Genomic DNA, 72089 nt, shown 5'->3' on the forward strand with positions numbered 1-72089 from the left:
GTGACTTTCTGTTAAGATAAATAAAAGAATGACATCTTTTATGAATAATACACAAAATGAAATTTGGGTGTTAATGTGGAAAAACTTTAGGGAGTCATGTTCAATAAAATCTATATAGTAATCATTCACAACAAAGTAATAGTACAGTTGAATATAAACTGAATTCGTCTGTGCAGATAGATAATCCACAGGGGAAAATAGAGATGTATTTTCTTTATCATGTGAAAGACTTTCAGTGGTATGGGAGAATGTCTTCTTATCGGAATCAACTGAAGGAATGTACTTTTGTATGAATGTGAGGTTTTGAATGACAGGTGAATTTCAAAAATAACTGACATTTGTTATGAACAAATCAGTGTTGTACAATCATAGCATTCATAATCACAACTTTGTATTCCTGTATATTTTGTATTTTTGAAAGCATTTTAAGTAAAACATATTTACAATTTTAACTGAAATATATGAAAATGTTTATTTGAATAAGAAGTCTCTGTGGAAAACCAGATACTCAGGGAGCCAAAACACAAACGATTTTTAATTTTTTCTGATCACATAGGTTGCTCTCAACTGCTATTGTATACATAAACCTTAACCAAAAGGATTCTATAAGATGGTTCAATGTGGGAGCTGGGGGAGGAGGTATGAAGAATAGAAAAGAAAAGAAACAGCTTGGTTATCTGTTACCTGGGATTGTTTGGGCCATGGTTTACAGTGATGAAATCAAACCAATCCAAATAAAGTATACCAATGAGCCCTGTTCTACGAGCTCCAGAAAATACCAGCCCTAAGATGAAAGGCAGGGAGTGCATGAATGAGTAATGAATATATATGCATCCATGCATATGCATGTGTATATATGTGTACGTATATATACACTGATTGGTCCCAGAAAAAACCCTTGCAATGATTTTGGAATTAGAGTTCTTTAACAGTGAATAGTAAACCATCAAACAAAGAACACTAGATTAAATACGAAAATCTAGTTTTGAGACCAGCTCTGGCACATATAACTAAAAAACCGTGGAGAATCACATAACCACGGAGAGCCCTTGTCTTCCTTTCACATAAGGAAACATTTAGACATGTTTTCCTATGCCAAAAAGGAGCTTGTTAGATTAGGTAAGACTATATGATATTTAGGACCTTTCTGTTTCTGACAACTGTTATTCTGTGATCATGCAATCAGTCTTTTGCTCTGTTTCCAAATATGTAATTCCTGTTACCCTGTATTTTTGTCAAGTAGATGGCTTAAATGGGGAAATATCAGGCCATCTGAAATGGGTGACTGACAAAGCTTTTTCTAACAGTACTATTATTTCTTTCTCATGTATTACAGGTCTCTATGAATAAAGGAAATAAATCCACAGTCTATAATTCTCATGGCAATCGCTTATTTTGGCTAGATCCATCTCCTGAGTGTTAGGGGTGGGGAGACAAGCAAAGAGCAATTTTTAGACATTCTAAAGATTTGGTCCACCCATCACATCTGCCTCTAAGTAATTGTGTGATCATGGGAAAGTTTTTTAACCACTGTGACTCTCCATTTTCTTATCTATAAATTTTAGAAAATAATAGCACCTACCTCATGAGGTTGTTAAACAAGAGAAGCAAATAAGAAAATGCTCTTACTGCATTTAACCTAAATTCAACCCACGGTGCCTCAGGAATGTTCATTATTAACATCATGAAGCTCTTAATAAATCACTGTCTTTCATCAGAATAATCACAGGAGTAGGAGGAGAGACAATATTTTTGTTTGATGTTCTCATAAGCATATGCTTCTGTAGAGGCATTTTGTAGCTTTGCTTGAAAGCCTGAAGAAAAGAGGGAGACTGTGGAACATTGCAAATACAGTGTTGTGAAATGATGCAGTCTGTTTTATGAGAGCAGATATTTTAAATGCCTTTACTGTTCATAAGGTGATGGTATTTTCTTTTCAAAGCCTGAAACACATATCTGAGCGTGCTACATTTGTTTGCAGTGACCGTTGGCCCTAATAAGCCTGCCAGTGGGCTTGCAGAAGACAGTGCTGCACAGAGCGAGGGTGTGTCAGACCTCCAGGAGGTGGTGTCCTTGAAGGAGCGGATGGCGAGGTACCAGGCTGCTGTTTCCAGGGGTGACTGCCGCAGCTTCTCTGCCAATGTAAGCTGCTCCTGGTGGTTTTGCATTAGGCAATGTGCTTTTTGTCTGCCCTTCGCACACTCTCCTAACACTGTAATGCAAGAATACCACTGGGTGGTGGGATAAAGCAGAGAAAGCACATAGTGTGAATTAAAGGCAAGGCTGTGAATTGAAGCTTCAGTGCTGCTACTTACTAGCTGTGTGAATTTGGGCTACTATCTTAACCCCTCCCTGAGTTTCAGTTTCCTTAACTGAAAAATGGGAATAGCCATCTACCACAGAGGATCTAAGAGAGAAGTCAAAGAGATAATTTACGTGTAAGCCATAAGGCAGAGTATAAATGTGTTATTATTGCCATCATTATCATTTAACCTATAGCTATTCTCCTCAGGAAGGTTGGGAATTAATTTCAAATTTTAATAATGTGGGTCTGCATGCCGCCCTCCTTGGTCTCATGTATAGTTCATTTAAATTCACTGGCAGTATAAATTTTTTTTTTTGCTTTTCTCATTTCTCTGTATGCACTAAATCCATTAGGAGTAGCTTAATCAACATAGAAATGAGGGAGATTAGCAATGTAGGCACTCTGCTAAACCAATTATGATTATAGGAAACAGCAGGATTCAGTAGGACCACCAATTTTAGAGCCAAAGCATAATAAAGTCATATTCAAAAGAATTTGTTGGGTTCTATCATCTGTGGCCTTCAATCCACAGGGTTTGATGAGTCATTTTATTAGTAGCAGCTTTATAGCTTAATGGAATATAAGGTTACTCTTTTATAATTATAATCTCCAAATTAGCAAAGTTGTTCATTTAACCAAAAGAGAAAGAGAGAGAAAGAATAGCCAAGAAGGGTGGCGTTCTAAAATAGCTACTCTTAACATTCTTCTTTACAAATTATTTAGAGACAAGGCTGACTGTGCCAAACTCATTAACAATATTGTAATTCTAAATGACATTTAAGTTTTTACATAGTCATTAAAATCCATTTTAGATGCAGCACGGATTTTGAATGAATGTACAGAAATCACAGAAGTAGCTAGATCTCTTCCAAAATAAATAGTATCACTCCAGTGCCTCCTGCCAGTCCTCTTAGATAGCACCCCCTGCTGGATCATTAGGGAACTTTACTACAAATTAGTGTTCTAAATTGGAGAAAAGATTCTTGGGGAAACAGACTGATTTTGAAAGTACCTAGTGAGAGAGGGGTTATTTAGTAAACAATTTTTTTTTATTTTGGAAGACTTTTATCTTACAGGCACTGGGAGAATACACCATAAGACAAATTTGTATTTATACTGTGCTAAAAAACAGAATATTTAAATCGGGCACTAAGAAAACTAAATTATCCCACTATTTAATACAAACACACAAAAAAATGTTAATGCTATTATGAAGGTAGCCTACATATAAAGAATTTAATAACGCTTCTCTGCTTGTTTTGGCTCAGGTCATGATCAGGGTTGTGAGATTGAGCCCTGCATTGGGCTCTGCACTGGGCATGGAGCCTGCTTAAAATTCTCTCTCTCCCTCTTCTTCTGCCCCTCCCCCTGCTCTCTGTCCAAAAAAAAAAAAAAAAAAAAAATCATGGAAACTGCCATTAACATTTCTGTCTACACAAAAAAACCCATTAGTTTATGTGCATAATCTGGAAGTCTCTGATTCAGCCCCAAACTGAATCCATTATATTTCAGTCACGTTGAGATCAGTTTTTGATGATCCTAGCCTCAGCCAGATGGCATTTGGTTGAACCTAAATAAAAGTCATGCCCATGGAAAGGCAATGGTGTGCAGAAGCACCCTAGAAGAGAAGGGAGAGGTAACATTTGCTAAGCAATGAATTAAAATGCCAGATTCTGTGCTATGCAGTTTTACTTCCTTTATCTTTTTTAGCACTCACAAGAAATATGTGGAAAATACATTGTTTTCCCAGTTTATAAGAAATAAAACCGAGGTTCACAAATTCTGGTCTAAGATTTTAAGTGTCAGAACCGGGATTAGAATTACTATTTGTCCAATTCCCCAATTATGTTATTTCTACTATACCCTAGAACCCAAGGCCAGTTCTTCGCAAAGAAAATAGATGATTGTGTAATGTATTCACCTAGGTAAGTGTTAGGTAGCTAAATTACTTTATTATTAAAATAACTTAATTAGGTTCTGTGTTAGGTATTTAAATCAGTTTGTCAATAAAATGGCTTAATTATTATGGGCATACCCATTAGATTCCAAATCTTATTTCTGAGTCTGAGATTAAGAAACATTGAATAAGGATCAACATAAAAATGTTTAATACAAACAATCTAAGTTATGTGGTCATTGACAATAACACGGGTTAGTTGAAATGTACAGTGCATGGGGCCAAACAAGGCAAAGGCACAGGGATGCTCTCTCCACCTGAGCAAGGAAACATCACTCTAGCTCGTGACCACAGACCGCTCCTTGAGCAGGTCCTGCCATCTCACATATGTAAACCTTCATTTACAAGCTGAGCTGAATAAAGAAACCATATCACCACCACTGAACTACAGCTCAATGGACTTCCTCACTTAGGTGGGTGAGTGGCAACAATAGTGTATAATAGTTGTACTCCTGGCAAAAATAACCAACTGTATGCATTTTTGCACATGTAACATGGTCTGATTCCAAAGCACAATGCTAAAGGAAAGGAATGGGTATATTTGGGAGTTTTTAATCCATTTGGTAGATGAGAAGCAACATGTTCAGTATCGGAACTGATATTTTTGTGAAAATGCACTTACTAGGAAAGTATTCAGTCATTAACATAATTACTGAGGCTTATTAGATTAATTTGCACATGATTTGGACATTGTTTATAGTTGTTGGAAAGAGTGGGCTTTTTCTTAACAATAATTGCCTCAATTTCCATAATTTAATGCTCTTATATTATCTATGTCTGATCAATCAAGGAAGGCCATTTATGTACATTAAATGGCAACGGGGAAAGGTACAAGAAATATCATGGCCTTAAATCACCCTTTCCCTTCTTTATCTTAAATTTCAAAATAGATGCCATACTTTCTCATGACCTTAACATGTATCAAATGGCCGTAACTGGCCGGGATTTATATTTGAAGTTTGTTGCAGAATTTGATAGAATATATATCTAAAACATATAAATATACATTTTTATCCCTTCTTTCCATACAGCAAATATGCATATTCTTAAATATTGGATAGTTCACAGAATTAGGGCAAGGTTATGAACTTGCTAAAGCAACCACTTGAAATTGCTAGTAATTCAGATAATCCTGAGTACTAACTCACTCTCCAATATTTTGGAATTTAGGAAAACCCACGATAATAGTTGTATTTTTAGTATCAGTTTGAGAAACTACATATTTGGGTAGAGATTCCAGGATCCCTGGAGTCCACAGTCCATGTTATGGGAGCCTCAGCTCACAGGTATCCAGTTACTTTCAGGTCTCAAGGCTTCAAGGTTATGTCAGGACTGGGCCAGACCTCAGGAGACCTCCCTGTAGTTTGAAGGGTTGCTGAATCTCTTCCCAGTTTTAAGCAGCCCTCCAAGCTTCCTAGAGGAGGGCTGGTTGGCATGGGGCCTGTTTGCTTGAGAGTTATCATCCCATCTGGGTTAGAGTGCCTGCTAGGCTGAGGAGTGTGTTGAATCATCAAAACCGAAGCCCTTAAGTTTCTACACTTCCCACAGGGGCATGAGATCTGACAAGGCTCCTCAGTGTTTTTCAAGTTGTTCCAAATGATGCCTATTGAATTAGGCTTTCTATTCTGCAAAATGTCAATGATAGCCTAGAATTTTTCTGACGTTAAACCCTCTGATTCTCACATAATACTAAAAGCTGAGTCCTGGGGTATGCCAGTCCTGGAGGAGTTGTTTTTCTGCCTGCCCTTTAGTACTAGTGATTAAGACAAACAGCAGTCATTAAAACAGACAGATAGGGCTTCAGATTTCAGCTCCTACACACACCCCAGCTATGAGAACTTAACAAGTTGTCTTACTTCCCCGAATATCAATTTCCTCATCTTAAAATGAGGCTAAATGCCTGTATCTCACAGGAGTTGGAGAAACATCAAATGACAAGATATATGCAAACACATAGAAATCACTCAGCACTAATATTAAGTAGTTGTTATTATTACTGATATTGACATTTTTGCATAAGAGAAAATTATTTTGTTCGTGTTTAGTGATTTAAATACATTTTGGGATGAGTCAAATGTTTTAAATATTCTGAATAATGTGTTGCCTATGTAGATGTTTAGGATTTTAATGACAACCTTACTGTGGGTTAAAATTGAATCCATTATTCTAATTTCTACTAGTCTGAGTATTATTAGAGAAATACATTCTACAGGTTTAATCTCCAGATATCAAAATCTATCTGAGATGAGGAGAATTAACTCAATATTTTTAAGTTCCCTCTGACTTTATCAAAAGACTGATAAATGAGAAAACAACACGGAGAGATTATTTTTATTAAAGTTTTCTATAAGGGCCTACTGAAATAACTGTGTATTATTATATTTTTTAATATACCACCCATCAATAATTGTCAGCTATAAAAAATAATAGCTTGCAAATCCCATCTTGAGCAGATCTAAAACTGAATCTTCCCTTTTCTTAAATCATCTTAGATGATGGAGGAATCCGGAATGTGCACAGTGCCTGGTGGTTTGGCCAGAGTGAAGAAACAATTTGAGAAGGACAAAATTGCTTCTTCTTGTAATACCTTGTCTCAGTACCAATACCAGCACCAGAAAAGATCTGAGCAGGTAATACTACTACAGGTAACGGATAAATCACATAGGGTTGAAGTCCTCTCTTCCAGGGCCAATGTAGAAAGCCCCCTCTTTAGTGGCACATTTATTTTCATTACTCATTAACAAATATTGTAATTTTAAAATGCTTCAGAAAATCATCTTTAAAGCATACCACTGTACTGATTTCCTTACTTGGAGCATTTTTCTAGGGATCCATGCTGGAATATTTTTCTTCTCAGCTTCTAATGTTTCCTGGGTTAGTCAACAGGTAAATAGAAATGTTGAGAGCAAATGTTTATATTGAGCCTCTGCTTCTAGGTTATAATTCATGATAAACTATCTGCTGGTTGTTTGGACAGATTAAATTTGAAGCATTACTTAGCTGATTATTGTGATGAGTTTTCTGTTTTCCTTAAAATCATCAAGAATTGAGTAGTAGAACCCAGATGTTATATAAAACTGCATAATGCAACTTCTACATTTTATCTGATATAAAAGATTTTTTTTCCCATTTCATTCCTCCATTATCATATATCACCAAATATTGTCATGGGTTATGATGATTTTTGAATGGGAGAATCCCAGTAATAAAACCCATTAGACTTAGCTCAGCACTTTGAAAAACAGTAATTGCACTGTGAACAGCCGTATTTAGGTCCATGTTTTCCATGAGGAAGAGAGTAACTGGGGTACTTCTAAAATTTTGTGGTGGAAGATAAAAGGTTGTTTTTTGTCTGTCTGTCTGTCTGTTTGTTTGTTTGTTTGAAGAAAATCCCTAGGATATTTGGAGTTACCTAAGTTTTCAAAATGAAGGCAATTGTGTGTGTATCATATGTGTGTGGGGGAGGGTGGAAGAGGTAGGGGGGAATATAACAATAGAATGATTACAAATCTGATATGTAAAATAGCATTTGTTTTCTTTTTCTGGCTCTGTCTGAAAAGTAAAAAAAAAAAAAATGTGCCGTCTAAATAGCTCAATAAATTTATGGTACGATTTATTTTAACTTTGCCTAATAGAAACAAAATGTAAATAAGAAATTAAGATTGGATATACTTGTGGTCCAATATGTAGGCATTGCAACATAGGAGTCTTTAAGTGAGTCAATTGTGTGTTTACTTGAAACTGATCAACGATACAAGGTGTAGTTATAATTAACAACTTAAGTAACAAATTCCACATAGAAATGAATTATGTACAGATCCTTTATTTTGCAGGGAAATATTGTGACTGAGTGTAAGGGCTATGGGACTTAAAGATCTCAGGTTAGAAGGCCGCCAGACCAGCTAAGTGACACAGACCTACAGCCACCTTCATGGTGCATGGCCGTAGGTGATTACTCAAGGCCCCATTCTCAGAAGGCCCCTGCACTTAGCTTAACGTTCTGCTGTCATCATCTTGAAATTCTTAATAATTTTTGAACAAGGGACCCAATTCTGGCATTCTCATTTTGCACCAGTTCTGGCAAATTATGTAGTCCATGCTACACAAATGAAATTCATCACCTCTCAACTCTCAGTTTCTGATCAATTAAGATGGGACAACTGATGAGTGATTTGTCCATCTCATGAGGTTACTGTGGAGGTCTCATATGACAAAAAGCAGCTTCCGTGAGAGTATTTCAGTATCCGTGAAACTTGAAATCAGATAGGACTCCTTCATACTGCAAGAGACACAAAGCCCAACGCAAAGTGTCATACACCAAAAGGAACATCACAGATTCACAAAACTGCAGTCTTGTGGAAGGGAGATTTGGTGTCAGCTCCAGTAGCTTACTAGAGCAGCTGGCTTGCACCAACTCTCTGGTTATTAAATTTTTAGGAATGTTGCAAACCAGATGATATCACGTAAATAGCTTCAAATCAGCCATAGTGAGAATACTTATACTAGAGAAATTGGCAAATGCAACAAATTAGGGGTATACAGTCTTTCATTCTCTCTTCCTTCTTTTCTCTTTTTTTTCTTGAGAACCCATTGTTAAGTATGTATTTCCTTACCATTAATGTAAGGGCCCAACGTATGTCCATAGCATAGTAGCTAAGAGTGGGTCCAAATCCTTACTCCTTCATCTATTAGTTGCATAAGATTAGGCAAGTTCCTTGATTATAATGTCAAGATTATAAATGTACCTACCTCATAAGTCTGTTAAGAGGATTAAATGAATTATATTTGTAAAGTGTTTAAGACTGTGCCTGGCCCACTGTAAGCACTACACAGTGTATCACCTTGATTATATTTCTTTTTTTTTTTAACCTCACCTTCTCTGAGTTAGCCTCATTCTCACCCAGGTTTCCCTCAGATAATAGTAAAAAAGATGCAGAGAAAAAGTAAGATCCTTTTCCCAGAAGTTTCAGGAACAAATCTTACTGCATCTAATTGGCTCTAAATGAACACTCATGCTTTTCCTAGAACTAATTGCTATAGCCAGGGGATGGTGATTGGTGGAAGCCTCTGTACCTGTTTACCTAAATGGAAGTTCTCAGCATTCAGTTATCAAGGGAGAATACGTGGATACTGGGTTAAAGCAAAACCAAACAGCAGCAACATATAAATGTTTTATGGATATATAGACACACACACACACACACACACACACACACACACACAAGCTCCTTGCAAATGTAATCTGTTATTATAAACTGTAGTCTGGGCTCTAGCACATGAAATATTAATGCATGTGAGTCTAATAAAAAATGTACACTAAAAGGCTGAATATCTGCAGGACTCTGGGCCTATCGTGACCTCTCTGAACTTCAGTTTCATTATCTACTTTGAGACATGCTAATTATCCCCAATAATTCTGTAAGGAATGACTACACCTAGGTCATAATGCTACATAATATAAATAAAATAAAGGAAACATGTTAGAATAAATGAGTAAATGTCTTTTATTGAAATGTATGTAAGTCTGTAGGAGGATGAAAGAAAAAAGTCATCTGTACCTCAGAAAATGAAATAATTTATAATCCTTATCATGTGGATCCTGAGAAACTTAACAGAAGACCATGGGGGAGGGGAAGGGGAAAAAAAGTTAGAGAGGGAGGGAGCCAAACCATAAGAGACTCTTAAAAACTGAGAATAAACTGAGGGTTGATGGGGGGGTGGGAGGGCGGGGAAAGTGGGTGATGGGCATTGAGGAGGGCACCTGTTGGGATGAACACTGGGTGTTGTATGGAAACCAATTTGACGATAAATTTCATATTAAAAAGAAGAAATTTGAGATACATGTCAATTTTGATTAGAGAGAGGAAAATGTAGAAAAATCATGTATTAGATACTCACTTAAACTTTTAAAGCCATCAAATGCATTCTAAAACCTGCTTCTCTTATCAGCAGGGATAGAGGACATTCACAGGTAGAGGCAGATTGTTGATTCAGTTTTACCTAAGCTGTTGTCCACCCAGATGTTTTCAGTCTTTGTTTGTTGAAAGTACTTGACATTTATCTCTCTGCAAAATCTGTCCCTGGCCAAAAAAAAAAAAAAAAAAAAAAAAATTTAGCATGTAAAAATTAATATTAATTTGAAAATTAAGTTTGATTAGAGTTAAAAGAAAGAACATTTGTTTTGGATTTCTGACAGTAGTCAGGGTCACAATTAGTAATCCTATAAGGTGTAATAATTAAGTTCAATCTGCCTTTTTCCTTTCTAATGTACTGAAGTCAGATGTTTCAGGGTAATTAGCTATTTGGTAACCGTGTGTCTGAGAAATCAGCAAAGGGGCTAAACAAGTTTAGAAAATTAAAGTGTCTTTCACATTAAAGATCCCTTCTGTCTGCTGATTGATCAGACTATTTTATCAACCACCTTTATTCAAAAGGGGTTCTGGAGGCACCTGGGTGGCTCCGTCGGTTGAGTGTCCAACTTTGGCTCACGTCAGAATTTCATGGTTCGTGGGTTCGAGCCCCACACGGGGCTCTGTGCTGACAGTTCAGAGCCTGGAGCCTGCTTCAGATTCTGTGTCTCCTCTCTCTCTGCCCCTCCCCTGCTCATTCTCTCTCTCTCTCTCTCTCCCTCCCTCCCTCCCTCCCTCTGTCAAAAATAAATAAATTTAAAAAATTTAAATGGGGTTCTGAAATAGACAAAAAGGAGGTATAAAATATAGGAACATTCATTTCTGCCAGACATTTAAAATTTGAGATAATGTCATATTTAGATATGCTAGATTTGTCATGCTTTATGGTTCTACCTGTTTAAGTTAGCAGCATCACTGCTAGCCTATGGAGTATCCTTATGTAAATTAGAAAAGGGAGCCACTCTGGACAATCAGACCCGCTGAGTGAGGGAAGCATGGGACAAGGGCAAGGGTTCAGCTTCTCAAAAGAATGTGTTGGGGAAACTTTATGTAATCCATTCCCATATTCTTAAAAGGGTGCCTTGAAATATGCTGGAGAAGGTATTAGAATACATGTGTTATTGGAATAAAACTGCCATCATCTCTTTCTGAGTTCATTTTCACTTGCCCATTCTGTGGTTTCTGTCTTTTCAGGACTTTCTTTTTCTTCTTTTTTTCCCCCTTTTTAACAGCTTTATTGAAATACAGTTTGCATACCATAAAATTCACCCACTTTGTGTGTACAATTCAAAGGCTATTTAGTATATTTACAAAGCTGTGCATTATCACCGCAGTCTAATTTTACAACATTCTCATCTGCCCCCCAAATAAACCTTGGACCTATTAGCAGTCTAAGACATCCCCTTTTGTGACATATTTTCACACTCAAGGTTTGACCTTCATCTTCTCATATGAATTTCTTCTTTGTTTTCTGTCCCCTATACTTATGCAGTACTGAGTAACTCTGTGCTTATTAATTTTGAAGTCCTGGAAGCCTTTACTTTTCTGGGGTTGCTTGGTTTGCTTCAGTTTTGTTTTCTAAGTGGCTTAAGTAGGAAAGAGCAGATGGAGCTCCAAAAATTTTGGAAGTAATCGGTGCAATACAGTGCTTAGGTAATTGCTTTTATGTGAAAATGGCTGCACTAAAATCCATGTCAAGAGTGTGAAGTATTCCTGACCTTTGCTCCCTATGGCCAAGTCTCATGTGGACAGGAGGAAGCTGCAACACAGTGTGTGTCTTTCTACATATATCTGCTGTTTCAAATATCCTAACAAACATTAGCACTTGGTAAAATTATGTGGATTTGGAACAATCCCTAGACAGTTTTAGGCTGACAGAAAACATTTTTGACAGCTTGTGACAGATATAATCTGACATCTGTGTGTTTTAGACTCTTTAAAGGTGACCCATAATTATTTTCTAGCAGACTAAACATATTTTTTATCAGCAAAATGTCCACATTGCAAAGCATTTCTCATATAAGTGCTTTAAAACTACCTTTAGCTTTCTGCCACGTAATAATTTTTCAAGGTCATGGATTTCTATCATCAGTACCAACCTAACCTAGATCTCTATCAACACATAAGGTTGTGATCAAAAGCATGTCTTATATTGTCTTTTAATTGGGTATGCTATTTTTTAAATAACCATTACAACTTAAAGTAATCTCACTTAAACTGAGAAAGCTTGAGTAATGCTTCAGCCTGCTGTTTCTGAGCCAGACAGCCCACGTTATCATCCTCAGAGTTAGACATCTGATCTCTTCTATAAAATGAGGATGAAGTAACAGGTGTGTTTTATGAATAAAATAAGTTGGTCCTTGTAAAATTCTTCCTAAAATGTCTGGCATATATGAATCGTTCAATAAACATCAGCTATTATCATCAGCAATATTGCCACTAAAGCCCAGAAAGCATAATCAAGTGGTAATTATTCTCAAAGGAGAATATGATTCGTAAACATTTTATGTGCATGTAAAGAGACAAAGGAGAATGACATTGTTCTTTGCCTCACACCTCACACGCCTCAGCTTTTTTTTTTTTTTTTTTTTTGTCTTCAGTTATTTGGCCCTTGGAGACAGAATCATTTCCCAGGAGCTCATTAATAGTAATTAAAGATTAGTTTAAAATTAACATCCCTCTGAATGCTTTGGGCATATGTTGCTCTGGAGTAGTCAGTAACTTTAGTGCATATTTTAAAAATTGTAATAGCAGGTCTCCTTTTGAGGAAAAGTGCTTAATCCCCACTATAGGAAACAACAAGAGGAGGGGATGTCCTGGAGAGCGAGGAGAGGAGTATGTGTAGAGCGTATGTTGCGCAGGTCCGCTGCAGCCTGGGTTGCCATTATGAATAAAGCCTGTGTTTCAAATGGGAACAAATGAAGAACATAACATTTGCTTTGGAAGACTGCTTTATTCGCAGTATTCTGACACGATGTACTGAGAGGAAAATATAATTAATATACGAATTGAATCGGGAAAAACAAACAAAACGACTATCCTGCTTGAATAAATGAGGAAAGGAGAAAGAGTGGGGGCCGTGTTGAGTTGTTCTGCTTCCACGAAGGCTGTGATTTCTCAGCTTGTTCTAGCTAATGTGTGGAAGGGAGAGGGAAATATTTGGAAGGGGTGGAGCCTACTGTGTGACATTTTCTGGTTTGTGCACTTGAAACACTCCTCCAATTGTCTGAATGAAGGAAGTATAGCAAGTAGTTTTGGTTTTTTTTTTCACGATACAGTGCTAAGAAAGATCTACAAATACTAAGAAATAAGGGCTCCTATTTGCCAGAAAACTGCTTCTTTCCCTTTGACACCAGCCAGGGAATCATCCTGACCTTTCTCCAAATAGGCCAACCAATACACATAAATTTCCCACAGGCAAACCATTTAAACTATCTTCTACAACTCTTTCTCAGGGCCTAGTGCTGAGTGAGCTTTGATAATGAAAAGAACACAATGAGATTAATTTTTGAATGCTGACTCAGAATCAGAAGACTGAGTGTTTGCTAAATAAAGCAAACAATAAAATAATGGCCTCAACCAAGTGAGGTCTGTAACCCACTAGCAGCCAGACCTGCACAAGCTGGTTTATGCAGAATTCAGTTCACTGGAGTACTTTATTAACCAAAACATTCCAATTCCTGACACCATACAGCAAACCAGCTTTGCTCTACGCTAATTACTCAGTTTCCTTTTCAATTCAGCAAGAAGTAGAAATTCAATCTCTGATCCACTGTGGGTTTGGAATGCATACTTCATAAATGGATTTTTTTACCTCTACTTTTGCATTCAAAACCCTCTCTGTTATGCTCAAGATTGCCCGTTTTATTACTGCTTTTCGCACCTGTGCCCTGGCCTCTGCTGCCTTGCCACCTTGCCACTGGTGGCCTTCCCATTAACTCCGTCTCCATCTGCGTCTCTTCTCTTCCTATCCATGTCTTGGGGGAATCCCATTGTTTTTTCCTCAGAAATCGAAGAAAAAAGAATTATATTTTGTAAAAAAAATTCCTTGCTCAAGTTGCAAAGTAAATTAACTGCAGTGAGTACTGCTTGCACCAACTCTAATGAAAACAAAAGCAAAAACACAAACTAAACTCCAGAAGAATTTGTGTTTCTCAGGATGAAAGAAAGAAAGGCTTTTCCTACAGGCTCCAACCAACCCTGCTTCCATAAGGCCTACATGAGCGTGACTTGTCCAGAAGTGCATCCCACACTCCTTATGAAGCCGCTACTATCCCCGGCTTCCCTCTTTGGGGGAACAGGGATGTAGTGGTGGTGGGTTTCAATGAGTCCTCTGTCTACTGGTTTCTACATCACCCAGAACCAGAAGCAGGGCATCTTTTCAGAGCCCTTGACTTGTTTCCTCCTACCTCTTCTCTGACTAGATAAGGATTTAGAATCACATCATTCTCGCTATTAGGCTGGGCCATGGAACCTCTGAGGGAACTCAGGTTACCTAAGTCACCTCAGTAAGGTTAGTACACTGGAACTCCCCAGGCAGCCCAGGTAATTCTGATTAAATTGTTCTGGTGTGTGGTCAGGGATCAGGGAATGGTATAGTTCTAAAAGTGATTCTTTCTTTTTTTTTTTTTAATTTTATTTATTTTGAAAGAGAGAGAGAGAGAAAGAGAGAGAGCACGGAAGGGGCAGAGAGAAAGACGATAGAGAGAATCCCAATCAGGCTCCGCACTGTCAGCACAGAGCCTGATGTGGAGCTCAAACTCATGAACCGTGAGATCATCACCTGAGCTGAAACCAAGAGTCAAATGCTTAATTGACTGAGCCACCCAGGCACACTCACCCACCCTGGGTGAATCTGATGTGCAGCAAAGAACATGGTAGTACAAACCTGGGCCAGGATTTGTTATCCCAGAGATGACTACTCCCCTCTTTGTTTCTCATCGGAGGCTTCTTCTCTGCCCACCTCACTCTTCTGCAATCTGATAGTAGGACCCTCCTATTTATATTGACATTTCTCTTGAGATGCCTACATGTCAAGTCAAAGAACAGAGCAGGGACTGTGGAGAACAGAGAAAGCAAGGGCTGAAGGAAATCATGGTGAATATAATAAATGTCAGCCAAACAACCAATTTACTCATACCGCCAAGTCCCATTAGCTCCTTCGTTAATGGCAGACAATATTGAAATGCCATTATTTGTGTATATACAAAGATATATTTGAATATTTAAAATAACCTAAATAATTTAATGATATAAATGAACTATGGAAAGATATATCAAAACTTTTAAAATAAAATGAATAAATTTATTAGCTTAGACCACATTAATGTACCAATAATTAAAACTGAGACTTAACTCATTACTGTCATCTTTTATCAGAAAATTTTAATTTTACAGGATTATACGCAATCTGTACACCTAATATCTCTTCAGTTTGTGCTTTTGCTATTTCTATACAAATATTATTTTCTGAAAGACACAGGATTTAATTATAAAGTGATAAACTGTGTTAAATAATGCAGTGAACCTACTCATAGTCAGTTTGGCTCCTTACAAAACTAAACCAATGTGTGTTCTTTCCTGAAGACACAAGGAGTGCCCATAAAGTACAATAAGACTATTGTTTGTGATCTACTGACATGAATTGCATTACTTTGGAGCCACACACTATAACTCTCAACCTCTGCTGTCCCTAAATGAAGTTGATGGCAATTGCTAACTGTGCTGAGGCATGACCATAAAGTCTTAGTCATGGTCCCTTTGCAACTTCCAATTTCAGCCTCTTTCTGCAGAATCTGTTGGTCTATGAGTTCTCCTTGTAGCACAGAGAGGGATTCACTTCTCCCTCCCCTGTGGCAGTATTGCAGGACACGGAAGTGCATCATTATAAAGGGAAGCTCATTCTAATCCCACACTGTGAAGACATTGGCAAAATGTTTGCCTGGGTCCTTTGTGGAAACTGTCTTCTTGGTGAAATAGTGCATCTGTCCAGTGCGTGCATTCAGCCTGGGATCCTTTATTACACAGTTAATAACTAAATGAGCTAATCCCCCTGGCGACTTGGAGGGGTTTAGCAATTTTATCATATGGAGGGGGCCCTGGCACTACTTCTCAGACTGTCAGAGCCTCAGTGGTGAGTAAAAAAACCCATAAGTAAGACTGAGTTGCAAGCACAGATTCAAGTGCTTTAAAAAAATCCTGACTTGGTTGCTTTTCTTGCCACGATTCATCTTACTCATTCTCCAAAATAGAATTTGTAGGAGCAGTGTTTACCCCTATTATTGGAGTACCATTTCCACAGCTCCTCTTCTTCTTAATGGTTCTGTGGGTTTTCTGTTTCTGTAAAGCTATTTGTTCTTATAGAACCCATTTTCAATTTCATTTGCAGAAGACAAGTGCACTTACAGATACACCCTTCACTCCTTTCAAATAAAATGAATTGGGATTGCTTTAGGGAAAAGGAGTGGTATTGTTCTTATCTCCGGGCCCAGGGTTGTTGAGGGAGTGTCACCTGGCCCCTTGCCCACAAAACACAAAATCACAGCCCAGAGTTTCATGTTCCCAGTGATCCCCAAAAGTATGTGATGTTGATGAAGATGTAAAACACAGACATGTTGACACAGAGGAATTTTATGTTGTCTTGTATGGGAGGTGGTGGACAGGGAGGGAAAGCTGGAAGAAGGAATGCAGTTATGTGGCCCCTCCTTCAATTTGAAGTCTCATATTAGTTTAAAGATAGAAATGTACTCTTTGTATAATTACACTTAACAGAATTCTCAAATATAGAAACAATATATTATACTAGTTAAATTTGCTTTATTTTTAAATTGTTAGAATGGCAAGCTACAGAATTTTAAGTTCATAGATTTTGCTATTTTTTGAGGAGCAAGGAAAATTATAACAAAAGAAACCTTTAACATTATAGAACCATCATGCTTGTAGAACTTTGTAGAAGCTGCAAAATGTTTTTTCTACATAGTCACTTGTATGAAAATGGGTGCTTTCTGTAAGCACTTGGCATAAGGTATTATTAGCTCTTTCTACTTCTGGGTCTAATATTTCTCAAAATAAACCCATCCTCATGAATCTTTGAAAGTGATTAGATTGAGTCAAGCTTGTATATTCTTTTGCATGTTCATTTATTAGTTTGAAAATTACAAATTATCATAACCCCCACCAAAAAAAAAAAAAAAAAAACCTGGGAAAATACAAGCCTGAGAAAAGGAAGAGACATTAAAACATTCTGTTCTGAGTACCATGCTCTTGCAGAGGTACTATCTGGGATATTGCTTGGGAAATTTATTTTTTCTAGCTTCCATGCAGATCTCAAGATCACAGCACATGGAGTAAGATTACATCTTATTCTAACAGCCTTTTTTTGTGTGCTTATTCTTTATCCCTCTCTGTCCATAGTCATCTACCATGGATTCATCTCTTTAGGAATCAGCTGAGGCTACTTCATTTCTGACCCAACCAGGAGGACAGGGCGCATTATATACCAGCCACCAGATTGATACCAACAGGGGGAGCCAAGCGCTCAATCTATCTTCTTTACCCTGGTGGAAATACCAGGAGTGCTAAAGACATTATCCTGTTACGGCTTTTGAAATTCATTGTCTTCAGAGTACAAATTGGAAAAATTGAATACTAAAATTCATCATATCACACGATGTTTAGAAATATTTGGGGGAGATTTGGAGGAACTTTGATGAAGTCAGTACTTTAGGCTGGGGTTCAGTTTGTGGGACTTTATCATAAATATTTTGTGCTATTATTCTAAAAATAACAACAGTCCCCCCAAATTATATTGTCTTTGTTTTTTTCTTTCGGAGGATCAAACACAGGAATTTTCCCTTTTCTCCCCTCAACTCCTTTTCCTCCAATGTCCTTATTTTTCTGGGCCTTTTTCATTACTGTGGAGGGAATTATGATATTGACAAAGTATACCATCTGAGTAGAGAAAACAGACAAAGGAAAGTAGCAATAATTTGTGGGGAAGAGGAAGTGTAAAAATGTTATCCATGAGAAACTTATAGACACACACAAAACTACTTTTTCTATATTAGAACCAAATGTAAGTATGTTGATTTGTTCCTCTAAAAAGAGTGGTGTGACAGACAATATCATTTCTCACAAAACACTCGTTAAATCATTTAATAATCACGGCTCTGTGTTTGGCACTTACACTCAGTATAATCTCTCTTATAATCTTGAGATATGTGGTCAAGTATTTATCTTCCAGTATTTCATAGACCACTATACTTGAAATGTTTTAAAGACCTGTCATTCCTTTTTATCAATGACTGTTTGCGTCTCATCTGCCCTGATCCATCCTTATAGAACAAACCTAATCTGCAGTTATGAGCCTCCAGCAAGTGGGTAGGTTTTCTGTCCTTTGCAGTGCACTGGTATTGATAAGTTTAATTGGGAGGAAATCCATTACAGATCAAAGAGTATGTCCTTAAATTTCATTTCATCCGATTTTTTTTCTATAAATCTATAGGAGTTAAGTGGCTCAATTTTTATTAGTTGTTGATATTTTTTATGTAAAATGAAACTACTTAAGCATATACTTAAAGCAAATAGTCTGTGGTCCTTTTTAATAAGAACCTCTTTTCAATTTTGAGACCCCTCAAACTTCTGGCATTGATTTTTTTATTTGTTGAGTCTTGGCACTTGATGACCAATATTATACTAATAGAAAAGATGGTTCACTGAATCACCAACCCTAAAAGAAAGGAAAATGTGTAGTTACCTGCTATAGTAGCGAAAAGGAAGTACATTTTAGTGAAAGACCCAGTGGTTTTTTTAAGAATTAATGCACAATACAAATTACTGCAGTTGATTATTAATTTTTGGATTCTTTGAAGACATCTCAGAATTGTGCAGTTCTTCAGCATAGTTAACTGGTTGAAGATAATGCCTCTCCTTTCTTCTTATCCCTACTTCAAACGCACTCTAAGCACATAATATAAGCGAGTTGAATACATCACTTACTGCTTTTAGGTGTTAAAAACATTGGTTCAAAATAGCTGGCTGATGAAATTCTTACAAAAACACTATATTCATGGTATATGTTTATTGTCTTTAAAATTTTGCATAGCATTCTTCCTTCAATCTCTTTTATTACGTTCATGTGTAATCATCATGTAGAATTAGGAATGGTAGAATTTTAAATGACTTAGACATTATACAAGTGTGAAGAGCCTTGCACATTTCCTTTGTGTACAACACTCAATCAATGGTAGCCCTTCATATCTATCTCCTTCCGTGGTTCCCCACTCTCTGTCCAAGCAGACTACAAATGAGGCTTCTAAGTGAGTCTGAAATTAGTTGTGACTTATTTACCTGATTTGTCACTTGAATTGATGACAAACACCAGCCATAATGTAATATTCCTATCTGCCACTTCAATCTCTTTCCATTCCCCATATTGCTAGTAGATATATTTACCAGTGAAATTGCAACTAGTTATCCTTTTATTTTTCCCCATTTTTCCTTATTTTGAAGAAAACCCAAATGATCAGAATAATTCATTTGTAACCATAATTAATAATTAACCGACTTTGGGGCACCTGGGTAGCTCCGTTAGTTAGTGTCCAACTCTGGATTTTGTCTTGAAAGTGAAGCCCCATGTCAGGCAGAGCCTGCTTAGGATTCTCTCTTTCTTTCTCTCTTCTCTTCTCTTCTCTTCTCTTCTCTTCTCTTCTCTTCTCTCTCTCTCTCTCTCTCTCTGCCCCTCCCCCACTTTTGCTCTCTCTCTCTCTCATTCTCTCTCTCTCAAAATAAATAAACATTTAAAAAAATAAGAATTACACTGCTTTTTTGCACAGAAATGCAAACAGAAATGCTTGCATCAGAGCCAAATCTGTTTTATTGGGCTTCTTCCTTTTACTTGGAATTTATATAAAAATTTGAAATGTCATTACTCCCAATGAACAAGACTGATGGCCATAGAGACTCAGAGAGATAGTAAAAGAAGGAGGCAGGTTTGTATACCATGAACTCTTTATGACCTCTTAGCAGGCAAATTGTACTGTCTCAAAATCATCCTACATGTACTTGTAATGTCATATGGAACATACATTGCCAAGAAACAGGCCCAGTTCTATTCCATTATAAGACATAGTGTTTTATGTGTTATCTGTTGTCAAAAGTAAATACCTATACTTGAGTTTTTAACTGGTTTCCATTTGGTTAAGAAGACCTCAGTGTTCATAAATAATACTTTTTTTAGCAGAGGTAATGGCACTTTTCATTCTTTTTGACATCTGAAATTCCTTCTATACTTGGGAACTCCTCTACCCAATGAGGCAGAAGCGGCCTCCACTAGAGAAGCTGCAAATACCATACACTTATTCTCCTAGACTGGCCAGATTCTGGGACCTATGAACTAGACTGCACCAATCAGATACTCCAACTGAGACTTTGCATAAAGAAGTGGGTAGGGGCGCCTGGGTGGCGCAGTCGGTTGAGCGTCCGACTTCAGCCAGGTCGCGATCTCGCGGTCCGGGAGTTCGAGCCCCGCGTCGGGCTCTGGGCTGATGGCTCGGAGCCTGGAGCCTGTTTCCGATTCTGTGTCTCCCTCTCTCTCTGCCCCTCCCCCGTTCATGCTCTGTCTCTCTGTGTCCCAAAAATAAATAAACGTTGAAAAAAAAATTTAAAAAAAAAAGAAGTAATGAAATGACATCAGAAGCAGGGACTGTGTTGGAATTAATTTTAATTACGGCTGGTGGCAGGAGATTAGCTACATCCAATTTCAAGAAATAACTATTCTAGAAGCAGCATCCATTATATAGTATTGATAGCTTTGGCAATGAACGTGTCTTGTGTTCAGTGTCAGCAGCATGGGTGCATTCACCAGACGGTTCTGCAGCATTACTCAGCTCTGTTATCATCTATAAAATCTCCATGTCTTATTTTTGGATATCTTGAAAATTCTATAAATTCCACTCCCCACTTCTGCCACCCAATGTCTCTTTACCAAATTACCTTTCCTGTTTCAATCAGTCAGACTCTGATGGTTGAAACTGAGAGTTGTGATGAGATAAAAAGATATGTAATCTACAAATATTAACATTTCTTAATTTATTGTCTACATGAGAGTCATACAACAGGACTTTTAGGAAAGAGTTAAGTGTAGTAAGAAATGAGTAATTGTAGATGAAATCACTATGAACTGACTGTTCACTGGGTATCAGTTCATGAAGATGAACCATAGAAAAACTGAATAGGTGATCACAAAGGCAGTCTCTGGCCATGTCTCTGTAGAGTATTTCCATGTCCTAGCAGCCAGAATGATTTGGCAGAGTCATAATATGCACAGGCACTTTTTGCTTATCTCTCTTTTAAAAAACCACCCAAATCCACTATTTCTCTGGTGGGGAAAAAAAAAAAAAACGTATGTATTAGAACTTGTTTCTTCTTTAGTTTCTGGGCTTTGTTCTGTAATGAAAAATTCATGGTGAAGTTTGATGGTAAAAATCACAGAAAAGCCATAGACAACCTACTTTCATCCCATACTTTTTTTTTTTTGCCTTGTTTACTGTGTAAATAGCTGACACAAAGTAAGTGTTCAATGAATGTCTGTTAGGTAAATATAGCACACACTAATGTAGCACTCATGAGCCAGGTGTTCACATATATTAACCTACTTCCTCCTCACAATAACCTTCTGAGACAGGCACTGTTATTATTCCCTTATTAGTCCTTTGTATTTGGGGGTAGGGGGAAGAGGACAAGAAATGGACACACTGAAGATCTAACTAACTTGCCCAAAAAAGTGAGCAAACGTGGTCCTAACTCAAGAAGAATGACTCTGGAGTCTGTGCCGTGTGTGTGTGTGTGTGTGTGTGTGTGTGTGTGTGTGTATGTTTTATTCAGCTCAGTCATTAAGCACCCACCATATGTCAGGCACAAAAATTCAATGATGAGTATATTATTTTGCCCTCAAGGAGCTCACTATATCAGAGAAATAGACATATAACAAAAATTAAAGTGCAATTATTCTGTGATAGAAAATATAAATGAGGTTTGTTGGGACACAAGGAGATGACAGAAATTACTCTGAATGAAAGATGGTCAAGGAGGACATGTGAGAACAGAGAATGCTCCTGCTGAGATTTGAAATAATTTTTTCATGAATATAGAATTGCATTCTAGGCAAAAGGAAGATCTTACACAAAAGGTAAAAAGAGTATGATATATTTGTGAATACAGTGAGGCATAACTGAGGCGTGAAGTTGGAGATGCAGGCGAAGCCCAGATAATAAAGAAATTCTAAGTTATGTTAAAGAACTGTTACATTTTTCTAAGACAATCAAGAGCCATTGAAGAAACTTAAATAGGAGAGTAAAATGAATAGATATGCACTGATGAAACATGTTTCTGGCTAACTAAGACTGAAATAAAGGGGGTCAAGTTTAGATGGAAGAAGAAAAGTTGGGAGACTACTGAAATAGATTAAATATAAGGAACTTAAATGGGTCAAAAGTTTAGGCTAAAGAGGGCATGGACTCAAGAGATCATTAAACATAGAATTGGCAGGGCTTATAAATCTCTTGGATATTGTTGAGGGAGGGTTGGTAGTGAAGAGGTGGAATTCTTCTGTTTCTTTATTTTGGTTTGCATTAATTAACAGACACATGTAACCTCTGGTTTTCTTTTTTCTTTACAATATTTTCATTCTTTTTGCAAGTTTTTTATTTATAATTTCACTGTTCCTTGAGACTCTAAGATTTAGCCTCTTTTATCATACTTTTGTGTTTATTTATATCCTAGTGCTTCTTTGGTTTTAAGATGCTTTATGTCTATGTTGATCTGAAATATTGTATACGTACATATATCTTTAACATACATCTACATAAAACTTCTAGAGGGCATCCTTTACAGTAAATTGAATGTTTATATGTATCCTGCTTTTTGAGTTTGTCAAATAAATACTGTTATTTATATAACTAATATGTTTGATGGCCCAGTTGAGAGTGTATCTTTTATATGTCCTTTTTATGAATCTTCAGCATTTTTGGAAACAGAAATATGGCTCTATAAATAATATTTTTGGAAAGAAGAGGCAGTCAGAGTTCTTGCAGTTAAAGCTGGCATTGCTTATTCAGAAACCTCTTTTTGAAGTCAAATATTTCTACTTTTAAGTGTTTTTTTTATTTAAAAAGTTAGGTTTTGCTCTTGGTAGCTAAATAAGACAAAAGCATAATTATTTTCAGTGAAAAAAAAGGTGAAATTAATTGAATGATAATACTTCTCCCAGATATTTGTGTAATAAAACTACATAATTCATGCACCTGTATATATTACAAACCTTGCCTCAAGAGAATTTCAAGCTGAGACTTTTTACTCTAATATATGAATATATTTTTATATATTGTACAGATACAGCGATAGATGGATAGATGATTGGTTATAGAAACTTTTATTAAAACAATGCTGACAATGCCTAGCACAATGTGATAGAGATCATTGGTACTCAAGGGCTGTTGGTTGAATAAATGCATAGGTGAAGCTATATAAAATCAAACATGCTTAGGGATGCAATGATTTCCAAGGAGAAAGTCACTACCTTATCTTAAAAGATTTTTTTAATATTTTGCATTAGGATAAAGTATTGTCTTTCATTGATCATAAATATCTCAGCTTGCTTTCTTCATGTCATAGTAATTCTGCTCAATGTATTCTGTTTCTAGATGATGCCTGACAACACTTCAATTTCATCAACTCAGTGAATACTAATTCACTAAAAATAAATCCATCCATCCATCCATCCATCCATCCATCCATCCATCCATACAAACTAGTCTATTTAGCACCATGAAGATCATTTTATAAAAAGGCTATCTGAGAATATATTTTTCTGTTTTGAAAGGTTCTTTCCCTTTCTGTATGTTTGTTGCCTTTGTGCATTCTTTGTTTTCTTGGTACAGGCTTCTCCTCCTAAGATGCCAAATACTCCTTATGGCATCACAGCACTGCCATGTTCACCCATAAATGTTCTGATCACTTGCAGTGTTACCAAGGGGCCTCTTTCTGAGAACACTTTGTAAAGTGATTGACATGTTATTGTTATACACATCAGCTTCAGTAATTCTACCAATTATGAAATGTTCAGTATCAAAGACTGTCAGCCAAAATACTAAAAAATAAAATCAGAGGATTATGTGGAAAAAGTTTAGAATCTCAATTTTTAAACTAGATTTAAAATTATAAAATTTTCACACTCTTGGAAAAAATATGACTATTTGCCTATGCACTTACTCCTTGATATTTCAGGGCAAGGGGGGAGGGATCATCTACTGTCTGCCAGATGCTAAACATTGAGATTTGAGGATACAGGAGTTTAGTTAAAGGAGAGATTCATATTATAAAATAATGGCTATAAAATGTGATAGGCAGGTAATAAAGATATCTACAGAGAGGATGGAAATACAACAAAAAAAAGAAGCAGGAATACGTAACTCTCTATAGAAGTTTTCGAACAGAAAATAATTTTTGAGTCGTGATTACAAAACTGTATAGTGAATGTGGAAAAGCCTTAACCTGAAGCTCAAACCCTAGGGAAATCAAATTTTATATTGTAAATTTTTAAAGCAAATTTTTATTAAAAAAAAAGAAAAACTCATGGCAGAAGAAACACATCTGAATTTGAATATATCCAAATCTAGAGAAACAAAATATATCAATAGAAATTGTTATGCTCATCACTTAAAAGGAAGAACTGATTATTCTTTCAAACCTTGAATCCATTGACATTTTTGCTAACATAAATAGCACATTTTTGGTATTATGTCTGACAAAGATACAAATAGCATTAAAACATCATAACTATTTCTAGATTTATTAAAAATGAGATTAGTGGTGGGTAAAATAGCTAAATTATTGGCATTGAGCATGAACTTTTTTCCCCACCATAGTGAGGCAGTTACTATGCACTATTTTGCCAAACTTTCATCACATTTTGTTTTATTGGGTATACTCCTAAAAGTCACAATAATAATGAGTCACCATGAAAAAGTTGGTCCTACTCTTTCTTTACTCATTGCACTAGAATGAGTTTGAATTTTTAAATTTTTTTTTAATGTGTATTTATTTTTGAGAGAGGGAGCACAAGCAGGGGAGGGGCAGAGAGACAGGGAGACAGAACCTGAAGCAGGCTCTAGGCTCTGAGCTGTCAGCACAGAGCCCAACATGCAACTCAAACCCATGAGCTATAAGATCATGACCTGAGCCGAAATCAGAGGCTTAACTGCCTGAGCCACCCAGGCTCCTGAGTTTGAATTTTTATTGGTACAAATGTACGACGTTTTTTCCTATAATGATAGTAAGTTGGGTAGGCAGGATGTGATGTCTTTCCTGTGCTGGAGAAATCTCCTTAGGAGAAGTATATATATCAAGGGTAGCTTTTTGTAAGATACTTGTCTAATATGTGAGCCAACATCAGATTGGTATGAGCTATGCAAACATCATACTATTTTGTGGTTGTGCCACATTCTCTTCTTTAAATTCCAGTATTAGAAGACATGTATCATTCCTTTTTCTATAAATGGAGGGATGAAATGAAAAAAAATTAAGTGTAATTTAGTGATTTACACAATATTATGACATACCCAGTAGAGGAGGGAGTTAGTAAAAAGTCCCCATTTCTGATTCCTGGTTAATCCATCTGTGAACAACTGCATTTTTGTCTCTTGCAGCCTGAGCTATATTTGAATTTAATATTCAGGAACAAATTTTATTAATTGTTTTGTGTGAATTTATGTATGGTGTTCTTGCCAGAATTCTTTATTACACTTTACTTGTGTAATTTGATTTCTCCTGAGCATCATGATGACCCATCATTTTACCTAACCCTGTACTTTGTAAACACAGCAACTGAGAAGAATGGAAGGCATATTTAAAATCCAAACTTAACTAGCTGCAAAATATGAAACACAGTAATGATAGAAATAAAATCTTGGCATATTTTAAGATAGATTGGATATAAATTATAGCAACCTGGGGGCAGTAAAATTGATATATGGACAGTAACATACCAAACTAATGTAGCAATTACAGTTCTATTTAGTAATAGCACATAAGTAGAAACTTCCAGCTCTAAACAAAATTTATGTACCCTTGTACTCTTTATGTTGTGTCATCTCCTACAAGAGAACATACTTAGATATGATAGGCATGGATTGTTTTTACTCAAGTAGATACACATTAAGTATAAAGTGCCCAGAAAATGGTAACTTTCAAAATATTTCAAAATTACATCTATTTACTGTTTTTTACTCCCAGTGCTTGCATTTGTCTTAACATACAGATTCAAATCACCAACTCTACTCATTCAACCTGATGATTAGCAGCAAGTATAAGAAGCTAAAATTTCTATAGGTTCCAGGCAGGGTTGTCGTTGTTGTTGTTGTTGTTGTTGTTGTTGTTGTTGTTTTAATGTCAACTTGGTGTCACTTATTAGTGAATAATGTGAACAGTGACCAACTCAAAAGTACATGTCCCAACTAAAAAGGTTGACCACTACTTACTTTGTTCCAGCAAGTAACTCCCATGTTGAAATGTGAACCCAGTGTTGCTGGATCTTCAAAGTTTTCAAAAGCAGGCAGAAATTTTGATTTTTGTAGGGATTAACTAATTCCAATTTTAAAACACCAATAAGCATGTCTCTGGTCCATAGCTTCTCACCTGGAACTAAGTAGAGACATGATTCTATAGTAATGGATCATGGTGCCCTTCAGTAAGGATCTTGGTACTGTTCAGGTTCCCACTGTCCTTTGCTTTTTCATTGCTTTTTCATTTCTGTATCATAAGAAAGCCATAGAATATTTCCTTTAGGGGCACCTGGATGGCTCAGTTGGCTAAGCGTCCAACTTCAGCTCAGGTCATAATCTTGCGGTTTGTGAGTTCAAGCCCCACATTGGGCTCTGCATTGACAGTGAAGTGCATGCTTGGGATTCTCTATCTCCCCCTATCCTGCTTTCTCTCTCACTCCCTCCCTCTCTCAAAATAAATCAATAAACTTAAAAAAAGAATATTTCCATTATATCTTCATAGATGGAAATGCTTGTCACAGTTGTAAACAATGATCATGAAAAGACCATGCATTTTTTCTCTTTGCAGCCTTCAATGATTGTTATTGTTCCCTACAGCCCAGTGTTATTGATCTCCTTAAATAAAACTTAATTATGCAAAGCTTCCTATTAAATCAAATTTTGATTATTTGAACTTAAAGGAAAGGATATGGATTATTTATTTTCTATACTCCCTCTTGAGAAAGTAAAGTACATGATTTGTTTGTTGTTCCATCTCATTTCTAGGACATTCTCTGGCAAATAGAGTGTTGAATGAAATCAATTTGTTAATAGAATTTTGTGATTTTAGTCATTCATTCATTAAGTAAACTTTTCCTTAAGAATATCCAAACTTTTTTTCTTAATTCTCCTTCCTAGAAAAGTAAAATAAGATTGGATCATGCTATATATCTCTAGGCAGATGTCTGATTGCTGCTTGGTTAATCAGAACGTTTACCCTGTATACCAAATACCCTTAGAGGGAAAAAGTCCGCTAGCAAAAAAACAAAAACAAAAGAAACAAGTTAAGTTCTCATTAATTATAAACTTATTTTTAGTCTAAAGGATTAGAATTTGCTCAAAACTATTTACCTTTGTGTAAAAAAAATTAGTGCTCATATTTGATGAAAAATAATGGACCTTGGCTCACCTGACTATTTTCTACAAAGACAAATTTTTAAAAATTAGGCCTCAAAAACAGTATTTGATGGTCATGTAGATATCAAGATAAAAGTGAACTTCCAACTTCAAACAAGTTCAAATTCATGTGTTCTTAGAATCTCTTCATATCCTTATTTTTTGAAGTTAAGATTTTTAGCAATATGCCAAATGACTCATCATATCAATCAATCAATCATATACTTATGTCAGATCACATTCTGTAGTAACAACAGGGCTGGATCACCAAAATTAATAGGAGCATCAAAGTATCCGATTCAGCCAGGGTCGCCTGTGATAACTTAACTAAAATCAAAAGTTGCCCCATGCATGGAGAGAGACATACATACTAGCATAATATGGTCTGTTTATGTTGGTTACATTTAATGGTTATATTCTTCATTTGAACTCTGGATGTGTCATCAAACTAGATGGCAAACTTGGAGACTAGAATGTCTTTCTGTAAAAAGTTTGGCTGAAAAGTCTTTCTGAAAAGTTGGCTGATAAACAACAAAATACATTTGTTTTCCATAAGGATTTGCATTTTCGTTTTGAGATTCATCTTTCTCGTATTATAGCTTACTAAGGGTAGTAAGCAGAATAATGGCTCTTGAAGATACCCATGTCCTAATCTGCAGAATCTGTGAATATATTAAGTTACATGGCAAAGGAGAATTAAGATTGCAAATAAAATTACAGCTGCTAATCAGCTGACCTTTTGACAGGGAGAGAGTCCTGGATTACCCAAATTGTCCCAATTGTAATCACAAGGTGGAACAGGGGATTGGAAGAGAGAATCAGGAATGGAAGTGTGAGAAACCTGAGCAGGAACAGGGCCGTGAGCCAAGGAAAATAAGCACGCTATCTAAAACTGCAAAAGCCAGGGGAATAGATTCTCCCCTAGAGCCTGCAGAAAGGAATGCATACCTTCTAACACCTGTCACCACCCCCAGTGATATCCATTCAGGGATTCTGACCTATAGAACTGTAAAATATATTAAGTTTGTGCAGTTACAAACCAATCACTAAGTTTGTAATAATTTGTAACAGTAGCCAAGAAAACTAATACACTGAGGGACTTTAATTTTTTTCAGAAGACTGTCACTAAAATTGCATTAATAAAAAAAAAGTTAACATTTTCAAACTTTTATTAAAACACGGTGTATTTCTTCATTCATTTCCTTTCAGGAGATAATCCACAGCAGCCAAGTGGACATTTCAAGAAGCAGCCAGGAAATGGAAAGAAATGAAAAAGCAGCCTCCAAAGCACACAAAAGTGACATTCTTGAAACAGAAATGGTAACTACTTAGAAACACAATACTTTCCCATTTCCAAAACTGTGTGGAAATTCTAACCTCATTGTAAACAATTGCTTTTAATGTCCTTTATGTATTTAATACCAATATACATCAGCATCTATTTCCCCATTTTGGCACTGATGTTCTTTGAAAAATAAAATGATCATGCTAAAATTTTAAGTGCACTTTAGTTGTTAATTTATATATGTTCTGTTATACCATGAGCCCATGCATTAAAACAAGGGATAGAGGGGCACCTGGGTAGTTCAGTTGGTTAAGCATCTGACTCTTGATTTTGGCTCAAGATTTGACTCTTGATTTTGGCTCCCAGGATCATGGGGTCACGCTGAATGTGACCCTGCTTAAGATATTCTCAATCTCTCTCTCTCTCTCTCTCTCTCTCTCTCTCTCTCTCTCTCTCTCTCTCTCCCTCTCCCTCTCCCTCTCCTCTGTCCCTCCCCCCTGCTTGCTCTCTCTCCCTCTCTCTCAAATTAAAAATTAATTAATTAAGGGACAGAAGTTTAGTTAGCATCTCTCAAAGTGCACTGACGTCTTGAATGAAAATCACTGTGAAATGAAGAATATATATGCAGTACTAAAATAACTGACTTCTTAAAAACATTTATTTATTTAAAATTATCTTTAAACACAGGCCTCTCATCTTGAAAAGCACACTGAGGAAATAAACCAAGCTTCTCAGTTCCATCAGTGTGTTCAAGAAACAGGTGAGAATCTGGTATTATTTGACCCCAGTATGCCTTTCTCCTACTCATGTGTCTGGGTTTGAATGGAGGACTTCCAAAGCATAATCCCTCCCACTAAGTACATTTAATAACTATGACTCACAGTCCCAAAGGAGACAAAGTAGTATTTCTATACATAATTAGGTTCTGCCTATGGTAACAGATGCAATAAGCTTCTAAAATAGTTCACTGCCCATCAGTCTTATGAATTCATCCTAAAAGCCTAGAAGGTGATACGCCAGTCATCTCTGAATTGCTTTTTGCCTCGGGCACCTACAGTAAAACTTAATGTTTATCAAGTTCCCTAAGAACAGAAATGTTATCTAGATTGTATTACTTTCAATAACAGATTTTAACACTTCTAAATTCAGTTTTCAACCTACATACATGAAATTAAACTATAGACAAATCTGTACGAGTTTGCATAAGACAGGTACAGGCTGTCTTGCCCATAAAAGGGGAATGAGAAGTTTTGTTGCCTTGAAGAGCTAAAAGGGAAGATTTAAGCCAATTGTGACCCAATCATTACTTGAGTCTGTCTGTATTTTGGCTTTATTTTGGTTTTGCAAAGGAAGCAGGTATTCCTTTTCTGTCCTTCTGGTGTGCTTTTCTTGTTTTATAACTTATATTATTTTTTCCTAAGCATGAAAGTAAAACATGCTCGTAGAAAACTTGAAAAATATATACAATTAAAATAACAGTTCCTTCAATTACGACTTCTCGTCTAGAGATAACCACCACCATTGTTCTCCCTATATTTCTTGACACTAACTTACATAATGAAATGGTGCCATATGCATATATTTGTACCTTGAACCTTTTCATTTAACATATATTGTGAGAAGATTCCTTCTCAAACATCATGTTTATTAGTTACATAACATCCCTGGTATTCTTTTCTGTTTGCAGTCATTGATACACCTGAGGATGAAGAGATTCCAAAGGTTTCAACAAAGGTTTTAAAAGAGCAATTTGAAAAGTCTGCCCAGGAAAAGGTCCTTTATTCTGAGAAAGAGATGACCCCAGCCAAGCAGATTAAGGTAAAACAATATCTCTATATGGAAACATATTAAGTGTAAAACCAGATGTAAATGCATAGCATTTTCAAATTATTGAATGTTTTATGTGGTTTTTCAACTAAATCTGGAGCCATTACTTTTTTTTCCCCCATAAGGAGAATATTATTCTACATGAGAAAAGCAGTAGAGTTAAAACTTTTCTCACTAAAAAAAAAAATAGGGAAGAAAAAATTATATATGCTCTAAAGTTTAATAACTAGCATTAGATAAAATAATAAAGTCAATTTTAAATGTCAGATACTCTGCTTAAAATTCCAAGGAAAACAAAATAATTCTCAAAAGTACTTTAAGACTTTTACTGTTATCCCTCTAGATTACTCAGCACAGTATATTAAGTAAAGGAGGAAGAAAAATCAAGATTATGTGTAAATGTTAAAATACTGACTTGTTGATGTATTGAATGGGGAATAGAACCCTAAAAGCGCAAATGAATTATAGGAAAGATAGTAACAAAACTGAATATTGCTTCTAAGTAGGTCTTTAAAAGGAGTCTGTCTTCTGCTGTTTCCAAAGGAGATATCATAGCAAGTGGACAGGTAAGGGACAGTGCCTAGGAAATCTTCACCACTACACCCATTTTTATAAGATTTGACTTTCTTTCCCTTCAAGATTGAAAGTGAATATGAAGAGAGTTTAAAACCATCATCAGTTGTGGGTCCCTCTTCTACTTCTTGCACTTCGACCAGCCAGAGGAAGGAAACATCAACCACAAAACATAGCACCCACAGTGCCACTTCCTCAACTCTAGCACAAGTTAATGCCACCCCTACGGGAAAGACAGAAGAATTTCCTCCTCCCCCACCTGAAATATTTCAAGCTCCAATAGATGCGACAGCATTTTCCCAGTCCCCTGAATTCCCCAACCCTCCTAGAACACCACCAGTACCCAAAGAATTATATTCTAAGCAAAGAAATTTGTATGAATTAAACCGTTTATATAAACACATCCATCCTGAGTTAAGAAAAAACTTAGAAAAACATTATATTAGTGAGGTTTCTGAAATTGTCTCTAGTCAAGTGAACCCAGGGAGCTCAGTTTTAGCAGATGTGCAACAAGCCCGGTATGTTTTTGAAAATACAAATGACAGTTCTCAAAAAGCTCTGAACTCAGAAAGAGAACACTTGGAGTGGGATGAAATTCTGAAGGGGGAGGTGCAGTCCATGAGATGGATCTTTGAGAATCAGCCATTAGATTCCATCAACAACGGCTCTCCAGATGAAGATAACATCAACGGGGGCATTGCTGATCAAGAAATCATTGCTGGGGGTGATGTGAAATATACAACATGGATGTTTGAAACCCAACCCATAGATGCACTGGGTGATCATTCTTCTGGCATGGAAGAAAATGCTGAGAAAATTCCTGAACTAGCCAGAGGAGATGTCCGCACAGCCCGGTGGATGTTTGAAACAAAGCCATTAGACTCAATGAATAAAATGCACCAAGGTCAAGAAGAATCAGTGGTAACCACCATAAAGGACATCACCGGTGGGGATGTCAAGACTGTGAGGTATATGTTCGAAACTCAACATCTGGATCAGCTTGGACAGCTTCATTCAGTGGATGAACTTCACCTTCTGCAACTCAGGTCTGAACTCAAAGAAATTAAAGGAAATGTGAAGAGAAGTATAAAATGTTTTGAAACTCAACCATTATATGTTATTAGGGATGGTTTAGGTCAAATGCTAGAAATTAAAACTGTTCACAGAGAAGATGTTGAAAAGGGAGATGTGAGAACAGCACGTTGGATGTTTGAAACACAACCCTTGGACACAATTAACAAGGATATCACAGAAATTAAAGTTGTCCGAGGAATATCCATGGAAGAAAATGTCAAAGGTGGGGTGAGTAGGGCAAAGTGGTTGTTTGAAACTCAACCTTTGGAGAAAATCAAAGAAGACTCAGAAGAGGTCATCATTGAAAAGGAAACAATAATAGGTACAGATGTCTCCAGAAAGTGTTGGATGTTTGAAACACAGCCATTAGACATTCTAAAAGAAGTTTCTGATGCAGATCCTCTAACATCTGAAGAGATAATAGGGGGTGATGTACAAACTACTAAGCATCTATTTGAAACACTTCCAATAGAGGCTTTAAAAGATAGCCCTGATGTAGGAAAACTTCAAAAAATTACTGCCTCTGAAGAAGAAAAGGGGGATGTTAGACACCAAAAATGGGTTTTCGAAACCCAACCTCTGGAAGACATTAGAGAAGATAAAAAAGAGTACATACGAACAGTGAAACTTGAAGAAGTTGATAGAGGTGATGTAAAGAATTACACACATATCTTTGAATCAAACAATTTAATTAAATTTGATGCATCACATAAAATACAGGTGGAAGGAGTCACGAGAGGTGCTGTAGAGTTAAATAAATCACTCTTTGAAACAACACCACTATATGCCATTCAAGATCACCTTGGAAAATATCATCAAGTAAAGACAGTCCAACAAGAAGAAATCCTAAGAGGTGATGTACGGAGTTGTAGGTGGCTCTTTGAAACAAGGCCCATTGACCAGTTTGATGAAAGCATTCATAAATTCCAGATAATTAGAGGAATATCTGCTCAAGAAATACAGACTGGAAATGTGAAGTCTGCTAAGTGGCTATTTGAAACTCAACCTCTTGATTCAATTAAATATTTTAGTAATATGGAAGAAGTAGAAAGTAAAACTGAACAAGCTACAGATATTGTTAAAGGGGATGTCAAAACTTGTAGATGGCTTTTTGAAACCCAACCAATGGAGTCTCTTTATGAAAAAGTTTCATTAATGAGTGACTGTGAAGAAATTCGTAAAGGAGATGTCAAAGCCTGCACTTGGCTCTTTGAAACTAAGCCTCTTGATACCATAAAAGATGACTCTGAAGCAACAGTCAAATTGCAAACTGTAAAACAGGAGGAGATCCAAGGTGGGGATGTTCGTACAGCATGTTTTCTTTTTGAGACAGAAAATTTGGACAGCATACAAGGAGAAGAAGGAAAAGAAATCAAGGTCATGGAAATGGATATCCAAGCCGGAGATGTCTCCAGCATGAGGCATAAATTTGAAAATCAGTCCTTAGATTCTATAAGTTCCAGTTCAGAGGAAGTTTTGAAAAAGATCAAAGCCCTAAAGACTGAAGATATTCAGAAAGGCAATGTTTTAAATTGTAGGTGGCTTTTTGAAAACCAGCCAATTGATATGATAAAAGAGAGCCAAGAAGGTGATGAATTAGTTAAGACAGTGACAGACATACAAGGTGGGGATGTAAGGAAGGGGTGTTTTATTTTTGAGACTTTTTCTTTAGATGAGATTAAAGAAGAATCTGACTGTATCAGTACCAAGAAAACAATTGCTGAAGAAGTAATGAAGGGTGACGTAAAAAGCTATAGAATGCTCTTTGAAACCCAGCCACTCTATGCAATTCAAGACCGAGAAGGGTATTACCATGAAGTGACAACAGTTAAAAAGGAAGAGGTGATTCATGGAGATGTACGAGGAACGAGGTGGCTTTTTGAAACAAAACCATTAGACTCAATTAATCAGTCAGAGACTGTGTATGTTATTAAATCTGTCACACAAGAAGACATTCAGAAGGGAGATGTTAGTTCTGTCAGATACAGATTTGAAACCCAGCCATTGGATCAGATTTCAGAAGAATCACGTGATACCGTGTCCACTGTAGACTATATTCAAGGTGGAGATGTAAAAACAAGTAAACAACTTTTTGAATCTGAAAATTTTGATAAGAATACATATATAAGAACAGTAAGTGTCAATGAAATACAAAAGGGCAATGTTAAAACATCTACTTGGCTGTTTGAAACACACACTATAGATGAACTGAGAGGAGAAGGGTCAGAATATGAAAATATCAAAACCGTCACCCAGGAAGATATACAGAAAGGTGATGTTAAGCAGGCAGTATGGCTTTTTGAAAATCAAACTTTGGACTCTATTAAGGAAGCAGATGAAAGCACCACAAAAATCATCAAGGAAGAAATACCTCCTTCTGATGTCAAAACAACTACATGGCTCTTTGAAACTACACCCCTTCATGAATTTAATGAAAGTAGGGTAGAGAAGGTAGAAATTATTGGCAAGAGCATTAAGGAAACGTTGGAAGAACTCTATTCTCAAAAAGTTATTGAGGCTCCTGGAATTATCATTGAAGCTGATGAAGTCGGGGATGTTCGAATGGCAAAATACAAGCTAATGAATCAAGCCTCTCCTGAGATACAGAAAGAAGAAATTATTAGGGTTGATCTCAAAAATATAATGGTGAACCTACTCTCCAAACGAGACTGTACAAAAAGGGAGATTTTGGTTAGTGAAGAAGAGAAGGGAAATGTTAATTTGACCAAAACTCAATTATTAAACAGATCAACAGAATTTCATGCTGAAAAAGAAGAAATAGTGAGTGGTGATGTACAACAAGCAATAAAAAACCTGTTCTCTGAGGAAAGATCTGTAAAGAAAGGCATTTTAATTCAAGAAGATGAAAAAGGAGATATTAACATGACTATCTATTGTCTTCTTCATGAAAACACTGGTGACACAATTGAGCGTGAAGAAGTAATAGGGGGTGATGTGAAACGTACCATTCATAGTTTGCTATCTTCCATATCAAACAATAAAATATCTGAAAGGGCTAAAATCGATGCCTCTGAGAGGGGAAATGTTCAGTTTTTCACAACATGCATAGAAATTGGAGCTTTGGATTATCTTAAGCAACTCCAGACAGGGTCAAATGAAACACTAACAGCTGGGAAACAAGAAAGAGAGGAAGAAATAATTGGTGGTGATGTGGAGGGCACAAAACTGTTACTGAAGAAAAGGCAATCTCGGGTTGAACGTACTGTTAACGAAACTGACATCATCCCAGGAGATGTGCAGAATACAGTTAAGGTTTTTATGACAGAGCCTCAGACTACATTTTGCAAGACACCCAAAGAAGAAATTATAAAAGGTGATTTGAAATCAACCCTAAATTCCCTCAACCAGGCCATAAGTCAGAAAACAGTAGCTAAAACAGAAGAAATTATAAAAAGTGACATGCTGGCCACATTCAAGTCACTTAAGGAATCAAGCCACCAATGGAAAGAATCTAAACAACCCAATGCCATCCCTGATGATATTGAGAAAGCTATTGAATGCCTTGAAAAGACTGCAAACACAAGGACAGAAATCCTGAAAAAGGAGCTTATCCGAGATGACCTTGAAATGTCATTAAGGAATCTGAAAAAAGCACAGAGAGCTTTTAAAGAGGTGGATAAGAAAAGTGTAATGAAAGAAGATGTGAAGGTGGTGATAGTAGGTTCTTCAGAAGAGCAGAAAACAAAGATTCATCAGGTGGCCGAACAGAGGGACAAAAAAAGTGTTCTTCAGCCAAGACCAGGACCTTTTGAACCAGCAGCCAGGTGGCAAGGGGGAACAGATACTCCCAATCAAACTACAGGCAAATCTTGTCATGGGAATTTAATAGAAGAAAGAACTGAACTTAATCTTCCAAAAGCCCCAAAAGGCACCGTAAAGATTGTCATAGATCGTGAACAAAACAACGATGCTCTTGAGAAAAACCTTAGAAGACTATCTAATTCACACCACAAAGCTAGTAAAAATGTGTTGGAATCAGGGGACAAAATGGGTGTCTGGATGGATACCACAGCAGAGCAGCATTTTGGTGATGAACATATGAGCAGACAATTGACTTCAACTGTGTCAGCTAAGGAAAATCTAAAAACCAAGGAATCAGAGACAGTGAGAGAACAGAAGAAGGATGCGGTCTTTAACTCTACCCAATCTGTTGATAAAACAATTGGAAGGCAACAGACTCAAACTTGCGAACTGAGAAATGACCACCAGAAGATTGAGTCTTTCTCTGTAAAGAGTCCAAAAAATACCAAACAGACTAAAACATCAACAGATAAACAAAGCCCTAAGCCCAGTCAAACCCAGAGTCTAGTCAACAAGACAGTTGTGGAAACTTGCAAAGTTTCGGAGGACTTTCAGAAGCAAACTTCGTTAAAGCAAGAAATACAATGTTCTAGTAAAGGTATAAGGAAGAACATGAACCCTCAGCCAATTTTGCCTATAGATCAAGATATATCAAATACAACAGAAGTAAAAGTCTCCCCAAAAAGCCACAGTAAATTTAAGGCAAGTGACAAAAAGCAGGCTGATGTTCATCTGAAGAGTCAGGACTTTCTAATGAGGACAAATACTTCCACAGACTTAAAAAGGGCAATGGAAATGTCCTTTAATTCAATCAGCTTTAACCCTGAAAATAATTTAAAAGAAAGTGAGTGTTCTCTTCCACCTCCATCTCCACCTCCTGCTCCACCTTCCAATGCGTCGTCCGAAATTGAATTTCCTCTTCCTCCTCCACCTCCTTTAACGATGTTGCCTGAAAAAAACGTTTTTCCTCCCTCACTGTCCACAGAGATGATAAAGGCTGAATTTGAAAGTTTCCCAGGCCTCCCTCTTCCTCCACCACCAGAAAATGAGAAATCTGAATGTCTGTCAATGTTTCCGCCACCTCCCCCTCCTCCAACCCCATCTCTTAAACCATCGCATCTCCTTCCCTCCTCTGTTCAAGAAAAGCGAAGTGGAGCAATCATACAATATTCCCAACAAGAAGCCTCAAGTTCGCAGCAAACTCATTCTCAGGCTGAAGTCCTAACAGGAAAATCGGGAGTAATTTTGCCACCTCCCACATTCCCCAAACCCAAATTTTTCAAACAGATGGAAGATAAAAAGAATCATGGTTCCCCAAGAGGTGAATTGGAAAATTCCCCACCAGATATGGAATGTAAAGCCACTCCCTCGAAGGATCAGAAAAAAGTAATAATGGTGACTAGCAGTGAACACACAGAGATGAAGCAGAACTTATCTAGAAATCTTGATGAAAGCAAACAATTATCTATGGACTCTAAAAGATCTCTCTCACAGACAGTTCCAGAAACTTCACAACCCAAGGAAAACACAATAGCACCTCTGGTAAAATCGCATTCATTCTCAGCAGGCTCAGGACAACAAAGTCCAAAACCTTATATGAGAAAATTTAAGACACCTTTAATGATTGCTGAAGAAAAGTATAGACAACAAAGAGAAGAGCTTGAAAAACAGAAACATGAGAGTTCTTGCTACAAGATAGTCAAAACAGAAAGCCCAAATCAAAATATGTCAGAGTTGAAAAAGGAAGTGCTGTTACAAAAAACAAATGAGGTGGTTCCCCTACCCGGAATGGACTCTCAAAGTCATTCTCAAGTACTAGGAGTGGGCGCGGATAACCCGCCTTCCACAACACCAGCGGTGACGGTTGCTGCCGAGGGGCGCCAACGTACTCTACTAGCCTCAGAAGACAAAGATATCATGGAAAAGGAAGTTTTACAGAGCTCGAGGGACACGCTACAATCTATATCAGCTTGTGAAATTAAACAGAGTCACCAGGAATGTAAGACACAGCAAGCACAACAGAAGTATGTGGAGGAGCAATTGCACTTGCCCCAAAGAAAACCAGTTTCCCCAAGTTTCACAGTTAAGAGTACCAAGCTTCCAACTGCAGATCACAAATTAAATGAAACAGACCACATCTATGAAAGCCATAAAAAGCAATCTGAAGTTGATGTTCAAACCATTAGCAAACGACAGTACCAGAAAACTGAGAAAACTGAAGCAAGCACTGAATATAGTAATAAGCAATCTGTAGCTGAAAAATATTGTCAATTACCTAAGAAGGAGAAAAGAGTAACAATCAAATTGCCTACAGAACCCACAGGGAAAAGCCATGAAAATAAACTCAATATAGTTCATGAGAAGCAAAGGGAATATAGAGAATCTGAGAGCGGGAAACTTCCAGGAAATGAAAGAACAAATCAGGAAGCATCAATGGCTGGTCCAAAGGAAGAGAGACTAACAGTGGAAAGAAAACAAGAACATTTGAATAAATCGGCACAGAAGGTAGTCAAGCAAAAGGTTACTGATGTACATCTTGATTCACAGACACAGAATTTTCAGCAAACACAAATACAGACTTCTGAAAGTCAAGTTGAACATAAAAAATTGCCCGAGCCGTATAATAAGCTGCAGGAAGAAAAATGTCTTGGAGTCAAGGGCATACAACAGAAACAAGTCTTTTCTAATACTAAAGATTCAAAGCAAGAGATTACACAGAACAAATCTTTATTTTCCTCTGTGAAAGAATCCCAGCAGGATGATGGAAAATGTGCTATAAATATATTGGAATTCTTGAGAAAACGTGAAGAACTACAACAGATTTTGTCTAGGGTAAAACAGTTTGAAGCAGAGCCAGATAAAAATGGCCTTAAAACATTTCAGACACTGTTAAATATTATTCCAGTATGGCTATTAAGTGAAGAAAAAAGACAATATGGAGTTTGCATTGCTATGGAAAATAACATAGAAAAAATCAAAGAAGAAATAACGCATATTAAAACTCAAGCAGAGGAAATGCTTATGTCCTGTGAGGATATAATTCAAACAGCCATGATATCCTCCAAAGCAGGAAAGCAGAGGCATAAACCCACCAGCCTTAACGAAACGTTACCTAAAATGCCTAATGTTAGTGAACAGCAAGAAAATACGATTGTAGAAAAAACAGAACACTGCCAAGTAGCAACTCACCATGAAGCAACTGCTCACAATCATGTGAAAACCCATCAGGAAATTAAATTAGATAATAGCAAGATCTCTCCTCCCTCCTTAAAAACACGCCCACCGTCACCAACTTTTATAACAATCGAGTCTACTGCCCGGCGAACAGAAACCTCTACTAAGGATGAGCTCTCTCAGTCCCCTAAAAAGGACAGTTTTACTGAACCATCGCCAAGAACTCCCATGGCACAAACATCTAGAGTTGGCAGAGCAGATGCGTCCCCTCCTCCGCCCAGGAGTCGCTCTGAGCAGCTTGTCAAACTCAAAGACACCACTGCAAAGCTGTCCAGAGGGGGCGTCCCGTGCACATCAGGAACCCCGGTTCCGATTGTGGAGAAAAGGTCTGAGATCATCGCGTCTCCTGCAACACTTCGTCGTCAAATTAAGATAGAAACCCGTGGTAGGGACTCTCCACCCACAATCACAATACCTATAAGTGTAAACCATGTAGATAGTGGTTCCTTCAGAGGATCCATGGAAGCTCAAGAGGAAGTTAGGCAAGTGGAGAAAAGGGCGACTTACTTTCACAAAGACGCTGGGAATTCCGCGCAGCGCCTCCTGCCGGACACTGAAAGTTTTGACGCGGTGGAAATCATCCGCAAGGTCGAAGGGCCCCGCCGCTCAGAGCACACGCAGAGGTTTGAAGCCGCCAACCAAACTGTCCAAATGGCTGAAAATTTCGTGACTGACCATGAAAATGAAATAAACAGATGGTTCAGGGAATTTGAAGATGGCCCAGCTTTTGAAGCAAAGTCAAATAGAAGAGTTTATACCAATGGAGAAACAAACCATAATATTAAACAAGAAAGTCATTCGTTTTGTAAGGAGGAATTTGGATTAACATCTCTAGAAAATACGAGTTTTACAGGCTTTTCTTGCAACCGTCCTAGAGAGCTACAAGAAAAAGTCTCTGTCAAGCAGCCCAGCGTCTGCTCTGAAACAAGGACGCTAAGTGAACATTTCTCAGGTGTGGATGCATTTGAGGGCCAAGTTGTTGGGTCGAGGATGACGGTCTCTTCATCACATAGCTCAGAAGCTGGCAAATCTGGCTTTGACTTCAAGCATGCCCCGCCAACCTATGAAGATGTCATCGCTGGCCATATTTTAGATATTTCTGATTCACCTAAAGAACTCGGGAGGAATTTTCAGAAGGCATGGCAGGAGAGTGAAAGCGTTTTCAAAAGCCTGGGCTGTGCAACCTCAGATGCTTCTGCCACTGAGATGAGAACCACCTTCCACGAGGACTCTGCATTTATCAGTGGTAAATGAGAGTGTGCAGAGTGTGAAGATTAACCCGCTTAAAGGCACATGTTCCATAGCTAGGATGGCTTGCAGTTAGAAGGGTGCTTGGCAATAACCAAAAACTAACAGCTTTCCCTGGTGGAGGATCTCCTTCTCTTTACAATGCTCGCTCGCTCTTACTGCTTTCTTTTCACAAAAGCATCTAACACAGGATTCATCTGCACTGTGTGAGAATAACAACATAGATTGATTGAGACCTGTATTTGTCAAGGTAAATAAGACTTGAGGTAGAGCAGCAGATACAATCATTGTTGCTGTGATAGCATTGACAATTATATGTAACAGTGTATTTATTAATAACAGTATACACATAGCACATTATTTATATTTTTATTAAAAGTTAATATTTTATCCACTTGTTTAAGACAATATGAGGTAATATCTATTGGCCTACTATTGACATATTTTTAACTGCCAGATTTGAGTGGTGTTGTGTTTGAATTCAACACAGCCTGCTAATAACCCAAGAAACAATTTATACCCTTCATGTGTGCTTTCATGATTTGTATTGATTGATATCTTTGATGAAAATATACATATGGAATTAGACCTTTTGTATATAGAATTATTGTTATTAAATTGGATGAGTTAGTGTTTTCTAATGGCACTATTTTTATTCTATAACTAATTTCATTTCACCTTTCTTAAACTCCAAATGATAGTTCACTTGGCCTCATTCACACATGAACATGGACAATACATTTTAAAAATTTGACTATATTTAGAAGGAGGGAAATTCAAAACACATGGAGTTAGTACATATTTTTTAACATCAGAAAACACTTTATTTCTTTTTATTTCTCTGCATTTTACAATTAATGAGGCTTTACAATAAAAAGATTTGACATAATTAATGTGCACCATTAACGTAGTCCATTCTTTTAAACAGATTGAAAGGAATAGGAAGTTTAAAAATAAAAACTGCTGAAACCAATAATTATCCCTCTATCATATTTGCAACATATGTGTCTAGTTTATCAGATTAATATGACTTCTTAATGTGCTTGCTTCTGGCATAATCAAGCAAAGCTGTCCAATTAATTTCAAATGCTCAGTTTCTGTTAAGATAGCTAAAAGCATGTAGAAAAGACAAAAAAGGAAAAATAAACCCACCCCGTGTTAAATATAGAAATATGTGTCCTACCAAATAAACAAAGGAGATCTCTTACTAGCTCAAATTGAGCATCGAGGCTCTAAAATACACACTTATTTGTAAAAGGAACCCTGAGCATATATGCCTTTATATATAACTTATATGAAAGCTTAGTTCGTCTCATGGGATTGTAGGGAGGATCAAAACAGTACTGAGGTGAAAGTTCTATGTCAGTTTTGAACCACTGTCTAAGCACTACTGTGATTCACAGGAGCTGGCATCCACCTGAGCACCGCAGCAGGGGGCCACAGGGATGATATAGCCAGGGAAGAGGTAGGGAACATGTAAAAGGCAAACGTGAGAATCCCAAAAGCCCTACAATCTAAAGCCATTTAGACTGAGGAGAAATGGCCCTGAACGTCTCAACATATTCAGGAGTCTCGCTGTATTAAAGTTGGGAAAAGGTGTCACAGAGCCAACACGAAGTCATCAAGGAAATTATTTAAACGAATACAATATCCTCAGCTTTAAGAGCTACGTAGGCACTCTGGAGAACTCTCTCCAGGATGTTTTAAAATGTGAAAATGTTGGGCATTGATGTTCCAGAACCTCACACCTGATGGTAGGATAGTTTCCACAGAAGCGCTGTTAGGACAGGAGTCTTACAAGCTTTTACTTTAACTGCATGGCTAGTCAATATACTGTTATTTGTTTTGGTTTTGCAGTGTGATTGAAGACAGCATCATATAACCTTTGGTAAATTTTTATTTTTAGAAGCTGCTGCTCCAAGACAAGGCAATATGTACACTTTGTCAAAAGACTGTTTATCCAATGGAGTGCCTAGTAGCGGACAAGCAGAGTTTTCATAAATCCTGCTTCCGATGCCGCCACTGCAACAGTAAACTGAGGTAAAATGTTCTGAGGTCTGTGGCACAAATGCTGGAGGAGCCTACAATATACTTAGAACATCATGTCTCTAGAAGACACAACATTTTCTAGATCTTGCTGTCATCAGTTAACACAACTACAAAAGGGGGTGTTGTTGGGTTCTTTTTTCTCAGGATGGCAGTGACCTTTTCCCTTTTGAAATATTGCTTTCTTAATCAAATCCAGAAAGGTTCCTTTTGTCTAAACCTGGAGATCACACAGATGAGAAAAATCAAGAAATTCTGTACAAATAGGCATTTTTGAGTTACCACTTGAGTCGGAAGTCTGGATTCTACTTTCAATCTTATTATATTTTACTTGAAAATATATTTATTAAAAATGTTTTTAAGTTTTTTTTTTCAAAGAGAGAGAACACAAGCAGGGGAAGGGCAGAGAGAGAGAGACAGAGAGAGAGAGAATACCAAGCAGGCTCTGCATTGTCAGCACAGAGCCCAATGCAGGGCTCGAACCCACAAACCTGTGAGATTGTGACCTGAGCCAAAACCAAGAGTCGGTTGCTTAACCAACTGAGCCACCCAGGTGCCTCATTAAAAAAAACAAAAGTAATGTTTATTTATTTTTGAGAGAGAGAGAGAGAGAGAGAGAGAGAGAGAGAGAGAGAGAAAGCGGAGGATGAGCAAAGAGAAATAGAGATAGAGGACCCAAAGAGAGTTTCTACACTGACAGCAAAGAGCACAACAACGCAGGGCTTGGACCCACAAACTGTGAGATCATGACCTGAGCCAAAGTCAGATGCTTAACTGACTGAACCACCCAGGCACCCCTTATTTATCTATTTTTGAGACAGATAAAGTGCGAGGGGGCGCGGTGCGGGGTGGCAGAGAGGGAGAGAGAATCCCAAGAAGGCTCCGTGCAGCACAGAGTCCAACGTGGAGGCTCAATCTCACAAACTATGAGATCATGATATGAGCCAAATTAAGAGTTGGACACATAACCAACTGAAGCACCCAGGAACCCCCAACCTTATTTTATTTTAAGTAAGCTCTGTGCCCAACATGGGACTTGAACTCAAGACCCTGAGATCAAGAATTGCATCTTCTACAGACTGAACCATCCAGGCACCCCTTAAGTCTAGATTCAAGATCATGAGTCAGAAAACTTGTTCTGTAAAGGGCCAGATAGTAAATATTTTCAATTTTATAGGCCATACTATTTCTGTCACTACTCAACTTTCCAGTTGAGTGGAAAAGCATCCACAGTTAACTAAATGAACAAGTGTGGCTGTAAACTAATGGGCCCAGTTGTATTCCAGTAAAACTTCATATACAAAATTAGGTGATGGGCTAGAGTATACCTATGTCTGGGTATTGTGTCTAAATAAAAGAAGAAAAAATAAGAATGTAGAGTATTGTCAGTGTCAGGTAAGATATACTAGGTCTTTTTTGTCTTTTGTTTTTTGTTTTGTTTGTTCCTGTCTGTTGCAACAGAAGCACTGTATCAATACAGTAACAAATGCATTTTAATGAATGTGGCATTTGGTGTGGCTATAGTCTGAGATGCTGAAATTGTAATTATTTTGCCAAATCCAGTGTGTATCAGGCTATATCTTTCCTGACTTAAACTGACAGTGTCAAACACCCTTTACTGCAATGTTCTTTTTCTTTGGTTTCCATGACGCCAGTGTATAATAGTTTCGTCCTACCTTCTGGGTGTTCCTTCTCTGACTCCTATGTGGGTGACTCTTTTCTGTCCATTACTGAAATGTTAGAGTTCCTTAGGATTCTGTTATGGCCATTTATTCTTCTGTTTATATTCTTTATATATATAGTTTACTGCATCCACTTCCATGACTTTAATCATCATCCATGTAGAATAACTCTGAAATCTGTACAGTAGCCCAGTTCTCTTCTCTATCAGATGCTTATATCTCAATGACTAGCATTCATCTCCAATTAGATTTCTCACTTGTACACCAAATTCAATATGCTCCATTATTTTTTCTGTCTTCTGAAATTCCTTCCTTGACTTCTGGTCTGTATGCTAGTTTCTCAATAAATGACATTAACACTAACTCAATGACTGAAACATGAAGTTACCTTTCAGTCCTTCCTCTTCTTCATTCCCTATACCCAAGCAATGACCAAGTCCTATAACTGATATCCCATAAATGCCTCTTGGGCTGTACATTTTCCTCCATCCCCACAGCCCAGGCATCTTCCAAGCAAGTGTCGTCTCTCACCTGTACTAATGCAACAGTCTTTCTAGCAAATTAGCCTCCCTGCCCCCATTATCTCTTACCTCCATTACCACCAACAACTTGCCCCAGTACATGCTCCATGATGTAGTGAAAATGATCTTTCTAAAATGCAAATCTGTTTAAAACGTATGATGGTTACCTCTATCAAAGTAAAATTATCGTCTTACTATGAATTAACAGGCAATTCGGAGTCTTACCCTAGCTCCTTTCCCAACACCCCTTCCTCCCATTGCATGTTACTTTTCATGAAATCTGAATTTCAGTTCCTCAAAATCATTATCTTTCTCTCTCATATCTAGTTGGTCCCAAATGTTATTTCCACTCCTTGTAGGAGTTTTCCCATGCCCCCTCTCCAGCTCTTCACCAGGCTAATATCCACTCATTCTTCAGACCTCAACTGAGACTTTATGTCTTTGAAAAAGCCTGCTTTGATCCCCACATATGGATTCAAGTGTCCCTCCTATGTGCTCCCGGAGCATCCCAGTGCTTGCCCCATTCTTAACACAATCTAATGTAACTGCTTTCCAGCTGTAGGAAATGTGTTAATGTTTGACTCTCACACCTAGTAAAGCCCTGACATTTAATAAGGACTGAAAAATATTTGATGACTGATATTTTTAAAATTTTTTTGTGTTTATTTTTTTTTTTTTGAGAGAGAGAGAGAGACAGAGCATGAGTGGAGAGGGGGGGCAGAGAGAGAGAGGGAGACACAGAATCTGAAGCAGGCTCCAGGCTCTGAGCTGTCAGCATAGGGCCTGACACAAGACTCGAACTTACAAACCATGAGATTATGACGTGAGCCAAAGTCAGATGCTTAACAGACTGAGCCACCCAGGTGCCCCCAGTGACTAATATTTTTTAAAAGTCATTATACCAAAAGCCACAAATATAGAAAAAAACAAATCAAATGTATGATTTAATAAATTATTATAAAGTGAACGCTTTCTAACTAGTACCAAGGTCAATAAATAAACATTGCCAACGGTTCCAGAAGCTCCTTCCATGTGCCTCACCCAAACACAACCAGTTCTCTCTCTCTGAGTAAATGGTATTCTTTTTAATAGTTTCTTCCTTGCATTTTTATAGCTTTTTTATCCAAATATGCTTTCTTGGATATTATACTTTAGTTGTATTCATTTTTTAAAACTTTGATATGTCTTTTACATCTTTTAAATCTATAGGGTTTTCTATCCATTTCTTTCATTCCTTACAATTTATTTGTGAAGAACCTGGAATATTTGACCTGTAGAATTATCCAGTCTGGATTTGTTGATTGCTCACTTATCATGTAGTTCACATACTCCTTTCTCCCCTGTGTTTCTGAAAAACTGTCAGCTGAATCTAGATTCTGATTTAAACTAAGATTTGATACCTTTTTCAAGAACATAGGGAGTGTTGGCAAGAATATAGTAAGCACATAGTGTCTGCTCGTGTCTGGTTTTGCAATCATAGCAAAAATGAAATCTTAATACCTATATGCATTAATTGATATTTACAAAATGTTCATATTCTCATTTTGTTCTTTATTTTTCATTATTAGTTTGACTACTTTTACAGGTGATTCTTCCCCTCATCTACTATGTGGTCACTTGGTGGTACAGTTGGTGAAGGAAAGGCAGAATAAATACATAACTTTTTCCCTTTGTTTACCTGTTTTGCCAATGTATCAGTTACTTATTTAACAATGTAATGAAATGGTTCCTTATCTCCTAAGAGGTAACGAATTTTAAAATATTCATGATATATTTATAAACTCATAGACTTACATATGTTTGCTTGGTTTTAATCAGATGCAGTTATTATCATTTCTGAAGCTCAAATCATTCTATCCCTGACCTCTTCAGGTTCTCTTTTCAGTCCTTTTGACAAGACCTAGTACTCTCTGATAGTTTTCTCATTATCTGGTAGGACTAGATGTTCCATACTCCTTTGATACACTTACTTCCTCCAGATCCAGGATCAGTCATTTCCTTTTTACTTTTTTTTTTATTTGTGAGAAATGGCATTTTAAGATTATAATCTCATGCTCTTTCTACTGGGTTGGTTACTATTTTGAAGCTTTCTTAGTGTTAAGAGCTAGTAAATGTTTATATATAAAAAAATATATCATGAATTTGTAGGAATATCTCAAATTGAATTCAATACTGCATTGCTTTTGCCGTAGCCTCTTTTCTATTCCACGTCTGCCTCCTCGCTTTCACTTCAAGACTTCCGGTTCTCAAAGACCAAGGAGAGGAAAGAATTAGAATATCCCATATTCAGGGGCACGTGGGTGGTTCAGTCAGTTAAGCAGCCAACTCTTGATTTCGGCTCAGGTCATGATCTCATGGTTTGAGAGTTCGAGCCGGCATCAGGCTCACTGCTGTCAGCACAGAGCCCACTTGGGGTCCTCTGTCCCCTCTCTCTCAGCCCCTGCCCCGCTCATGGTCTCTCAAAAATAAATAAAACATTAAAAAAAAAGAGTATCCCATATTCACTTGAACAACAGTTTTGGAATAGCAAAACTATCAGCACCCCTAATTTGATTAGGAAAACTTAAATGGCATTTGCTCCCCATTCATCCGCATTCCATTCTTTTTTAATTGTGTTATGTCTTCAGTGTCATATTAACCAGCCATTACATATCACACCACCTCCCTCATTGCCATCATTTCATCTTTAGTTTATAGGTTTTATATTTATATGTATATAATGCTTGCAACAGATGTTTATGTTGATACTTCTGTAGCTATTCTAGTTATGCAAGCTTATTTTCTAGTAGATTCCTCAGAAAGGCTGTTCTGTGATCTTGATAATGGAAAGTCAGTCTTGCTGAAAGAAAAATCATTGACTTACACTTTCTTTCACTGAATATTTTAAATGCATTATTCCATTTTCTTTTGGCGTAAAGTGTTGGAAATGACTGATAATAATCTAATTTTTTCTCTTATAAATCATATGCTTTTCTTTTCTTTTTAGATAAACACAAAGGATTTTTTTTCTTTATATTTAAAGTCCAGTGATTTCACTAGGATATTTCTTGACGTTGGTCATTCTGGGTCAAATAGTCTCAGTTACCTAGTGTGCCTCTTTCAATACATAGTTTCATACCTTTTTATATGAGGAAAGTTTCCTTAAACTATAGCTTTTTAGCATTTAACCTATCACATTACTTTATTTTCTTCTTCAGGAACTTCTGTTATACCTACATGGATATTTTGTGCCTGTCTTTATTAATTGTTCTTCTCTCAAATCATCTTTTTTTAATTTCTGGTTGTAAGTTTTCATCCTCTTATTCTCCTATTTCTCCTCTTAAAATATTTTCTATTGTGTTTATATGCTCTTAATTTCTTTTAGTTTAGTTTCTATTACTGATTTTTTTCTTTTATTTCTGGTTTTTCCCCTGATTTCTCACACCTCACCTCATTTATGACATTTTTCTTTTTTTTTATTTATGACATTTTTCTAATTACAATTCATGCTAAACTTTCAAGCCTTTTTATAATGTTTTAATGTCTTTTTGCTCATTTTTAAAATTTTGATGTTGAGAACATGTTTTTCTAGCATGTTTTCATTGTCTGTAGTGATATGAAAAATTCTCCTTACTCTTTCATTTCTTATAATAAATCTGTATGATATTTGGCCTTAATACTTTTCTGTGGCTCATTTTCACATGGCATTAGTTTTCCCAAATCTTAGGAGGAGGCAATGTTTAGGATGGTTTTCCCAATTTCCCAGTACTACCAATTCCAGTTTTCATACACTATCCAAAAAACCACAATGGCTTGAATTCTGGGATTTCCTGCCTTGATTCATCTCCCCCATGTTAGTCGGGACCTTCTCTTTCATTTCTGTCATCATTATCCAATTACGTTTTGATTCAATTCCCATATTTTTGTTTTCAGTGTAAAGTGTTATCCTAAAAGGGGATCTCAGTTGGTCAATTTTGAGAGTTTTAACTTCTCTGGCAGACTTCCCTGCTACAGGGCCCTTGCACTCACTGGCCAATGAAGAAGGTAAAACCCCACCCAGTTTCAGCTGCTGTTCTCTGGCATATGATACTTTCCAGAAAATACTGGCTATTTTGTGGTTTTATATTTTCTGTTATTTTAGACACCTTCTTTGCTGCTTCTGCTGTCACTCATACAGATGCGACTCTCAGGCTAGTCTTAGAGTTTTTGGTTTGTTTTTACCTCCTTATATTTTGGGTTTGGTGAGGATACCTTGTCACTTACTTTTGTTGCTGTTTTTTTTTAATGTTTATTTATTTGTTTATTTTGAGAAAGAGAGAGCATGAGTGGGGAGGAGCAGGGAGAGAGGGAGAGGGAGAGGATCCCAAGCAGACTCCATGTTTGGCGAGGAGCCCATTGCGGGGCTTGATCTCACAACCATGAGATCACAACCTGAGCTAACATCAACAGTCAGACACTTAACTGACTGAGCCACCAGAGCACCTATCACTTAGTTTTGTTATAAACTTTATCCATGGGCTTTAAGTTTTTGTATCTAATTCGTGTATCTGTATTTATGTGGAGACTCAGTGATAACTAAAAAAAATGATGCCTCTGACTAAATTGGATTTTAATTTTAACAGGCACTCTATTTGTTGATCTCCCCAAAGAGGCCAAATAAACAATTGCATAGGCAACCTTTCCAATACATTCAAAATCTAGTTAACAAGGAAATTTAAATGGTTGATTTGTGTGTGTGTGTGTACTCTCCAGGATTTATTGAAAAATGCAGCCCCCGCATAAACCACTGAATTAACAAAGGTTTAGTCTTATCATTTTACACTATCTATATCCATATATGTATTATACTATAATAGCTATTATACCAGTACTTGGCATACAACATGAAATTCTAAATACTAAACATGAAATTCTAAATAAGACATGTATCATGTTGAATGTTAGCAGTAACCATTATCTAACAAGAACGTTCAATTAATAAGTACATTCCTATTGCCAGTAAATTAATTGTACTGAATCTCTGACTCATTCTTGAAATAATTAATTTCCTAATTCCCTATGAATTTACAGTATATATATGGAATGTTAAACATTTTTTCTTTTTTTTTTTTTTTCTTTTTGGCAGTTTGGGAAATTATGCATCACTTCATGGACAAATATATTGTAAACCTCACTTTAACCAGCTTTTCAAATCTAAAGGAAATTATGATGAAGGTTTTGGACACAAACAGCATAAAGATCGATGGAATTACAAAAATCAAAGCAGCTCAGTGGATTTTATTCCTAATGAAGCCACAAATATGTGTAAAAGTAGTGTGGAAAACACTGCCTTACTTGGAGATCTTAATAAACAGTTAGATGATAGTAACAGTAGAGGACAAAGACATGATTTGAAAAAATTCAGGGAGAGGGGAAAATTAAAAATCATTTGGCCCCCTTCCAGGGAGATGCCTAAGAAGACCTTCCCCCTTGAGGAAGAGTTCAAAATGAGTAAACCTAAATGGCCACCAGAAATGACAGTCCCTACATCCTCTGAATTTAAAAGTGAATCACTAATAGAACCCATTAAAACTCTGGGAAATAAAGGGCAGGAGCAAGATAATGTTTCTTTCCTGCAGCCGTATCTGCAGTCCATCCATATGTGTCAAAAAGAGGATGTTATAGGAATCAAAGACATGGACATGTACGAAGCAAGAAAAGATGAGAAGAAGGAAGGAAATAAGAATGTGCAAGATAAGCTGAATGAGGCTGAAGATACAAAGAATAAGAGGAAAAGTGAAATGGATCTTAATGACAACAATAATGTGGTTGTGCAGAGTGCTCAGAAGGGGAAAAATGAAGAAACTAATGAACCTGATGGTGCAGAAGTTTTACAGGTTGCTAACACTGATGATGAGGTGGTGCCAGAAAATTGTAAAGAGAATTTGAATAAGAATAATAATAACAATTATGTAGCAGTCTCGTGTCTGAGTAATTGCAGGCAGAAGACATCTATTTTAGAATTTCCTAATCTATTACCATTGTCAAGAGAAACAAACTATACCGCAAGTGAATTTCAAATTGAAAATTTAGAAAATGCATCTAGAATCTCAGAGTTACTTGGTATATTTGAATCTGAGAAGGTGTACTCGAGGAATATTCTAGCCATGGCCCTCGGGAAACAGGCTGACAGAGCTACTGCTGGCAGTCCCTTGCAGTCTGCCCCCAAACTGGGTCTCAGTGGCAGGTTAATAGTAAAGGAGGAAAGATCCTTAGCCTCTTCTGATACAAATATCTTAAACACCAAAGGAAACCATGCAAATAACAAAAATCTACACTTCCTTTTTTCTAACCCTGTGAAGATCGCTGCTTTTTCCAAAAAGAATGAGAACATTTTCGAACGTGACTTAATGGAATCTGTAGATCAAATTAAAAATATGCCATGCTTGTATTTAAGAGAATTTGGGAAGGGCATCAAACGTGGGCATGGTGAAGCAATAGTAACAGCCCAGGTTAATGGGAATACAGGTTGTGATGCTCCAAGCAGTGCATGTGCAGCTAAGCCTTCATTTCCCAGAGTGGAGGTCCAGTCTGAACAACTCACCGTGGAAGAGCAAATTAAAAGGAATAGGTGCTACAGTGACACTGAGTAAAACATCTCTGCCCACTTGCAGTTCACACTCAAGTCTGAGACACACTGATGTCTGAAATAGACTTTGATAACCTTCTGTTGAACTTGTAAATTTGATGTTCAGAAATTTCATGTCTATCACAATGGAATTTTCCTTGCATTAAGCTATACAGTGTTTTCCATAATCGGTTTGAATCTACTTTTATTCTAAATGTAATGAAAAGATGAAACAATATGGCTCTGTGTTCCTGTCAAATGGCACTTAAGTATATCTCTGTTTTCAACTGGCGAGATTCTGTGCTGCTGGTATTTATTATAATTCTTATACCTTCTCTATAATTTCTGCTGAAATAAAATTAAATCACCTGAGATGCGAACCAAAATACTTGCGTAACTTTTTTCCAAATATATTGAGATTTTAAGTATATATGTTTTCCATAATTTGGAAACCGTCTTTTCAGGGGCAGGAGGTATTTAACACACACACACACACACACACACACACACACACACACACACACACACAATCCTGGAAAAAATAAAATACTAAATCAAAGCCACAGTATTATCAGAAAATATAAAATTTCATTCGTTTGCTCTGTATTTTTAAAGATATGATGATTATGTTTTTTTAAAATAATTGCCTATATTAAACTATCATGGAATGTCTATAAACATTTAATGAAAAATATCAATTTTTCTTCAAAATAATGTGGAGTCCATTCTTAGAAATCAACTGAATGACAAAGATTTTAGAAGTTACTTAAATAAATTATGCACATTGCATTTTTATTGCTTACCATATGTAATCAATAAATATACAAATCATATTACTACTACATTTTGTCAGGGTTTTTTTATCCTATTGGATGGATATTAAGTTTTTCCATTGTAAAAACAAACTTTGAAAAATTTGTCTTCTGAATTTTCTGCTGATTTTGCCTTTTTGCAAACACACTTAGTGATGCTTAGAGGAAAAAATAACATGAATGTAAATAACTGGCTTCACATTAATTTGGAGTGTTCATATGCAAAAACAGGTCTTATCCCCTATTCTCCATAAACACAAACCACTGACTTTCTATTAAGTATGAAAACAATGTAATTTTGAAAACTACTTTTTCTTAGAAAGTATAACAAATATTGCTAGTATGTTGTCAACAGATATCAAAGACTTACTATTTTTTTTAGGGCTGCCATAACAAAATATACACATTGAGTGGCTTAAGCAAAATAAAGTTGTCTTCTCATAATTCAGGAAGTCCAAGATCAAGTTGGCAAGTCAGTTTCTTCTGAAGCCTATCTGCTTGACTTTCAGATGGCCATCTTCTCTCTGCACATGGTCTTCCCTTTGTATGGGTCTGAGTCCAAAGTTCTTCCTCTTATAAGGACACTAGTCATTTAGATTAGGGTTCACCTTAGTGACCTCATTTTATTTTAGTTACTTCTTTAAAGACTATCTCCAAGTATAGTCCTATTCTGAGATTCTAGGGGTTAGTACTTAAACATATTGATTCTAGGAGGGCACAATTCAGCCCATAACAGCAAGAAACCACATTATACTTTTAGGATTATTTTTTTAAACATATGCCTATTAATATTATGAAACAACTTCTCAATTATTTTTCACTTGGGATTATATTACAGAACTATGTCATATCTATATTTATGCTATAAAAATAATATTTCCAGGAAGATAATTCTTTTCCAAAGGAGTGAAGATAGGCCCATGATGGACCAAATGCTTTACCAGAGGAGGCTATGTAATGGCAGAGCTTGGCATGTAAGGGGCTTTGCAATATTTATTTGAGCCTGGGCCTTCCAATGAATCTTGTAAAAATGTTTTATCCCCCAGAAAATTGTGCTGAATTGTCTTTTGCAGCTTCCACACAATCAATCCTTGTGACAGATATGGGGCTTTGGGCAGCACATTTTTTGGATTAGAACAATGGTTTTCCCACAGTGCAGTAAAACTACAGAATGCACCTATTCCCAAATGTGCAACCAACATGTACATCTGGCAATTTTCTATGAACATCTCTAGAGTAATTTCTAAAGGCACATTAATTTTTTAAGGACCTGAAAGACAGAAAAAAGAATACTTTCTCTGCTCTCTTCTGATAGTTACTGACTACTGGTGACTATCCAATTGAGGAGGAGAAAATTTTCCCATTGCCAAGAAAATGAACTTAGAGAAAGATTATCACAGATGTTGAAGTGAAAGAGAAGTGAAATGCTTTTTTTTTTCTCTCTATCTGGAAATGCTATTGAGAACCAAGGGTGATTTCCAAATCTAATGTAAAAGTTTAGAAATCTGCAGGTATTAACAGTAATGTGAAATCTTATTTTATAAAAATCGAATTTACATGGAGATCAGAAATAGGCAATGGACATAATACTCAGATTCAAAATAAGAGCTTTGAGAGCATATGAGAGGTGCTGATCAGTACAGAACCTCAATCCCCCAGAAATTAACTCTAATAGAAAACAAAAAATATTTTTAGATAATCTAAAAGTAATTTAATCTCAGCTTTTATAGAGTCCTTTGGAAAGGCTAATTTAATCTATTTAACAAGGTCCATTTACTGTGGATGTTTTCTCCTAAAATACTGTGAGAAATTTTTAAGCTTTAGGTATTTATATGCAAATTAAGTGGTAAAGGAAAATTAGTAGTAGAATATCTACAGTATGGTCATCATCTTTTGCTATACTACCTTTTTGTAGAAAGTAAATTAATGGATAGAAAGCCTGACAAACACTGTGGTATCATCCAGTCAACAACAACTCAACAAATATGGAGCCCTTGGTATTAGTTGGCAGAGTGATTTAAAAAAAAAAAGGATAAATCATGGCATCTCCCATATCATCTCCCAGACTATAAAAGGGGCATTCAAAAAAAATTAATCACAGTTGATACTTATGGATGCAGAAGGGTATCAATACAGGAAATATATAGCCACAAAGAGTTCTCTTAAATTGGAAGATTTCAAAATAATAGTAAATAAATAGGTGAAAAATTTCCGGTTTAAAAGCTAAATTGTCTTCATTTTGCCATAGTCACAATTTACTTAGATGTGATTATGTGTTTGTAAATTCTATGATGCACAGTTAAGATCCTCCTTCAGGAACAAAGGAGTTACTTCCCCAGATACCAGAAGCGCTGCCCACAGAAAACCCTCAACTTTCAGCCCCCTACCAGGATTGCTTTGGCTAAAGATACCACTTACCCCACATGGACTGTGCTCAATAAGTGATCAGTGAAAGAAAACTCAGCAGAACTCCGAAAGGTCACGCCAGTGTCAAATATCCCTGTAGGGTTGGCTGAGGCCTCCACGGAGACGCCATCACCATCAACTTCTCTTATATCCAACCCTGCTTTGTTCGTATCCCTTCCTTTCCTTTGATACCAAGAGCACACCCTGAAAAACCTCCTTCACATTAATCTCTGTCTCAGAATCTACATCTTTGAGAACACAACCTGGACAAGCTGGACTCTTGGGAGTGGCCTAAGAAAGCAGATACTGGTATATTTTAGAACTGAACTATTTGCTATCTGGCTGACAATGGGCATAAGATGGCTGTGCAGTTGTTAAAATTCTCAGCTGTCATAAACTAGGATGCCTACATTGAAGCAAATGCATAGCTGGTGCCATGTGTCAAATATTTGAGACATGTAGAAGAAATAGCAATTACAATGAAAATTGAATTGAGGGGCGCCTGGGTGGCTCAGTCGGTTGAGCGTCCGACCTCAGCTCAGGTCACGATCTCGCGGTCCGTGAGTTCGAGCCCCGCGTCAGGCTCTGGGCTGATGGCTCAGAGCCTGGAGCCTGCTTCCGATTCTGTGTCTCCCTCTCTCTCTGCCCCTCCCCCGTTCATGCTCTGTCTCTCTCTGTCTCAAAAATAAATAAATGTTAAAAAAAAAGAAAAAAAAAAAAAGAAAATTGAATTGAGTACCAATTGCTAACCCCTATCACTCTGGGGGGAAAATTAACAAAAATCTGGAAGTGTTAATCAACAATTAAAGCCTAAATATAATTTAATTGTAAAAGTTGTTTAGCTCCATAGAAGGATAAAATCCCTTGTATGAGATCAAGGCCCACATGGGGCACTGATCTGACAGTGTGGAGCCTGCTTGGGATTCTCTCTCTCCCTCTCTCTCTGCTCCTTTCCAGCTCATGCTCTCTGACTCTCTCAAAATAAGTAAATAAACATTTTTTTAAAAATCCAGCCGCTTCTAATGTGTTGGTCCTCCAAGCATGGTGGATCCACTCCACAGGCAATGTAGAAATTTTGGCTGTGGGCACCCTACTTCATGATGCAGATGGACCCCAACCCTGACCTCATGGAGTCTAAAGTACAGAAAGCCTGTGGAAGGCCCAAGAGCCATTTATGCACTTTAGCCAAGGAGTTACAGGAAAAGTTTACATTTGCCAGATACAGAGGGAACAGGGATGTATGTACTGGTTTTGCTCTGAGCTCTTTGCATGCAACGTGGTTTGTGAGGTTGCCAGCATGTCCTTACCAAGCACAGGTTCTTTTCAGGAACAAAGGAAAGGTGTCCAGCTGTGCTTGGATCCATCCATCTCATTATCATTTTAACTTAACATTGTTTTTGATAAACGATGATTTAAAACGTTCAAAGACGCAGTAATTGGTAATGACCACTACTGTGTCCACCCTCTAATTTACTGCATGTTTTATAAGATGGTGGCAGATGTTTATTTATTAATTATCATGATGTTCCTTTCATCCCCATTAAACCATTCCCTCTAGGAGAAAGACTGATTAAAGGATATTTCTGTTGAACACATCTTTCCATCATCTTTATTTGCCCATATAGAAATTTTATCAAACAAATTGATTAAAAGTGAATTTCAAATTAATTTACTATTTCCTGAACTCTATCCAACCTAAAATATTTATTGTTCAATAAAAATTTCAATGATTTAGTAACAGAGATGATATATAAAACACAATGCCATCAATATCTGAGAACAAATAATGAAAAAAATGTATTAAATGTTATGCCCTAGTTCATTAATTGATTTCTTTTAAGTTTTAATTTCTACATTTCATACTCTAAGTTTCTATGTTTGTATGTGTGAATGTTAGTGTGTATGTGTTTAATAGTTAATGTTCAAATTATGAAAACACCAATATCAGCAATTTTCAATGCTGTTCAGGCTGTTTTTAGAAAGCCAACATGTTCAATTTTAATGCCATCAAAATCATCAACTCTGAATACATATTTGTCATAAGTTAATAACAACATTAGTTGGATAAATATTTATTATCAAATGGATAGCATTTATGTTATAAGTTGTAATGTTCAGATTATGCATTTTATTCCTCTGAATTTTGTTAATACCTGCATTGATCTGTGGTTGTTGATATAGTGCTTATGAACAAATGCACATCCATTTACATAATTTCCTATAACCATTTACAGTTTCTCAAAATGTTTGCTAATCTCTTTTATTTCTTCATCTATACTATTCCTAGTAATTTTATACACGCCCAAGGCTTCAATTATCTTCATAATACTGATGACTCCCAAATGTATATCTAGCTCTCCTCTGAAGCTAGAATCATACAGACAACTACCTGATAGTTTCTCTTGGACATTTAAATGGTACCTTAAATCCAACACCTCCAAATCAGAGCATTACTCACTCCTCATTTCCAACCTCAAACTTGGCACTCTTCTAGCAATTCATATCTCAGACACCATTATCTATCCAGCTACTAAAACCAGAAAACTAAGAGTATATTTTATATCCTTATTTCTTTCACCCATTCCCAATTAAAATCTTTCCCCAAATCCTGTTGACCTTTACTACTTAAATATTTCTCTCATCTTTTGTTCCTTACACATATCACATTTGCAATTGTATGTGTTTTTGTTATCTGATTAGTGCCCATGGCACTCTATCCCACATCACCTCCCATACTGACTGGAAGCTTTACAAAGACAGGCACTGGGTCTGATTTTACTCCCCATGTTTTCCCAATTCCCAGCAAGAAGTTTGACATATGGTAGGCATTTGGTAAATTTTGTTGAAAGAGCCAATCACCATATAAATCTAAAATTTGAGCCACTGTACATGGAGTAACATATAAAAATTGATAAGGGGGCGCCTGGGTGGCTCAGTTGGTTAAGTGTCTGACTTCGGCTCAGGTCATGATCCCCCAGTCCGTGGGTTCAAGCCCCGCGTCGGGCTCTGTGCTGACAGCTCAGAGCCCGGAGCCTGTTTCAGATTCTGTGTCTCCCTCTCTCTCTGACCCTCCCCCATTCAAGCTCTGTCTCTCTCTGTCTCAAAAATAAATAAACGTTAAAAAAAAATATTGATAAGGATATCTTCTGGAGTGATTTTTGGATTATATGCAAAGTATCCACCACAGACCATATTTATATAACACGTAAAAACAATACTTTCAAGAGACTGCAGTTGTGCTCCCAAATTGCATATCTAGATGCCAATGACACCCTTGGGTATATGTCTAGAAAAATGGCTGAATGGGTAGCTTTCATTATTACAAATAGGGTTCAGCAGATGTTACAGGAAAACATATTTATTAAAGATTGACAAAATTAATCCAGTACCTAAGGACAGACAAATTCATTCATATAAGTATACACGTACAAATACATAAACAAGAATCTCTATTGGCCTTAAAATGTACATTTTCCCAAACATTAGAAGTTAAACTTTTCTGCACAATAATTTGTGTAGGACATTAAGGTTGGATAGTTAAAACCAAGATGTGTAGACATTGAGTTGCCCAAGATCACATGTTTAAGTATTGTGACCCAAAGACATAATAAAGAAGTCGCATACCCTTTCCTCCACCCAAGTAGTCTTTGTGAAAGTATTGTGATTGTGCTATCATGCATTTAATTTTTATTTTCTGGTTTATTTTTATGCTTTTTCATTTATCATTGTATATGATTATGCTGTTTATATATATGCATATATCTTACTTCTACATATGTGTACACTTATGTGTGTGCATACACATGTATATGTTCTAGAACCAAATGAAACATCCATTGCTTAATTAAGGTCCTACTCATGATTTGGCTGAAAAAAAATAAAATTTATTAATTTTTGCACATGAAACATAATTTCAGTATATTTAGAAATTTAATATATTGATCATGTTAACAAATTTACATAATCTGTAGAGTTCATTGGCTTGGGAAGGTTTTTAACAAGAATTAACAACAACAAGAAAAAAAAGAGCTCTGGATTAGGCATTATTTAACCAGAAATTACAGATAAGCAGGGAACCAATTGCCATTAATTAGAGAATGGCTACACATGTCTGTACAAAAACAATATAAACTAATGGCAGGTAACGTTCATCTTTTGCTGTGTTCCAAGATCACCACAAGGGTGAACACCGTGGCCCTTGATCTCATTTAACAGTCCTAAATACCCCATGGGTACAATATGAGATATGGTTTTATTATCCCAGGTGAAGAATCTGTGGATTAGGGAGTTAAGTTACTTGACTGAGTTTACCAAGTTACCCAGCTTTTAAGTACTGAGACAGGGACTGAAATTAGTCCTAACTGACCAAATAGCTCATTAGATATGGTTTTCCACATCTTTCTGGCTTCCCAACACTTCACTGTGTGTGTAAAAATATATACATGAAATGTTCACATATATACATATAAATATAAGTATGAGTAAGTAATGCACCTATGACTGTATTATACTGAAGATGCATAGTCATAATGTATACACACATATTTTTTCTGTGTGAGTGTATGTGTATACATATACATATCTATGTGTATATGTATGTTTGCACACAGTCACACACACATGCTTGCATGTATATTATACCATGAGTACGACCAGGTACCTATGCCCATACATTCCAAAGACATTTATAATGTTAAGTAGGAAACAAAAAAAAAAGATTATTTATTGAAAATGTCATCAACCGCAGGGAATGGAAGTGAAAGAAATACATCAATCCTCCTGCCTACCTTAAAGGCAAGCAGAAAGCAGAACTGCTCTTTTTAAAATCAATGAAATTAACAAAAGCAATTGAATGTGGCAGAGAGGAGATGTCAGGTAGGAATCAGCACATGTGGGACCTGAAGACTGTGAATAACTTAGAGAAAGACATCAATGCCTCTGCTGCTAGTGATTACCTCACTCTCCGTGTGGCTGTAAAACATGGCAGCACTTGTCCCGGTGCCAGAAAATGTCAGGACATTAAAGGTTCAGCCCTAGTTATGTGAAACAGGACAGGGAGTATTTGCCCTAAATACTAAGCCTTTTAATTTTCAAAGTTCTGAAATATTTAAGCTAGAAATACTTCCAACACTGGAAGATGTTTAAATGGCTACTTTATAAAGAATAAAGGAAGAGCATGTGCCTATTTTTTAATTCATAAGAAAAGTATTAAATCACTAGCATTTCAAAGAGCCCACTTTCAATTACCCATGAAGAGATTGCCTACAGAAAATATTAAATTCCAGGCTGGCGTCTCCAACCTACCCAGACCACTGCCTTGCTTCCACCTTTACCTGTGTCCTCGGGGAATAAGAACGAACTTCAATATCAGCAGAAGTAAAACATAATGGCCACATTTACCGAATAATTTCCACTGATATTTTTATTCCAAGGCAGGAGGAAGAGAGTTGTAGCACAAATGGCATACGGATTTCGTCTGCTTCGACTTTCAATGGCAATCTTGGACAAGATCCAGCTGAAGACTCCACTGTAAGGTCCTCCCTTTCATCCTTTCATCTCTCTCCTGCCCTCAGGGTATGCAGCCACTTATACCCCCCCTCCCGCCCCCCACCAGTTTTTCCAGCTTTTTTTCATTAGTTAAGGCATCCTGTTTCTGTCTTCCTTACATTAGCATAGGATGAGTACTCAATGAATACTTGATAAATGAACAAATGAGTGAATGGCATAAGTTCCTGTAGGCAGCAAATGACAGCACTTTGCAGAAACATCTTCAGTCCCTCATCCCCAAACATAGCTAATAATAGAGGGTAAGGGGATAAGAAAAAAGGAAGGAAAAAACTTATAAAGAATGCCTACATTTTGCCAAAGTTCAGGTTTTTCAAAATAAAGATCTGTTAACATCCATTTGAGACATTTGAAAACAGATGAAATACCTCTTAGTATCATGATTTTGTAATCGAGGTAACTGATGTTCATTTGGCTTGACAACACATTTCTGAGATGTCATCATCTCTAGGCAAAGAATTTATGTCTTGAAGAGGTTTAACTATTTTCCCAAGGTTACCCATTTAGAAAATGGCAGATTATAGTAAGTTGTGAGAGGCCATGGGGACACTGGCCAAAAAATTAGTGTGCCTAAATTAATCTGGGAGATTTGAGAAGTAGAGATATATGGGGAGTAATAAGGGAGAAAATTATCCAGAGAAACATCTTAAAAGGATGTTTTGATTTTTGTGTTTGTTTCTGTTTTTGTTTTTTATTTTTTCATTTAAATGAAGGTGGTAATGAACAGATGCAGGAAAGTAAAGGGCATAGCAGCATAACTGGAGCTCCGTCAATGAGGATAGGTAAACAGATTAGTTCAGATTCTAGCACTGAAACCTCAGAAGCAAAGAAAGTAGATGTAATGCATTGGTAGTAGTAACTCTAGGTGTAACAGATAACCCCTGAAATATCAGTGGTTTAAGACAAGAAAATTTTAATTCTTGCTATATCATAATCCACAGTGGGTTGGTGAGGACTCTCCTCCATAAAGTCCTTCAAAAATGATGGTTCTGTCTTCCTCTGAGGCCCTGGAATCCCCTCAAATGATGGGCAGAGAGTGAGAAGAGAATGAGGTTCACCAGTGGGCCATACCTAGCAGTGAGGTACTTCACTTTTCCTATCTGTCATGGTCCAGAACTCAGTGGCATGGCCACACCTACCTGTAAGGAAGCCTGAAAAATAGAGCCAATCTCAGGCCCAGGAAGAAAATTAGAATATGCATGTAATTGAACCACTGCCACAATGGAAATCCAGACTTTCAGACACCTGCCCACATCTGTTTTTCAGTACCTTTTTACTGAATATTATTCTTCAAAATTTATACTTGTATGGTTTAAGCTTTTCATTTAGAAATCCCCCATAGATATTTTTATATGTGTTAATGAATCTAAGTTAAACCAAACATGTAGACAATATCTGGGGGGTTCAGCAATTTGTTCAAGGATATCCCAAAAGGCCAGCAGCACTCAGACTCAGGAGTTAGCATCAGGCGGAGACCAAGTAGGCAGGCACTTCACAGCACAGAACTTAAGGGTAAGAATGCAGGCTGGGAGGTTTCAATCAAACGTGAGTCCTTGGAAGACCTGAGAGTTCAAAGCAGCCCCCAACCATAGAAGGGTCAGGAGGCTGCCCAGGTGGGAGACGCGTGGTAGGAGAGAGTCTACAATAATGACTCAGCTCTGAGAACTTAGAACAAGCCAAGATAGCCCCAGTGAGAGCCCTGGGGATAAGACTGACTTGGTTACTATTCTGAGTCACTTGCAGGAGATTTGCAAGATGCCATGCTGGAGACTGGAGAATTGCTGCTAAACCTACAAGAATGCGGAAAGCAGAAAAATGGAGACAATAGAGAATGGTTGGCAAAGAGATAGCTCTAGCTCCAGATTCTGAGGGAAAAGGGGACAATTTCCAAAAGTCGATCATTAGCATTTTTAGATAAATGTGCTGGGCAAAAAGCCTTCTAAATCCAAACACAAATGGTTTGGCATTGGCAGTATCTACTGCTTTGCATTAGCTGTGACCTCTGCCTTTTTGCTGGAGTAGATTATGAGAAATTCCACATTTTTGGAGGCAGGCAATGTTGTATGACACACCCATGGATCACACAACATGTTACTGCAGTTACCACCAACTGGCTCTGTCCCTTCCTCCTTCAAGGATGGATACTTCTTGGCCATCTAAGACAACTGAATTTAGCCCTATAGTTTTCTCTGTATGTTTTGTGTGTTCCCCCATATTTTTCTTGCAATTATTCAAATCTGGTGCCTCTATAAGCTTATGGATACAAAAATCTGGGAATACTTTGGCAGGTATGGCCTTTACTTTCCATGACGGGCTTCTTGTGTGTCAAAAGATGATTCATATTCTGTTCTTGTTAAGAGAACGAGAAAGCGGTCTCTTAGAGCCTGGGTGCATGGAGCAGAATATAGATAATGTTAACATATAAATGGATAAATTATTTTTTTCTTTCAAGTATTGAAATGCAATTATATTTATAGAGAAACCTGGCTTAGATGCCTAATCAGACACAGGTGTTTGCTAAAGCCTACTTGAATTCTAATTGTTGAAATACACCTTGAACATATTAACTAACAAGTTAATTCAATTCTGTTGGATATGAAATTACTAGCACCTACTCTGAGTAATAGATTGAAAGAATTTAGGGAACACAAAGGAACAAATTCTTCCTATTAAAGAGGAGTTGTTTATTTTTCCCCATCAAATAAACAAGTGACTTATGATGCACTAAATAGGATATATAATTAATAGACTCAGGTGTCACCTTATTATAGAGTTGACTTTTTCAAAGCTGATTTTAAAAATAAACTGTTGATCCGTCATACCAAATGAGCTTAGACTTTTGAAAAATGTGTTGCTCTGTATCTATAGGTGTAAAATGTGTTGTGTACAAACTTCTCTAAATGCTGCAACAAGTCTCTCATACTACACTTTTAAATGTTACTTAATTTCATCATTATTATGGACAATATACAGGAAATGCAAGTTTCTCTTTTTCTTCTTTCCCCAATATAAAAAATCTCAGAAGCTAAATTATTGTTGAATGTTTTTCCTTTCTTCTGGATTTCATCCTCCTGCCTCTTCAGGGATCTTGCTCCATCAATTATACTTCCTGTTTCCCAAGACTTCTATCTGTCCATTTTCCCATGTTCTGATCACTTCTATCTTAAAGGAAAACCACACTTTCTAATGATGCATCCTCCATTACCTACATTGTGTCTCCTCTTTTTCATAATGGAGCTTCCTGAAAGCGTATTTTTTTAGTTGCAGTTTTCCCCCCTTATTTTTCATACAGAGCTCTGCCAACTATAAACTGGAATCATGCGACTCTCACTAGTGACATCCTCATAATGGAGCCTAAAGACCACTTTCAATCTGTCTTTGGTTCTTGAAGCTTCGATACTGCTCTGTTTCCAGGTCCTATGAGTTCTTTTCTTTGTCCTCCTGGCTCAATAACTGTATTTTCATACCTTTTATTGACCTTCCTGGATGTGGTGATGTTTTTCATTCTTCCCTTGACATTTGGAACCTTGGTGCCTTTCCTGGTATTTGGCTTTACCTCCTCTTTAATGTTGGAGATCTTTCCTTCATGCAGGGTTCACTGACTTCGTCCCCCATCTGTGGACCCTGAAATTCTTCCCAAAGCTGGTTATTTCAAAGTAGCACTGAAATAGCCTGGATCAATTCACTTCATTTTGCTGCAGTATCTGACACTGTTTACTATACCCCCTTGAAGCCATCTTTGACCTTAGCTTTGCTGATACACATCTCTCCTGGTTCTCTTGAACTCTCTAGTGGTTCATTCTCTGCCTTTTCCATATGCAGCTTCACGTCTGTCTGTCTCCGGAATTTAGACTTTTCTTTTTAGCCCTCTTGCCTTCTGTCATTATACATTCTGCATGTTCACCTTGTATGGATAATCCCAGCGCTATATCCCTAGCTCTAGAGGCTGGACCTTCCTCTTGAGCTCTGGCTCTTTGGTTTTAATTGTTTGCTCTTCCACAGAGACATAAAATACAGCAGGTTGAAGTTCTCCACAAGCATTCCCCTTTTGTGTATGTTTGTATATCCACCTATTGTAATGTGTTAATTGAGTGGGATGGCCCCAGACTGAATTCAACAAACTCGTGATCATCTTTAATTTCCTTCTCTATTTCTTTATCTCTATGTCTTCTTTCTCTCTCTCTCTCTCTCTCTCTCTGTTCTCCTTTTGCTGTCTCTGGGACTCTGGGTTAACTCATATCTCTTATGTGTCTCTTAAGATCAATTCAAGCATCATATCATTTTGAAAGCATTCTTCTCACCACCTTGACTGACTAAGGTGCCTGTCCTCTACACTTCTTATTGCCTTCATGCATGGAAATACAGCAAATTGTCAAATATCTTGAAGCTGGGGAAATGTGTCTTTATCATGTCTGTATTCTCAATTATAAGAATATAAGCAGGTAAAAGCTAGACCAGAGGCACTGACTTGGGATTCATCTACACAAAATGGATATGGATATGGATGAAATTGCCTAAGCAGAATATATAAGGACTGATGAATTGAAAATATCAGGATTGTGCATGAGCATGAAAATATGTTTAGTTTTCAAAATAAATGATTGAATTTTGTACATAGTACCTATGAGCCCAGGATTTAAGATGCTTGATGCTAACAAATTAATAAACAGCCAAAACCAAATAAAACAGAAGCATGAAAATAAATGCTCAACAAGTAACATAAGTCAAAAAGAATAAGTACAACCCAAAGGCTTTCCGAGATTTCTGCTCTGTTTCACTCTCACAAAATAAGAAACAATATTTGGGGGAAATATTTAGATACAGGAAGAGGAGAGTTAGATAAGATATTGGAGAGGGGGAATAATGACAGGAATATGATGTTGATTATGAAAATTGGAATAGGATAATCAGATAAAGAATAACTGTGCTGAGGTAAAGGTGCCCAAGGCATGTGGGACCAGGATTAAGACAAGAGTAATCAAATTTCCAAATAATACAGGAAATACGATATTGCTTGTGGCATGTTTCCCTTTTATTTTTATGTGTAGACCATGAATGTTATGAAGTTGTATTAGTTTTCCATTGCTGCTGTAACAAATAACCACAAGCTTAGTGGCTTATAACAACACAAATTTATAATTTTACATTGCTAGAGGTCAGAAGTCCCTAGATGGAGATATTCACAGGACAGAGTGGCACTACTGACACTAGGATAGAATCTCCTTTCTTGCCTTTTCCAGCTTCTAGAAGCCTCATACAATCTTTGACTCATGTGTGTCAGCATAGTAACAATACAAGATAATTACACCATCTCAATATCTTACATGTGCAAAGTCCTATTACCCATGCAACATAGTTAGGGGGGCTGAGGATAATGTGTTTGTCTTTGGGAAGGACATTATTCTGGCCAACTCAGATAGTCAAAAGGCAATAAAAGTTAGCTAAATGCCTGAATTTCATTCATTCATTAACATTTGAGAGTCTATTTTTCATTCAAATAATCCCTTACATTAAGAGCTTCATGTTTTTTAAGGCATTTTCACATTCATAATCATACCTGAGCCTTCATAACTCTGTGAAAGATAGGGGAGCTATTATATTCATTTTATAGATAAGTGTATGCATGTGTTCATAAGAGTTTAGTGGGTTGCCCCAAGACACACAGCTAGTGAATACCACTTGCTTTTTTTCTAACTATAAACCTAGTGTTCTTTCCATTACTCTGTAAATTTTCCTTGTGAATAAAAAAAATAAATACGGAAAAATTCCTGGATTCACCAGACATTTTATGTTTGACACACAAAAAATAAATAAATAAAAGGTAATTTAGATGTTGATCCATCGTTCCCTTTTTCCTAAGTATATTCCTCATTTTGAATGAAACTGCATAAATTGAACGCATTTCTGCTCCTTCCAAATTTTGGATTTAGGACTGAAGCACAGAGTGACCTAGGAGGCACAGGAAATAGCCACTGGTGTAGACTTGGTACTCTGCTTGTCTCTCTCCTATAGGTCTAAAAATGCACAAAAAGGGGTAGCAAACACAAATGCCCATGAAATCAAGCAGGACTTCTATATATGATCAGGATTGATTTCAGAATGGAAGCTCAGTCATAAGTAGTAAATGACACTCACCTTCCATGACAAGGGAAGAAAGGGAGCCTGTAGCAGACTGGAGTGTGCCTCATTTATCAGAAGGGGCAACTTCTTCTCAGTATAAGACTACTATTGTTTTGGAGAATGTGGACACAGTATTGACAGAGAGTCCTCTTTAAAAAAACAGATAAGCCAGAAATTTGAATTTTTATATTAAATCTCCCAAATATTGGGGTTAGCATTTTAAATTGTTTTAAAACACTGAATGACCAGAGAAAACATGTATGAAAACCAGAGAAGGTCCACAGTGGGTTTCTAGCTTGACTTCTAGCCTGAGGATGTTGATAGTACTAGACTTATCTGCTCAAAAAGTGTTTGGAAATGAAAGAATGAGAAGGTGCTTAGTGCTCATCAGGAGACACAGAAAATGGAATATTGTACAGATTGCCTTTTGCACTTTTGAAAAACTGGTATCTGCTCCTTCATATCTCCTTTTCTAAATTTTATTGATGGAAACGCCAATGGTAGTATTCATAATGATTTCAAAACAAAACAAATACAAGAAAAAGGATGCAGGTGCAGCAATAAGGCAACATTTTTTCTTGATAGTTTTCTAAAAAAGCACTCATAAAAAATGGCAGAATTACCTAAAAAGGTTTTGGTCTTAACGATGTGCTGAACAATTCTGAAACTTCAAATCCTTCACTAGAGTAGCTGTGTATTCTAATGTTCCAACCCAAACATCCGCATCATTTTTAAGAGATAAGAGCAACATAAAAGAGAAATCAAATGAATTCTATACACTAAGCTAAGAAGACATTTAGAATCGAGTGAGGATCCTCCCTGCCAGAACTGCTGGGCAGACCGGGCGGATCAGAGCAGGGAGGCACCCAGCAGCTCAGGTGCCAAGGAAAACGTGGATGACCTTGGCAACAGCCGTTTGCTGCTATGCAGCAAAAGCAAGCTAGAAGCCTCGTAAGAATTTAGTTGGTAGATAAGCGACCATGGCGTCAGGTGGCAAGATCTGGCAACTTGTAGGAAAAGGACCATTTCCTGGTTTGTAATTTTTGAAGCTGTAGACAGAAATGAGCAAGGTGTGCAGTACTTCCAGCTGTGGAAGCTAACTTTGAGTGTGTTGGTCTTGGTGAGCAAGATGTTCAAGGTGCCATACTTCCATAACAGTGGGGTTGGGAGAAGTCTCCACAACCCAGAATTTTGAGTAGTAGATGTTGTATAAATCAAGAAATGCCTCACCCAACATTTAGAATTATATAATGGTGCCCATCCCCCCCCTTTTGATATAATTAAAATAACTTTCTTTAAAAAGTCAATGCAATTTCATAATCAAGAGATAATATTTGCTATTTCCAGGTGTAGAGTTCTATAACTTTCATCTCAGGATTCATCATCCCCCCTAAATGATTTCTTTTTAGTTTCATATACTAAGGTTTGCTCTTTCTGCTATAAAGTTCTATGAGTTTTTATAGAGAACAAACCGATGGTTGCCAGAGGGGAGATGGGTGGGAGGATGGGTTAAATAGGTGATGAGGGGGGCGCCTGGGTGGCGCAGTCGGTTAAGCGTCCGACTTCAGCCAGGTCACGATCTCGCGGTCCGTGGGTTCGAGCCCCGCGTCAGGCTCTGGGCTGATGGCTCGGAGCCTGGAGCCTGTTTCCGATTCTGTGTCTCCCTCTCTCTCTGCCCCTCCCCCGCTCAAGCTCTGTCTCTGTCTGTCCCAAAAATAAATAAAAACGTTGAAAAAAAAATTAAAAAAAAAATAGGTGATGAGGATAGAAGTGCACTTGTTGTGATGAGCACCAGGTGTTGTATGGAAGTGTCGAATCACTCTATTGTACACCTGAAACTAATATTATATTTGATGTTAACTAACTGGAATTTAATAAAAACTTTAAAAAAGTTTTATGAGTTTAAAAGCATTTTGCCACACATCCACCATTGTACTGTTAAAAAAATAGTTTTACCAATCTAAAAAGTTCCCTGTACTTCACCTATTCTGCACCCCTCACCTTGAACCTCCAGCAACCCCTTACCTATCTGCTTAATATCTCTATCATTTGTTCTTTTCTCAAATATCATACAAATGGAATAACACAGTATGTAACCTTGGCAGACTGACTTTCACTTGGCACTATGTATTTAAGATTCATCCATGTCTTTGTTTATCTTGATAGCTCAAATATTTTTACTTTTCCTCACTGAATAATATTCCATTATATGGATTACTACAGTCTGCTTATTCACTTACCTATTGAAGGGCCTCTTGGTTGCTTTCAATTTTCGTGATTATAAATAAAGTTACTACCAACATTTGTATGTGGGCATACACATTTTGTGTGAGCATGACTTTTCAAATCAGTTGGGTAATTCCTAGGAGCCTGTTGATGGTGTGGTTTACCATACCACCTAACAAAGCATAGCAATGTTTACCCTTGTAAGAAACTTGCCAAACTGTCTTCCAAAGTGGTTGAATCATTCCATGTTCCCACCAGGAATGAATGAGAACCACGTTCTTACCAGCTATTTTTGGATTTTAGCCATTGTAATATACGGGCTTTCACAAAGCCTACAGTAAAGTGTTCTTCATTGCTATGGACTAGTGTCTTTGCAGTATCTCCCATTATTCTCATTTCTAAGAAGGTAGTTTTTAAGTGTGCCATTGTTCACTGGATTTGAGGGCGGTAGATAACTAGTTAATGAGAACATGCAGCACACATATATCTTGGTTTTGAGGCAGATGCACTATCTGGTTGGGAATTAGTTTATCTTCCCAACCATAGTGAGGGTTGAGTAAAACTAAAGAAGGGAAACCTGTGGGAGAAACTGATGAGCTGTATACTAAAAGCATTTCTTTTTCCTCTGGGTGCCCAGTTGGACGGCCATTCCCAGACTCTCTTGCAATTGGTGTTGCAATGTCATTGAGTTTTGGCCAATAAAATGGCAATGGAAATGACACATGATACACTTGAATAGTCCTTCTTGTCTCATATTCCATCTTTCATCTGTATGTTGATTCCCAGAATCATACATAGCTTTTGAAAATTCTGTGTTAAAGATGAAAGACACTGAATGACTTTCTGGAGCAAATCCCTTTGTTTCTCTGCTTCCCTATACCAACAGGACAAGAATGATTGAGAAATAAATTTCTGTTATAGTAAGCCATTGATATATTGGAATTTATCTGTTGCAGTATAGCCACCCTAACAAATACCTTACTGAAAACTTCCCATAGGAAAAAAAAGAAAGAAATTGAAATGGTTCCTGAAATTCACTTGCAATGAGGTAACATATCTGCTTTAGTAGGAAAAGTATGAGCAAAAACTGTAGGACTAGGTCAGTCTTTGAAAGAATGGATGGAAGTTGAGGCAAGTCAACCACCTCAATTTTGTGATAATTTTATGATAATGCTGCTTTGTTGGGGATTTAATTAATAATAATGATAATTATCTATATAACTAATAAATATTGAGCCATTATTTTCCAGATACTAAACACTTAGAATCTATTATCCCATTTAAATTTCAAAGTCCCTCTAAAAACTAGATATTACTATTATCTCTATTTTACACAAGTGAGGAAACTAAGGCACAGAGATATAAGTAACTTGCCTAGGTCACACATCTCATAAGAGTAGACCTGGAATTTCAAGTCACTGTTAAAAAATAGTTGTTGTGTCCCTAAAATCCCCATTCTTAATTACTTCATTCTATTTCTTAGAAAGTAAAACACTTTAGACTTCCCTGCCATTACCCATTTGGCATAAATTAAAACATGTGTGGAATGGTTGAGATTTTGTGGTTGAGTTTTCCAAAACGATCCAAACCACCCTTTTGTTAAACATACCTTCCATTGAACACCCAAACTAGTACACGTCTCGTAGTACTACTATTACTTAATGTACAGAAAACCCCATAAAATCTCTTACTTGTGTTTATGTCTTTATATACTAGCCACTCCTTTCCAGTGAATATAGACATACAGATTAATGACTTTGTGGCTAATTTTCATTAGTTTCCATTAAAAGTCAAACAAAAAAAGATACATGCACATATTTTGGTCTTTCTTTTCTTCTTTTAGCTGATCTAAAACTGTGCTTCATGCAATTATCCTATTACTCTTGAGAAAATCATGATGTGCTTCCCCCAGAAGTTAAAGCCCAACAAAGAGGATCTATGGTCTAGTGCCAATACCAGCTGTTGGAAATTATCTTCCAGCTCAGATTCGATCTGTTGCTTTTAGATTACAGGGTCTCCTGTTTAATTCTCAGAAATAACATTTTTTTTTCAAAGACTAAAAAGACACTAATTCGTTACATTACAGTACTTGATTTAATGTTCTGTTAAGGGATTTCCAAGTTGTTACAACTGCTTGAAACTTTATGTAACATCTAATAGGTTGTCCTGTTACAATATCTTGGTATACTTGACCAGAGGATGTAACCCTGTGGTGCTGTTAGAGAGGATTAAGATTGCATGTGGTTTAGCACTGGATTTATTCAAGGAGATTTACACTACAGACTTAAAAATCACAGGTCAGTGGCTTTATGAGACTTGCCCACCCAGAAGGCAGTGGGGGAGATAGTTAAATACAAGCAAAATAAAATATGTTGTCATCTATCTTTCTTATATATATTAACATTAATTCTAATTTAACATTTCTAGAGTACCTAAAGGCTGATAGAGATATTACAAATGTATCATGTTGGGAATCTGACTTATCTTACCCTGTACAGCCATGTTTTGCAATGTCCTTGTTATAAATATTTATAATTAATGTCTCAATTAGAAAGTCCTTGATAATAATGAGAATTGCTTCTCTAAGAATGAAGTCCTCAAGTCAAGTACTGTATACGTCTAACTGGTGAGTATAATGAAGGGAAAAATGAATATAGGGCATACACATAAAATCTCAATCAAAGTACTGAAGGATACAAAAATAGAAGCCACTATTATTATAAGTTTTTTAAATTAAATGGATTTTTTATTCATAGACACTCCCATAAACTGTTAACAATTCATATTTTGGGGGTGAGACAAATTGTCTATAGAAGAATAGAGCTATAAGTATTTTAGAAAGGACTGTGACATAAAAATCTAGACTATAAGATTTCTAATATTCTAGTTTATGTAAGCTAATTTTAAGAAAATTTTGAAACGTGAAACCGGAGTTCTACTTATGATTAAGTTAATGCTAATAAGGAAATTTGGGTTTTCAATCATTAAAATTTACTTCCACTTTCTCTCTCTAATCACATGTAGAAGTCCTTTCTGCTAGAAGCTAAAGGCAAATGGGTAGGACTGAGTCCACATGCAAAGGAACTTACATTCTGTGGCGTTAAGCTCATAAACACATGCTCTCAACCCCTTGATTCATATTAAAGCTTCAAAAATTCTTGACATAGCAAGGGCAAA

The 72089-nt window shown here is 36.9% G+C and overlaps 1 protein-coding gene across 2 annotated transcripts; it reads left to right on the forward strand.

The window, feature by feature from the left end:
• The first annotated feature begins 1985 nt into the window (after nucleotides 1-1985).
• Nucleotides 1986-52169, forward strand: XIRP2 (xin actin binding repeat containing 2). 2 transcript variants are annotated; one of them, XM_030326665.1, is made up of 8 exons: nucleotides 1986-2142; nucleotides 6755-6892; nucleotides 29095-29205; nucleotides 29858-29930; nucleotides 30858-30988; nucleotides 31637-40946; nucleotides 42855-42988; nucleotides 50302-50364. In XM_030326665.1, exons 1-7 carry the CDS (start codon nucleotides 2086-2088, stop codon nucleotides 42947-42949), a joined length of 9915 nt encoding a protein of 3304 aa, XP_030182525.1. In that variant the 5' UTR covers nucleotides 1986-2085; the 3' UTR covers nucleotides 42950-42988; nucleotides 50302-50364. The 2 variants fall into 2 exon arrangements, with proteins under 2 accessions (XP_030182525.1, XP_030182526.1); XM_030326666.1 differs by lacking the exon at nucleotides 31637-40946 and having other exon boundaries at nucleotides 50302-52169.
• Nucleotides 52170-72089: the final 19920 nt, after the last annotated feature.

Source organism: Lynx canadensis, chromosome C1, assembly GCF_007474595.2.
Source record: "Lynx canadensis isolate LIC74 chromosome C1, mLynCan4.pri.v2, whole genome shotgun sequence".
Classification (NCBI taxonomy): domain Eukaryota; kingdom Metazoa; phylum Chordata; class Mammalia; order Carnivora; family Felidae; genus Lynx; species Lynx canadensis.

Excerpts from the sequence above, each read along its gene's own strand:
- XIRP2 (XM_030326665.1), top strand. The coding sequence starts at position 2,086 with ATGGCGAGGTACCAGGCTGCTGTTTCCAGGGGTGACTGCCGCAGCTTC. Across the intron at positions 6,893-29,094 it reads ACCAGAAAAGATCTGAGCAG|GAGATAATCCACAGCAGCCA; the intron begins GTAATACTACTA and ends ATTTCCTTTCAG. Across the intron at positions 40,947-42,854 it reads GGACTCTGCATTTATCAGTG|AAGCTGCTGCTCCAAGACAA; the intron begins GTAAATGAGAGT and ends TTTTATTTTTAG.